Consider the following 72089-nt stretch of genomic DNA (forward strand, 5'->3'; position numbering starts at 1 on the left):
GTTTAGGCACCCCTTCCCCAAGGGAGATAACTTTAGGGTGCGGGAAGAGGGGGAATAGGCACCACCGGTGGGGGGGTTAGACACTAGGGTGGAGGTTAGGTATAGGCACCACTAAGGGAGGATTGGGAGGGGGAAGAGAGGGGTCGGGATATGAATGATATCATACCGAACAGATTTACCATATGCTCTAATAAACATACTGTTTACCTTGTATGGCAACCCCACTGTTTATTCAAACCTCATAATGGAGATTCCACTAACAGAGGACCCCCAGATAGCTCTGCAGCAGACCACGTCCCCCTCCCCACAGTATTTAGGGAGTGATTGGGCCGCCTAGATGTAAACACCTCTCCGCCACAGGTCTCATTTGTACTATGAGCTGGGTGACCCAAGACAGCTAGGAGACTTACAGAGTAAAGCTGGGATCAGCAGAAACAGAGCTAATAAGTGCCCGACCTCGCGCTCACAGTATTGCCCTGGAATGCCATAGCACTGATAAAATGGGGAAAATAACAAAACCTAAAATGGAGAGATATGTAAAAACTGATGGGTTTCTGGAGGAGGGGTATAAAGGGGAGGGGCTTAGGACCAACCAAATTGTTCCTAGTGTTGTGCCTTAGCTTTACTCCAAGGTACAGCAGAGCTCCACAAATGCATGCGAGAATTTCAGGATAGTAAATTATATATTAATCAATTCATCACTTTAAACAAAATGAGAATTTTGTACTTTTATTTATAATCTTGCATGTGTGGTCATAACTTTTGTGATTGCTAATGTAATTGTTGAGGTCATAGGGGCTGTGGGATGTCAGAAAATGTTTAAAATGATGAGATATTTTGTATGTTGTCAAACAAATTGTTGGTGGAGTCAGTGGCTTTTAAATATTACACCTAATTTCTTTTTACAGTATAACTGTACAATATATATGATGCACAAATTTAAGTTTAATTTAACCATGATCGCATTATACAATTCATCACACACTTTCACTGAGTCATGACATCAGTACTCACAAAATAGAAGGCTATATATTATATATATTCATGCAATTTGCATGTGTGTGTACGTGTATACTGTATATGTATACTCTGGAAAATAAACCAGCATAAATGGGTGAGAGTAATGTGCCCATTTCTGAGCTATACACTTGGTGGCATCAACTGCCCACGGCATCACTGTTCATGTATTTTGCAAAATGGATTGTTAAGTAATTTAAAACATTTTTAAAAGTTGTCATTTAGAACATTTTTATTACAGGCTTTAGAGATCGCCTGCTGATGAAATTTAATCAGGTAACTGGAGCATTTCTGGATTCCAGCACGCACCAATCGCACAGAGACTCATTTAAAAAAAACAATTCCCATCAATTTTTTTCCTGCGGTGACGAATGCGCCATCAGGCATCATAGCAGATCCAAGCATCTTCCCGAACAATCTCAGTAAGAGCTAAGTATCTCTGTTTTCACACAACCCGTCCTATGAGAATAAAACAATTGGCTATTTGCACATAAAAAAAGTGAAATATATGCATCTGGTCCTGCCAAGTCTTTTCAGCGGAATTTGGATTTAGATTTTTTTTCCACTTATTTGATAAGTGTATTCCTAGAAGAGAGAAGAGGGATGGGAGAGGGGGGATACAAATTAACCCAAGTCTCTGTAAGAAAATAAAAACAAACACTCGGCTATTTTTGCTCTTATTTGAAATGTTGATGTATAGAAATTGTACTATCCTGACATTTTGTATTTACAAACATTACAATTGTATACATAATTGAATACCCCCAAAAGTAATTAAAGATTCATAGACACCCTCAGAATTCTAAAGGGGAATACAAACAGATGTAACAGTTATTGCCAGTCAGTTCAGAGACTATGCAAAAAAATATATTAGAATTACTATTGATACAGAAGTGGGAAGATGTTGTAAAAAAATGGTATAAAAGAATATAGCAGAGGTTCCCAAACGCAGTCCTCAAGGCCCCCAACGTTTCAGGTCTTAGAGATATCCATGGTTGAGCACAGGAGAGTAAATCAAATTGATTGAGATACTAATTAAGTCATCTGTGGTCAAGGATATCATTAAAACCTGGACTATTAGGGTGCCTTGAGGACAAAGTTTGTGAACCTCTGGAATATAGTGAAATTATAATTCAAACAATTAAATTTAAATATATGACTTCTATCAATTACAAATTCCTGAACCCATCTTTATCATAATTTAGAGGGCTTGCCTATTTAGCTGTGTGCAAATGACACTTCTGTTCAGAATTAGTGAGAAATGCCGCACATGTAGCCAACATTGAAAATGGTTAGTGAAATGTGGACTATTCATATTTGGTACTCACGCTGTCATACTCTTCCCACTGCCACTGAGAACAATGTAAGGCGTCTTCTGGGCCTTCTGCTTTTCCTGAAGCAGTGCAACAGTACCAAGAGGGGTGTCACTAGAACTCATCTTTTTCAGCAGCTGATGAGAAAAATGAAGTATCATTACTTAGACTGCACTAACACAAAACTCACACAGCCACAGCCACAGCCTGCCTAGATAGCAGTCCTGACCCAGAGAGATCTCTACAGTAGTGAAAGCAGGCATTGTGTTTCTCCTGAATTCTCTAATAAAATGACAAAGTGTACGTAAGGCACAACATGCAGCAACCTGGAAAGATAGACGCGCAGAAAAAGCACCACATCCAAGGAATGAAGGACTGCCTCCTCGCACTTGCTAGGGTGAGGGTACAAGCATGGTACCCACTAGTTGTTTTATTGATGTGAAACCCCAAATCAACATTTCTACCTACTCCACTTAAAAATGTCTCTCAACTCCAAAACACTGACTCCTCAGCCCTGATGAAGACCGTTTAGAAGTCTGAAGGTCCTGCCAAAGAGGAAATGCGCCGGATCACGGATCAAGATAGGGATACCAGGATCATCTGGGCAAATGAATAGCAGCAGCAGCACCACTTAGAAACATAGAATTTGATGGCAGATAAGAACCTCTTGGCCCATCTAGTCTGCCCTTTAAATGAATCTAAATTAGATGGATGATATTTTCAGTTTTTTCAATTATAATTCTGGTTTGGCTGTATGAGCTATCTGGACTTTGCACCAAGACATAGCATTGGGTTCATTATGATTTACTGCTGGGCGAGTCAAATCCCGACAGAGGAGGAAATCCTGATCGTCCTAAAGGTAATTATAAACTAACCTAATTCTACCCCTTAACCCTTCTTTATGGTGCCTATCCCTAATCCCCCCTTCCCCGCCACCTAAACCTAAGAGTCCCCCGGGAGCCCTAAACCTAACCCTTCCCCTCCGCACCCAGCATCCCTTCGATCGGGTTGCTGGGCGCTGGTCTCCCGGCATCGGTAAAATGGCAGGCGTCTAGAACCCTCGCCGGGATTAAGCAGTCGGGAAGCCGGCGGTCAGCATGGAGTCCGCCGACTTCCCGAACGTATACCATAGCATTAGTTCTAGGTGAAGCTCCATTTGCAACCTGAAAGAGACGATTCAATTAACCTCGGGTTCCGGGCCCTATGCTAGTGGGATAACATTACGCACATTCCGTATGATAGTTTCCTGAAGAGTACTCCCGATTCTCTTCCATTTGAAACAGCAAGTTGCGGATTTCGTGCATTAATTCTGCAATGTGAAATACATGTAAGGGAGGGAACATCCTGAACACCTCCTCCAACAAAAATAAGTAGGACAGTATAGAAAGCTGTACGTGGCCATAAGCAGAGCATTGCAGGTAACCGGTGCCAAATGATTTTTGCTAACTTTATAAATGATGGAAAAATAGTATTTTGGCGTACATTACATGGTCTCTATATTGATTAGAAGTGTGCATATACAAAAGTAAGCGGTAAGAAAAAAAAATCTTGTAGCTCACCTGAAAGTCCAGAAACCTCTTTCCCATCAACACAACACATAACATACAGGTCCCATTTACCCATATTTCTGCTATTTATAGGAAATTACATATTTGTTGGTCAGATTTTCCTGGCGATTACTGGAGTGCTGACGCTGGAGAGGTAAGAATAATGTATGGGTGGGGAGCGTGGCCACGGCGGCGAGCACGTAAGAAGCAGGTCTAGCGAGCTCCCCGGTGCCCACTCACCTTCAGTAGATGCCTCCATCCTGGTGATCTCTGGGGGAGTTCGTCCAGTTGCATCCCCTTCTCAGCTGCTGCCGGAGACGGAAACTTCAGCCGCGGCCTGCCTGGCTGTGTGACGCGGCATGATCCCGGATCTCCATCCTTCCTGCTCCCGGGGCTTGTCCCCTGCCTGTGTGTTCTTGTCAGCGCGGTTCTACTTAAGGTGGGGTGTAGCTGCCGCTGTGTGTTTATCTCCTGGGCCAGGCTTCCAGTGTTCTCCCTGTCTGAATCCCGGTGGGGGGCGTTGCAACTATCGGTGGCTGCCATATTGCCTTCCTCTTCCTTACTCTCCTCTGCTGAGGTGCCCTTCAGTGTCTAATACCCGTTGGAGGCTGGTTCTGCAACTAAGCCATGGGGAAGACTAACCAGGCTGCTGCAGCAGCCAAGCTGGAAAAGTTTGCACATAAGTCTATAACACCAGCTCCTCCTCCTCCTACCAAAGATGATCAGCCTCCTCAAGATGGCACAGAGTCTCTACAGGGCTCTACTTCTATAACTTTTCCCCAGGTGTTGTTACGACAAGTGCTGGAGGACATTGCTGGTAGTGAGAAACAGCTTTCTGATAAAATGGTTCAATGTGACCAGTCATTATTCCGACAAGATGTTCTGCGAATTCGTGAGCGAGTTGGTGATGTGGAAACTCATATCTACTCTGGAGGACTCCCGTGGTCCATTGAAGGATAAGGTTTCTTCTTTAACTCGCTGTTATACAAAATAAGCTCCTGGATATGGAAGGGCGTCTGCGTAGAAATAATGGGCCCGATTCAATAAGGATCTCAACTGCAATTGCAGTTGTGATTACGCATGCAGTCTCACTGCTATGATATGCAAATGCATTGCGATTGCTATTCTGTCACAGCACTACATAAGGACGCCCACCTTACCTTACACATCCGTAATTTTTAGCAAGACTGCAAAACCATCGGTAACCGAGCACAATCGGGAGCCTCACGCACACTTGCTCAGAAATTGCCAACCTCATCGCACACAGTGAAAGGCCAAGCTGCGTATGGCAGTTCAAACGCACTGGCACGCTTGCGTTTTGCTGACACTGTCACCTCCCACAAACGGCACTTCCTGTCAATCACTCTGCGATGGGTCTGTGCAGTCACTGCGATCGCAGTGGCTAATTCACGCACTGCGATGCATGTGCAGAATGCAAAAATCGGCTGATTGCGTGTGTAAGCGCAGTTGCGATCCTTGCTAAATCAGGTCCAATGTCCAATTCGTGGGATTGCCAGAAAAGGAAGAAGGGACATCTCCTGAAGCATTCCTGGAAATGTGGTTAATTGAATCCTATGGAAGGTACCCCTTCAATCCGCAGTTTGCTACAGAAAGGGCACATCAGATACAAACTCGCCCTCTGCCACCTGGTGCCCCAACTTACACTTTTATAGCAACATTTCTACACTACATAGACCGGGATGCAGTGCTATGTCTGGAACGCACTAAAGGCCCATTGGTCAGGAATTGGGTGAAGATCTCTGCTTTCCCTGACTTTGCTATGGAAGTTCAAAGAGATAGGGCACTGTTCCTGCCCATTAAATGTAGACTGAAAGACTTGAACCTTTCTTATTCTATGTTATTTCCTACCAAGCTTTCGCTGGCGGCGAATCTAAATTCTTTAGCGCTCCATGGGAGACGGCTTCTTGGCTGGACCGATATGCTCCTGGCGGCAGACAGATGGCTCCAGATTGATATCTTTGACACTTGTGTCACCATTTATGCCATAAAATCTCTTTTTTATAATATTCCGCAAGTGTAAGATTTGTACTATTGATGTTCATTGTCCGTTATGACTCTTACTGATATCTTGTGTTCTATGATGCTGTTTTGTCTATTGTAACGGGAATCTGTTAGTGGTTCTATACGACTGGGTGGCTTCTGCACTTCATTGCCTCATGGTAGTATTGTGTGGGTTGTATTTTTCTTTTTACATATAATACTACTGTTTAGTTAATTTTTCTGGTTCTGGTTTGGGACTAGGTATGCCAAGGTTGGGGGTGGTATACGTGAAGGGGGTGTATTTGTTTGTTGCCTTTTTTTTTAATCTTATTTTTATTGCTGCTGTTCTGTGTCCACACTAATTAGTGCACTGTATGTGGGTGTTGGGGAGATGTGATTTATACTGTTTATCATTCATTCCTCTGAATGACCCAATTACATTTTCTCACATGGAATGTTCAAGTGGTGAATGATAGAATAAAGCGCTCTTTAGTGTTAATACTTAATTCTATAATTCTGATAGTGTCTGCCTTACCGAGACCCACTTTGTTGGCAATAAGCTTCTGTCCCTTTGGAGACCATGGGTGAGATGGGCTTGTCATGCCTCACACATCATATTCGCGGGAAGTCTCAGTCCTTATTAAGAATTTGGTACAGTTTGTATTAATCTCAGTTAAAACTGATCCATATGGAAGATTCGTGTTTATTGATTGTAAGATTCATTTGCAGCCTCTATCATTATTGCGGTGTATATACTGCCTCCCTTTGTGTCCCAAAAATCTGCTGTGTAAATACTGCTTAATATATTCTGTCTAGTCATAGAATGGGATAATAAGGAGGATTCCTAGTTTATCCCTTAATAATAGCCACAAGATCGGTGTTAACAGATATTGCACACAATGGCCTTCATTCAGAGCCGCTCGCAAAAAGCGAGCGCTCACTCTGAATGAGGGCGGCCGCTTTTGCTTTGAAAGGCGGCCTCCTGGCCGCTCGCTAAGCTGTGGATTACCACCCACAGCTTTAGCGAGTGACCAGGTGATGGTCACAATTGGTCGAGACCATCGCAACCATCGGGGCTTGCGACGAGACCCTTGCGGTAGGGTCTCGTCTACTGCAAGCCCCAGGTAGCTTCCTGCTCTAACAGAGCAGGAAGCTCCCTACTGACATCACTGGTGATGTCAGTAGGGCCACCTACAAACGGCAGGCGTTCCTTCAGGAACGCCTCCATTTGTCCGGCCACCCCCCCCACCCCGCCTACGAAACGGGGCGAGCTGTCGATCAACATCGACAGCCGGACCTTTTATAGCGAGCCCCGGAGCGAGTGAATTTGTCACTCGCTCCGGGTCTTGCGCACTGCGAGCGCTGCGCGTGTACAGGCCCTCACCATCGACCAGCTTGCGAGCGGGTCTGAATAAGGGCCATAATCCCTTTTGTATATTTCTTTGTAAGTGTTTCAGTCCCTGCTAGCAGGAGACTCCGTGCGCTAGGGAGTGGGCATTAGTTAGTATAGCCCACTCCCACCTTTGCCTCTGTGGGATCACCGAACCGGCTTTCACGCTTTCTGGCTGCGGTCCGAGAAGGCAAAAGCTGCATTAGTGCAGTCACTTTACAAGTGGACCGCAACGCTGAGCAGAGCCGCCATGACCGTAAACGTGTCTCCAGAGGTGGCTGTGCTGCGGAAGCAGGCCGACATTTTATAACATGGCGCGCAGACCCGCCCTTAATTACATAAGTGACCTCAACTAGAGCCGCAGCAGGCGCCATCTTAGAGCACTCAGCACTGCGGGCTCCTTCAACACTGACTTCAGTTGGCAATTTTGTGAGGCAGTTAAGTCGGTTACAGGTCTCTCCTGAGGTAAAGGACAAAGTAGGAGTCCTGACAGCCCTAACTAGCTTCAGCTAGCAAACACTGACACGGATGGCCCAGAGCTGCATTACAGCCAGTGCACTAAAGCTTATACATTCATCATTATTCCCTGCACGTTACCTATTTTTTTTCTATAGGTTTTAGGCAAGGGATATACATTTACTATTTATTCCCTATACTTCACCTTTAAGGGCCGGATTCAATTATCGGCGAAAAGCTTTATCTGATGCGAGGTTTTCGCCACATTCCCACCTATCAGCCTATTCAATTCCAGGATGTTGTCACATGTGCAGAAAGTCCATAGGCAAAAACAGGCGCAAAAGTTTCACCACCCAGTGGCAGGAGAAAAGTTGTGCAAAATCCCTATATTGGGCTAAAACTGTGGGGACTTGGTTCAGAACACTATGGACACCTCCCCAATGACTAATTAGGCAAATAAATAAAAAATCTCAATTCCCCTTAAAAAGAAAAAAATATATAATTTTTGGAGTGAAAATGTAAAAAAAGTGTTTAAAAATGAGTATAAAGTACTGGGTCTGGTATTTTGGGGGGCTGTATGGATGGGACAAGTGTTTTTAGGATTGCAGTTTTTTTTTATAATGTACTTTAGAGACCCAAAAATATACTTATACCCATTTAAATGTACCCCCAATTTAACTACAGCTATTTTTCCCAATAGAAATAGCTTTAGATAATTTTTCAGCACTTCTGCAAATATACATATAACAGCCCTTTGACTCAATTTAAGAACCCAAAATACTTTTATTTGGGCTATTAATACACTTCTATATATATTTCCAGGGTCAGTTAGGCTTTTTATGGGGTACAGACTAATTTCCCCAAAATACCCTGTCCTTTTCGCTAGTTACACCATTCGCTGCATTCACACAGCTGCGTTTTTGCCTGTTTTGCAATTGAATAGGGAGAAAAGCAGGAGCGCACATAGTGAAAGTATGCAAAAAGTTTGCCTTCAAACAGGCTAATGAGGCGAAAAGATTGCAGCTGCGAATGCATTTCACCAGCCGCGACTTTTCGCCTCTAATTGATTCCGGCCCTAAGTTCAAGTATTAGGCAAAGGAAAGTTATTTTGAAGTGAACAACATGTCAAGGAAGCCAGAAAAGACTTCCAAGTCTAAACAGTGCTATATTTTTCTTGTTTTAATTGTGGTAAGAAGTTACCAAAGGGATGCACGGAGCGGCGGGCACTCCCCGCAGCATGCAATACCAGGACTGTGGACTACAGGGTGTTCAATGGAAGCACCGGTGATGCCGGAATGGGCTAGATCTATGGCAGATACTATTGCAGCGCTCCGCCAATCCCAGGTAAGTGACCCGGTTCCTAGCTCACAAGTGGCCACCACATCTGGTCCGGGTCTATCAGAGGAACCTGAATGGGTTCGCAATATGGTAAAATGTTTTTTTAAGATGGTTACATCTCTTAATAAAATAGTCACTACTAAGTAGCAGCCGTTGCCATCCACTATGCCTTTCCCAGGGATTCTGACTCGGCTGACTCATCTCCTGAGGAAGGGGAATTCGATCCTGATTGGGAGGAAGAATTCCCCAGCTTCTTCAGGTGTTAAACATTTAGTTAAAGTGTATATCAGCCTCTGCAAATACAGGACACTGATAATACAGAACAAACAAACAATGATTTAGGACTGGGTGCTAGCAGTGGTGTATTGCAAAGAGTGTCAGAAAGCTGCACACCTGCAAGAGAAGCTTTGCCAATCTTCTCTCAATCAAAACAGAACAAAATTTGGTATGAGGTGGTGCTTACCAGACACAAACCAGTGTAAGGATTATTATTCTATTTTAATCATTATCACAATGTCACAATAAAAATACACATATCCTAAAATGAGCCAGACATTCACATGTACATTTCAAATACGTAAACAATAAAAAAGGTCTCAAGGAGGGACCTAGAAAATAGCCTATATCCTGACTCCACACAGTACTAAGCAAAACACTAATGTGTCAAATTGGTGCCTGTGTTGTATCAAATAATTAGAAGTTGATGTTTATATAGCCACAATGATCTATGACGTAGCAAACAGTGTTGCAATAGGGCTGTTACGTTACTGTGTTAAAGTTCTAGTAACACACTTCTAAAAATCCTTTTATAAAGTGTCCTGGGTGGATTTCGTATACTCACAGTCCTGGATCAAAATACTGAAGAGAGTGATCCTGTTCCTCAGTAATTTTGCTGTATGTGCGAGTGAGTTGGAATGTCCAGATTGTCCATATGCACCAAGCAAGCTGTGCGGCTCTGTCAGGAGACCCGTCATGTTCCAACACTTGCAAGGCGTCTCCAACAAGGTGATGAGAGCAGGGTCTGTGCTCGTATTAATTTGCAGCGGAGCAACAGTGTTCTTGGTACAGAGTCTGGATAGAGACATGTGCCCTCTGGTAACGGCTTAAATAATCAGTGTAATCAAATAAGGGGCAAGCAGGGCAGCAGATTCCCAGGTTGGACGCCTGTATTCTTACCCTCAATTAGATTGTCCACACTTCCTATGGTTTAAATCCAAGATGCAGTGAGATATGGATTGATTCTCAGTTACAACACAGGCACCAAATTTGACACATTAGTGTTGTTTGCTTAGTACTGTGTGGAATCAGAATATAGGCTATTTTCTAGGCCCCTCATGAGATCTTTATTGTTTAGATATTTGATATGTACATGTGAATGTCTTTTTTAGGATATGTGTATTTTTATTGTGACATTGTGATTATGATTAAAATAGGATAATCTTTACACTGGTTTGTGTCTGTTAAGCACCACCTCATACCAATTTTTGTACTGATAATACAGAGCCTGCTTTTATGTCTTTCTTCAAGTGTAAGAAGAAGTCAGTGACTGTTTTTTCCCCCTTTTTCACACTTTGGGGAGATTTTATAGGAGGCTTGGCTTAAGCCTGACAGTTTCAGGCCCCTATAAAGTTCAGATATTAGAATCCTCATTAGCAAATGGGTACAAAGCCTTGGGAGGTTCCCCCTCGGGTGTATGCCCCAGTAACTCGATTGGCTAAAGCCACAGGTACCCCAACCGTTCTATTGAAGACTTTAAATGATCGCTCTAATAGAAAAACTGATGCTGTTCTAAAATCCATCTTTACAGGAGCTTCTCTTCGACCTGTCTTAGCAAGCGCCTGAGTTGTTGGAGAAGTTGAGACCTGGCTAACTCATATGTCGTCTGAATTCCCATCTGGTGCAAATTCTGAATTAGGTACTCTTACAGAACAAGTACAAGAATCTGTTATTTATGTGGGTGATGCTTTGTTGGACAATTTCCATGTAGTCCAGAGTTTCTGCATTAGCAGTTTTGGCCCACAGGTCGATCTGACTTCGCTCTTGGAATCCTGATTCTAAGAGGACCTTAGAAGCGGTGGCTTTCAAAGGGGAGTTTCTATTTGGCTCGGAGCTTACAAAGATCATCTCACTGCTGGGGGCAAGTGTCCGTATCTTCCGGGTTCTGCTCCCAAGACTCATTTTCATGTCTTCTGAACAGAAGACAGATGATCTTTTCAGTCCTTACACTCGTATCTCCAACTAACCACTTAAGGGAGCCTTTCCAGCACAAGGCATCACCAATACCAGTCGACCTGCTGCCAAACCAACAGAGAAGCCTTCTGCATGACGGTCAGGGGTCTCAACAACCCTCAGGTCATGGGGGCCCGCTTTCTGCAGTTCAGAGATGTTTGGCTTCAATCAAATCCGGATCAGTGAATGCAAGGCATCATAAACAGAGGGAACACACTCGATTTGGATGATTACGTACCACACCGTTTTTTCTCAACTCACTTAACACAAGACCCTGACAGACACGGTTTGCTGCAGTTGATTCGTTCCCTTTCAGATTCAGCAGTTATCACTCCTGTTTCCATTCAGCAACAAAGAGAAGGTTTCTATTCCAACCTTTTTCTAATGGACAAACCAGACTGGTCTCTTCGGCCTATCCTGAATCTAATATTTTTAAATCCATATCTTTTTTTGGCAAAATTCAAGATGGAGTGTTTGCAGCTATGGAAGCGGGCCATTTCTTAGCATCAACAGACATCAAGGACACTTACCTCCACATCCCCATTTGGAGAGGGCATCAATACCTTCTCCGGTTTCGGTGGGGGATCAGCATTTTTAATTTCAGGCCCTACCTGTCGGTCTCTCTACAGCTCCAAGAGTGTTCACGTAACTTATGGTACATATGGTCTTTTTATTAAACATCGCTGGGGTAACCACAGTTCCATATTTGGACGATCTCTTACTAAAGGCTCCATCCCTCCCTCCGTCTTCTACATATCACGTTCTCTACCTTGCTAGCTCACGGCTGGATCGTCCATTTAAAAAACAAAACAAAAAAAAAACGAGCCTGTTGCCGGCTCAGCAAATAATGTTTCTAGGAGAAAGTTTTCCTTCCATCACAAAAGATACAGGATCAGGAGTACGATCTCTTAGCAGCATCAAGTCTCAGTTCTCTGGTGTATGTAGGTTCTGGGGCGAATGGCAGCAGCCTTTTAGGCAATTGCATTCTCCAGGTTCCATGCCAGAACACTTTATCACCAGATTCTTCTCAGCTGGTTCAAAAGAAGTCCTCAAATAGACAGTTCCTCAGTCTGTCTCCTTAGAATCGTCACTCCCTACAGTGGCAGCTTCACACTCCAAATCTGATAAAGGGCTCCTCCTTTCAGATATGGAATTGAGTGATCATCACAACAGATGCCAGTCTAACAGGGTGCAGTGCTTCTCTGGATCAACATTTTCAGGGGAGTGTTCTCTACAGGAGTCTGTTCTTTTCAATAATATTCTCGAATTAAGGGCAATTCACTTTGCTCTGCAACAGACTCAGACTCAGATGCAACAAGGCCATCTGGTTCGGATTCAAATTGAACAATGCCACAGAGGTGGTTTATGAAAACGAACTAGGTGGGACTATAAACATGCAAGCCATGAGAGAGGTATCCCACATCCTCCGTTGGGCGAAAATTTCTCAGTCGCCACACCATTCACCCCGGAGAGTGGGAGCTACACCAAGAAGTGTTTCACACTATTGGGGACAAGTGAGGGTCTCTCACCTGAACAAGAAACTACCTCTGTACAACACAAGATCCAGAGACCATCAGACAGCCTTAGATGATGCAATGTCGGCTCCCTGGACCTTCAATCTAGGTTATATCTTTCCGCCTCTATCCATGCTATCCCGAGTACTGCAAAGAATCCAGAGGGAAGGTCTCCAAGTCATTCTCATTCCCAAACACTGGCCTCGTTACCAGCGGTTCTCTCCCCTTCGGAGTATGTTGGCCGCAGATCAATTCCTCTAAGGGTATACCTTATTCAACCTGGTCCTTGCTTACACCAAAATTTACCTCAGTTGGCTTTGACGGCATGGCTCTTGAAACCAAGACCTTAAGAGCTTGAGGGTTCTTCTCAGCCAGTAGTTCAGACTATGATTCAAGCTCGTAAACCTATTACCTCCAGAATTTACGATCAGGTCTGGAAACGTTATATTTCCTGGTGTAAGGAGGTATTTCAGCCACTGGTTTTCACTTACCGCGTCTTATCATTTCTTCAGGATGGATTGTCTGAAGGTTTTTGATAGTCTTCTCTGAAAGGGCAAGTGTCTGCTCTTTCTATCCTATTTCAGCGTCATTTGTCTTAATATTGCGCTTCTGCAGACCCTTTTACAAAGGGTTCTTCATGTTCAACCCCAATATGTGCCCCCTGGGAGTTGAACTTGGTATTGGAGGCTCTTCAATAGGCTCCTTTTGAACCTCTTGGATCAGTAGAACTATTACTTCAAAAGGTGGCATTTCTGTTGGGTATCACTTCGGCCAGAAGAGTTTGACTTGGCCGCCCTATCTTGTAGACCACCTTTGGTCATTTTTAATTCAGATCGGGTAGTTTTGCGTACAAAGCCATCTTTTCTTCCTAAAGTGGTGTCTAAATTTCACCTTAATCAGTATGTAGTTCTTCCGGATTTTCCCAAGGATTCATCTTCTACCGCTTCTTCCTCACTATGATTGTTGGATATGGTTCGAGCGCCCCATATTTACTTGGATCAAACTACTGCAATGAGGTGTACATACTCTCTCTTGGTATTATTTGATTGCCCAAAAAGGGTTAAAAATTGGACGGCTAAGTGACCCATGGGTCACACCAGCTGGCCACCGCAGATGAGAGAAAGGCCATACAATCTCCTTCATCCATCGGAGATCCTGGCCTCTACCCCATTCCCTCCAAACCGTCTCCTCCCCAACAGCAACGTCAAACCTAGGTTTTGGAAAATCTCTCGCCCACAAATGGAAGGAAGGTGAAAGCTAATAGTAATAATCAGTGTAAAATACTAACAGCCTTTTCATACAAAGCAACTTGCATTTCGATTTACCAATAATGCAACAGTCAATCCAAAAACACAAACATTACACCATTACTCACAGCTTCCTCATCCAGTTTCTTCATACGCTTTTCTGTTTTCATTTTACCCGAGCCCTTGCCATGGAACCGATGAGATAGTTGTCTAAAAGCCTATGGCAAGAAGAGTCAACAAGAGGTTATAATCTGGTAGTCAGCAGGAGATGAAAGGGGAGACGTGGTAAAGATTACCTCTTTTGGACAAAGCTTCCGCCCAGTTTCATCCACATACTCAATCTTGACATCCGGTCTGTAGCCTTCTTTTTCCTTGAAGTCCTGTGTAAATCCTCTGTACTCCTCTCGTCTGCTATACTTGTCATCTATTGCCCTGTATATACAAAATATGAGTTTCAATTTAAAAAACTCACCTAGGGACAAAATCCTTTGATGTGTTTTGCCAGTAAGAACAACAGACCATTTGCTGCTCAAGACAACACTGGACAGAGTATTTAAACCTCTACAGACAAGTGGTGTGCACTTATGTCACTGGTGAGACCGAGGAGTACTGAAGACAGGTGGATGCATCTAGATGACACAAACCTATTTATTGTACATTTATAGCCAAAGGTGCAAACTACGTTTACCATGAAACACAGACGCAAACATTAGAATCTAGCATAACAAAATGCACACAAGAACCTTCGTGACAAATTATATTTAGAATGTCTAAGACAAGTACAACGGGTACTTACATTTTGTCTTCTATGCAGTATACAGCTGATGGAAGGGACTTATTGGGAGCTTTAACACGTGCTATCTTTTGTACAGTTGTCTCCAATAAGCCTGCGAGAAAATAAATATTAATTTTACAATGATGAAATCACAAAATGTATCTGAGTTGATCAAGACAATACTAAAGCTGCAACCATTATATTGTAAAGGGGGTGGTAGGGGGGAATTTAACAGGAGCATATTGGGCCACCAGGAAAGTGGAAAAGTTCCCGTTGGGCCGGTCCCTTGCCCCCCTCCACCGGCCGGGCCGACACTGACTGTCGGTCGGGCCAATTTATAAATTTGCCAATGTCGGCTACCGCACTTTCAGGATTTGCGTTTTACTGTGGAACACAAACTGGAGGTCATCATCTGTTCTGGCAAGCTGGTGCAGGAGCATGGCTAGGCGGGTGGACCGACTTTTTATTTAACCGCTGCCGAGGCTCTTGGTAGCAGCATCACAGCTGGAGCAAATGCGGAGACACAGGGAGGAGCTCAGAAAGGAATTCTGTATGAGACAGCTGTCTAGCACGTCAGTTAGTAGCTTGGCTGGGGGGAGGGTGATTGGGGGTGGGCAGATGCTTTAATCTAACTGGGCGCCCAATTCAAACATTTTCTCAGCACAAGGTCTCCTTATGTGTAACTGAAGCCAGGGGTTTGTCAGACAGAGGGAAGTCGGCAGTATACAATCATGTGCTTCATAGTATTGTTATATACTGCTGGCTGCCCCCATCTGTCTGACAAACCCCTGCCTTCAATTACACATAAGGACATCACACCCTCTCCTACTGTGCACAGAGTAGGTACAGTCAGTATGGGAGGGGGCGTGGCTCTCAGTGGGTGAGAGGAGTGTTACAGGAATGGACATACAGTAGGAGATGGACACTAGCAGGAGTTTGAGGGGAGTGATGGAGATGAACTACCAGGATGAGCATGTGTAGGAGACTGGCACTACCAGGAATGTGTGGCAGGTATAGGGGCTGGGCACTACCAGGAATGTGTGGCAGGTGTAGGGGCTGGGCACTACCAGGAATGTGTGGCAGGTATAGGGGCTGGGCACTACCAGGAATGTGTGGCAGGTATAGGGGCTGGGCACTACCAGGAATGTGTGGCAGGTATAGGGGCTGGGCACTACCAGGAATGTGTGGCAGGTATAGGGGCTGGGCACTACCAGGAATGTGTGGCAGGTATAGGGGCTGGGCACTACCAGGAATGTGTGGCAGGTATAGGGGCTGGGCACTACCAGGAATGTGTGGCAGGTATAGGGGCTGGGCACTACCAGGAATGTGTGGCAGGTATAGGGGCTGGGCACTACCAGGAATGTGTGGCTGGTATAGGGGCTGGGCACTACCAGGAATGTGTGGCTGGTATAGGGGATGGGCATTACCAGGAATGTGTGGCTGGTATAGGGGATGGGCACTACCAGGAATCTTATTGATCTTTTTTAACTTGATACTATAAATTAGTCGTCTTAACGGCCGGTCTAAATCTCATTTATTTTTAGTCATTTGTATTTCAAATTGTTTTATTTATACTACTATTTTTATGGTATTGTTTTTGCACTACCAGAAGTGTGGCAGGTGTAGGGGATGGGCCCTACCAGGAATGTGTGGCAGGTGTAGGGGATGGGCCCTACCAGGAATGTGTGGCAGGTGTAGGGGATGGGCCCTACCAGGAATGTGTGGCAGGTGTAGGGGATGGGCCCTACCAGGAATGTGTGGCAGGTGTAGGGGATGGGCCCTACCAGGAATATGTGGCAGGTGTAGGGGATGGGCCCTACCAGGAATGTGTGGCAGGTGTAGGGGGATTGACACTACCAGGAATATGTGGCATTCTGTGTCACTGTTTCTGCTCTCCCTATGTGTCTGTCAACATTTTTAGGTTAGTCTTTCTGTCACCAACCTGTATGTGATGTGTACCTATCTGTTCCCACATGTGAGCTTCTCTGTGTCTGTGTGTGCGTGTGTATGTCTCCCCTTCCCATATGTTACTTTTCTTTTTCTCCAATCTGCCCCCACAACCCACTGTCCAGTTGCCACACCCCTCCTCCTCCCTAGTCTTCCATTTCTCCCGTCTATACAGGGTAAGATCAGCACAATTTACCCTTTGAAAACAGTGATAGATTAATAAGAGCAGAAAGTAATTTTTCTTTTTAAGTGCCTAACATTCCTGTCACCAGTGGAGACTGAAATGTTCAAAGACCTCTAAAACTTATTTTTCACTGTAAAATCCCTCTAGTGTCTAGGGGCCTAGGTGGCCTGCAGGTCCCTGTCTGTTCACCTAAATGTTTAATTCAACAACAGTGTGAATGTAGTGTTCATTGCTGTCATATTGATGTTTTGCCTTGCCCTTAAGCTTCCCTAATTTTTGCTTCCAGTATGTATTTATTGAATGCAAATGTAAGAGGATTATGGAACAGTTTTCAAGGGGCTCTATTTTATTATTTGCCCTGGGTGCCATCAACTCTGGTTATGCCTCTGGTGCTGGGGATGAATATATTAATCGGTACTGGGGGTAAATGTATTAGTGTATTATTTTTTTTCCTGCGAGAGCCAATGTATTTGTTATTTTGCTGTAGGGGCTCATGTGTTTTCCCCTGTGGGAGCTAATGTGTATGTTTGCTTTTTCCTGAGGTTACTAATGAGGTTGGTCTTTTCCTATTGGGGTCAATATGTTTTGGATTTTTTCCATCATGTGTCCCGATGATGTTCGTACAGACTCAGTGTATTAGGAAGGTGTTTGGGGTACTGTAACTGGGTGGTTACAGGGGGTTGGCTAATCAGATGCACATGTAACATAGAATGAGGGTGTTATTGGGGTGACACAGGCATATTGTTGATCGTGGTTGCGTACAGAGACATGAATGATGCAGTAACAAACGTCAACAGTGGCAGCGATGGTGGGGTGTAAAGACGCACAAAGGACGATTGCAGCATATGTAGACACTGAAAGTGGCGTCTCAGTCTTGCACTTTCAGACGCACAGATGTAGAACAGGGAAGGGTTTTGTAGCACCATTAGCATGAAGTCGCCTACGCGGCTGCAGCAAAAGCTACAAGAAAAGCCACCACTGCATCCAACTCAGAATTCGTCCCTCTGAGGAGGGAGTATCCCGACACCCCCCCTCCCTCCTCGACAGACCCCACCTCCATTAGAGCTGCTTCCAGAAATTTCCCGGGCTGGTTTTCCAACCCAATCCTCCCCTGGAACCTATCAAAGGTTAATTTTGATCACGTCCCCTACAGTATTTTTTTTTAGATGATTTGCATTTTAAAGCACAAGAGAAAAGTGAAATCTCAGTGAAAGAAATAGATTTCTGCATTGTGAAGTACAAAGAAGTAGGAATCTAGCATAAAGGCAACTGCCTGAATCCCAGGGCAAGATAAGCACGATGGTAATTAAATTATACCCCGCCCACAGACTGAGGGCAACTCAGTTTCGTTAGTGTCCGGCAGGCGCTGGATCACCATTAGAACAGTGGGGCTGCTATTAAGCAGTCCAAGCTTTATTTTTATGATTTAGTTTCATTTCATTATGGCAACTCAGTTTTGTTAACAAGCCCAAGGCAGGAGCAGGATAGGAGAGAAGGAAGACTGGTACACTGAAGAATCACACTCTCACACAGAAAAGGAAACAAGTGACTAAGAGAAGAAACCCATAGAAGCCAGGTGTGTCAGGGAGGGTGCCCTGTGGACTTCGAAGAAAGAGTTAACATGGGTAAGTTTTACCATAACTTTTTCCTTCTTCAGGGTCCATAGGGCTCCACAGGGAGACAATAGGGATGTCCCAAAGCAGTTCTTCAAGGAAGGGACGCTCCTGTGTTGAGAGGAGAACCCGGCGCCTGAAGGAAGCTTCCTGAGAGGCAACTGTATCAAAGGTATAGAACCTAAGAAAGATGTGGACAGAAGACAACGTGGCCGCCTTACATAGTTGTTCGGCAGATGTGCCAGGGTGGGCTGCTCACGATGGACCCACAGAACGAGTAGAATGAGCAGATACTGTAGCTGGCACTGGAAGGCCAGTCTTCGTGTAAGACTGAGATAGTCATGTGAAGCCATCTGGCCAGAATCTATTTATTAGCTGGCCATCCCTTCTTATGGAATCCATATAGGATAAAGAGAGTCAGATTTCCTGATGGTACTAGTACGGTCCACTTAGATCTTCAGAGCACGGACCACATCCAAAGAGGCCTCACCTGCCAAGAGGTCTGGGGATTGAAAGACCGGAACCACAATTTCCTCATTAAAGGTGGAAACAAGAGTCCACCTTGGGAAGGAAGCCAGGACGCGTTCTAAGAACAGCCCTGTCCGTATGAAAGATTAGCAAAAGGGAAGAGTCAGGAAAGCACCCCTAAATCCAGTACCCTATGGGCAGATGCTATAGCCACAAGAAAGTCTTCGCAGTGAGCCATTTGACATTTACCAAATCCAGGGGTTAGAATGGAGGTTAGAATGGACAGAGCAAAGACGTGCACTTTCAGAGAGGCTAGGAGGAATCCAAGATCCAATGCAGCTTGAAGAAAGGCAAGGATTCTAGAAACCCTAAAAACCTGGAGGGTTATAGTTTCTAGTAGCAAGCCACTGGAAATATGTATGCCACACCCAGTGATAAATCTTGGCAGAGGCCGGTTTATGCGCTCTGAGCATGGTCTGGACCACAGAGCTAGAAAACACTAGACCTTAGGAGGAATGTCTCAAGAGCCAAGCCGTTAAAGCCAGAAGGGCCAGGTCCGGTTGTAGACAGTGACCCTGAGACAACAGGTCTGGTCGTAGAGGAAGATAAGAGGAACGTCTTTGAAGATTGAAATACCAATGGCGTCTGGGCCAAGCCGGAGCTACCAACAGTTCCAGGACATTGATTGGTAAGATGGCCTTGCCTGGAATCCAGTGTCCTTGGAAGGAGTGCTGGCCGGTCACTGCGCCCCACCCGCGGAGGATTGCGTCTGTGGTGAGGAGTGCCCAGTCTGGGATCCAAAAAGCGCGACTCTTGTTTAAGTGAGATGTCTGTAGCCACCAGGCTAGGGACAGGCCCATCGTCTGGGATGTGAGCAGATAGTGCAGCCTGTTCCATCTGGAGAGGATCAGGTGTTGTAGGGGCCTGGAGTGCAACTGAGAAAACTCCACCATGTCGAAGGTGGGCACCATGGGTCCCAAGGTCTGCATTGCAGAGTGGATTGACTTGACACTCAGCGACTGTGGAGTAATCTGCGCACTCCGTGTTGTAATACAAAGATTTTGTCTGCTGTTCGGAATATTCTCTGAGCCTGAGAGTCCAGGAAGGCTCCCAGATGTACCATTCTTTGAGAAGGGGGTCAGGGAATACTTTTTCCAGTTGATCAGCCAACCACGTGTTTGTAGAAAGGCAATGGTTACTTGTAGATGGCAGTGAAGAATTTCTGGGGAGCTTGTCAAGAGCAGGGGTTCGTCAAAGTATGGAAGCAGTCTGATCCTTTGATGATAAAGATAGGCAGCCATAACTGCCATGATCTTGGTAAAGTACCAAGGAGTCGTAGAAAGCCCAAAAGGCAAAGCCTGAAACTGGTAATGTTGCTGTAGTATAGCAAACTGGGGATACTGCTGATGAGAAGGCACTACAGGTACAGGTAGAGAGTCTTGAATGTCCAGATACACCATAAAGTCCCCAGGCTCCATAGCCAGGCCAAAAGAGCGTAGGGTTTCCATATGAAACCTTGGCACCCTGAAACTTCTTCAGAGACCTGTTGAGCATAGGCCGATGAGACTAAGGCCGTTGAGGATTGGGCTTCTGAACTAAGAAAAGGGTAGAATAATAGCCCTTCATTCGCTCTGAGGAGTGGACCGGAATTATTACCCGAGAGCAGTAAAGGACTGAATGGTCTTCTGGAGCAGCAGGGCTTTGCTTGGGTCCGATGGAGATCCTGTGAAAAGAACTACCTGGGAGGGGGTGGCTACCTCAGGAATGGAGGTCGTATCCATGGGAGACACTTTTACCCATGCGTCTGAGGTGGTCTGACACCAGAACGGGAGCCCCGTCCCGTCGACATCCAGTAGCCCAGGTCGGTTTAGTCTTAGGCTTGGAGGCCTTAGTGGATGCCGACTGTCTTGGAAAGGAATGAATGACCTTCAGCTTTTCCCTGCGGAACAAAGGACCGAAAGGATAACATCCAAGGCTTCGTAGTAAATGCAGAGGGCAAGAAGGCAGTCTTGGAAACTGCCAAGGTAGTCACAATCTTGTCCAATTCTGTGCCAAACAGGATCTTCCCAGAATAAGGCAGAAACGCCAAAGCCTTTTTAGAGTCCGAATCTGCCTTCCATGAGTGAAGCCAAACAATACGACGGGCTACCACGTAAGTAGCAGATGCCTTGGAAGCTAGGAGGCCGGTATCCAGAGCCGCTTCAACTACATAGGAGTCTGCATCTCTAATGTGAGATATAGGGAGATGTGAGTTACAATGAACACTCTATACCTCAGTATGCCAGGGTTATAATGAAAAATAGGGAAAGGTATAAATTGAGAAAAAAGTTTGAGAAAAAAAAAGACAGCAGCGCTAGTACAAGTCACATACAATGCAGAATATACAATAAAACTGCAGTGGGCACTAAAATCAACTACACAAACCGCAGTGGCTTGTAGGAAATAACGCTGTAAAACCTGGCTGTTGGGAGAGGTATACAGGGAGACCGGACCCAGCTTTCACAGAGACCTGAGGCTGATGCATAAATTGGCTGGCGTGAGTCTCAGAGGGGGCGGAGGGTGAGGGAGGAGCAGCTCAAGGTCGCATAGACACGGGTCCCCGCAAGCGGGGATCCTCCTTACAGTCTGGGGTTCGAGAAGCCCTGCTAGCTAAATCCCCCCCACCCGCCCCGGAGTACCTCCTTGAGTACCTAGCCATGAGCTGGCATCACAGCGCCGCAGAGGGGTGATGGGGCAGCAGTGCAGACATCCAAAGGACTGTCTAGCGCTTCTGCTCTGCAGTAAAAATGTAAATAAAAGTAAAGCTTGGCCTGCTTAATAGCAGCCCCATTGTTCGAATGGTGATCAAGCTCCTGTCGGACAGAGCTGCCCTCAGGCTGTGGGCAGGGTATAGGTGGAAGGACTGGAGCATCGTGGAACAGGAAAAAGCTTTGCTGTTGGTGTTCGGTCCCCCAAGTACTACCTACACCTCATTGTCTCCCTGTGGAGCCCTATGGACCCTGAAGAAGAAACAATGATTATCTTGTTACAATGGCACCTGTCAATGAGTGGGATATATTAGGCAGCAAGTGAGCAGTCACATTCTTGAAGTTCATGTGTTGGAGGCAGGAAAAATGACCAAGCATAAGGATCTGAGTAATTATGACAAGGACCAAATTGTTATGGCTAGATGATTGGATCAGAGAATCTCCAAAACGGCAGGTTTTGTGGGATTTTCCCCTTATGCAGTGGTTAGTACCTATTAAAAAGTGCTCCAAGGGAGGACAACTGGTGACCTGTCAACAGGGTCAAAGGCATCCAAGGCTTATTGGGGAGCGAAGGCTAGCCAGTTTGGTCTGAATACAGAAGAACTACTGTAGCACAAATTTCTGGAAAAAAAAAAGTTAACACTGGCTATGACAGAAAGGCGTCAGAACACACAGTGCATCATAGCTTGCTGCATTTAGGGGCTGTGTAGCCGCAAACTGATCAGAGTGCCCATGCTAACCCCTGGCCTGATTAATCACAGCTAAAAAGGCCTTCAATTGACATGTAAGCATCAGAACTGGATCATGGAGCAATGGAAGAAGGTGGCCTGGCCTAATGAATCAAGCTTTCTTTTACATCATGTGCACGGGATGCAGTTAAATTGCCGGCCGTCGGAATCCCGACATCAAAAGGCCGACCCGGGACTAAAGATAGTCGTCGGAATGTCAATGCCTATATTAATCCGGCCGCCAATACACTGACAGCCGCCATTCCGAACAAAGGTAAGCCGCAGTTAGGTTTGTGGACCTCCAGATGGAGATTAGGGTCAGGCAACCCCCGTGAGAGTTAGGCTACGTGGGAGGGGGGAATTTAAGGTTAGGCACCACCGGGAGGGTGGGTGGGGGGGGTTAGGGTACTCACAGCCCTTGTCGGGATGCCGCTGTCAGTATTTCAACTGGCGACTATTCAGCCGCCGGTATTTAATAACTGGGTTGCATAAAAATCTGATTTTTCTTAAACAAGATAAGTCAAAAACGGATTTGATTTCAATCAGAGTTTTTTTAATTTAACTAAAAATATTCTAAGAAAAACATTTCACATTTTTAAACATTTAAAAAAAAATTAATAAAAAAAAAAATCCTATTTAATGCAAATAAATCAGGTTTTGATTTTTTTTTTTTAAATATCAGATTTTATGCAACCCTGTTTCATAACCAACCACATGTGCATGGCTGGGTGCATGTGCATCGTTTCCATGAGGAAGAGATGGCACCAGGATGCACTATGGGAAAAAGGCAAGCTGGGCAATGTTCTGCTGGGACACCTTGAGTCCTGCCACTGGGTGGGGTAAGGGATCCCGGTGGTCGGGATGTCGGCGGTCAGAATACAGACAGTGGCATCCCAACATTCAGAATCTTGATGCCTGCAGGTAACCCTAACCCCCAACCCATCTTTCCTTCAGCCTAATCCTAAACCTCCTCCCCACATCCTAACCCTCCCCCCTAGTGCCTAACCCTAATACTTACAGTCAAGATGCTAGCGGTCGAGAGTCTGGAGCTGGGATTCCGATGCCGGTATTCTGACAGCTAGGATGGTAACTACATCCCCTGCCATTCATGTGGATGTTACTTTGACACATACCACCTACCTAAACCTTGCTGCAGACCAAGTATACCCCGATTCATGGCAGATGTATTCCCTGATTGCAGTGACCTCTTTCAGCAGGATAATGCACCTTGCCACACTGCAATATTGTTCAGTAATGACGTGGGGAACATGACCAAGGTGTTGACTTGCCCCCCATATTCATGGGGGTCCCACCTTGCACCTTACAGGACTCAAAGGATCTGCTGCTAACAGGTTGGTGCCAGATAACACAGGACACTTTCAAAGGTCTTCTGGTGTTCATGCCTCAATGTATCAGAGCTGTTTTGCCAGACACGAGGGGGATCTACACAATATTAGATAGGTGTTTAATGTTATGGCCAATTGGTGTAGAGTCATGGATGTAGGCCAGAAAAAAAACAAAACCCAGAAGATTTGGTATGAACAACAATCCTCTCTACATGTTGTATTTTTCAAACCAAATGCTGCAAATTGCATTATAACCCTGTTCACACACTTTTTACTGAAAAATGGGTGGGTGTGCAGGAATACCAGATCTAGCGTTCCCGTGAGTCCAGTGTACTCCCGTAATTCAGGGGTCTCCCTGATGTTCCAGGAGAGAAAGCAGTATGATTTTATCACACAGATAGCTGAAGGAATAAATTTAATCTATGAACCATGCTAGTTTTGCTACTTCGTAAGAAATATAACAAAATGCATATTCGCTTATTTTGAAATGAGCAAAACGGACCTTACGCATTAATGTCGCTATCACTTTCTCTTTTTTTATAATTTTAGCAAAATGTGGAAACATATTTTGTTGCTTTGGTAAAATTATATGGGCGGTATTCAATTGTTATAGCGTGCCCGATCTCCCGTCTAAAGTGACCGGGAGATCGCGGGGCGCTATTCAATTGTTGCAGTTCTTCGTGCTGATCGCGCCCAAAGTGTTCAGGTTTAGCCGTGTAAAGCAGCTACCCCTGACCAAAGTGCTGGGTGCGACCTCGAAAACTGACATTTGGGCGCCCAAACATGTCACTTTTCACCCATTTCAGTTCGCACCCCGCTGGGGCTGCGAGCTGAAATGGTGTGCCGGCAGTTGATCGCGCCCGACAGGAGGAACAATTGAATAGCTCCTGTTGGGCGGGTACAATTGAATTTCGCCCTATATGTTTTATAGAATCAAAGTGGTCCTAAGGAGCGCTAGATCTGGTAGTAAGGCAGAGCAAAACATTTATCAGACAAAGTAGCTGTCAGATGTGGGAGAACAATCATATAAGTCAGATCTACACATCTTTTTCAAGCCAAGTAATTTTCACCAAAACACATGACCATGTGTGATGGAGTCACAGTATTGGTTATATTACAGAATATACAATATATAGTAGCAGTCATTACCTTTGTTCTGGCAGAGCTGTAATGCAGCAGCCAGGCCTCTATTCACAATTGGTTCTTCATCCAAAATGGTTGTTGACGAAGCTGAATACTGATCAAGAGAGGGGAGGAGACACGTTAACACTCTGTAATTCATAAATGTGCATCTATTAAAAATATATTGATCCAATACAAAAAAAAATAAAATAATTCACATTCAAACAAAACATTTTAATGCATTTACAACCACAAGGCTGCCATAGCATGTCACTTTACTGAGGGCAAATACAAACATAAGGCTGCAACAGTGATTCTCTAATAGAGCAGATTGTACCACTAATACATATTGCAACAGTCTCTCTTAAAGTGCTGTAGAATTCTGTGAAAGCTACATAAGGCTGCTATAGAGAGTTTTAAGATTTCAAATCAGCCATGTGTTCACAGTTTAACATTTGAATCGAGAAAAATGTGCCCTTAATAGTGTTTCCCCTCTGAGAGAAAAGGGGCAACAAACTGTTACTAATGCAGGTGAAGATATAAAGCTACTGGTAAAATACATAAACCTGCCTATTAATAATACAGGCTATATGGGATGTAGTTAGCAGACCGGCGGACGGTATGCCACCGGTCTGAACCTGACTGTGGAAGCCCGAAACGGGACTTAAGATAGGAGAGATAAGTTGGGGGCGCGTTAGCAGTTAGCCGCAGGGGTGGTTTAAATTTAGGCAGCATAGCGGGGTTAGCATTATGTTTGGGGGGGAGGGGGGTTTGTGTCAAGCACCCCCCTTCGGGATCACTGGAGGGAGACACTGGTTTAGGCACTAACAGGGAGGGTTATATAATATGTGTGTACATCTTTTTATATCACCTCTAACAGTACCTATATAAAATATATTATATAACAGCCGCTGAAATAAAGCTACGTGGAAAATAAAAATTTTTCTATGAATATACAAATAAATTATATAAATAGCTATTGCTATTAAGCCGTTTACATTAGAAAGATATTTATATCTTCGTCAAATCCTCAGAAGATTGTATTTGACAGTTTGTAGATACTGATCACTATTCGTGATAAACAAGTACATTTTAGGGAAATAATGGATTAAAAGGACTGGCACTATAAAGGATAACAAGTCCTTCTAGATCTATAGACAACTGAACATCATAAGGGGATAAAATCTTACACAATCCATCAGGGTCCTACATGTTTGGGGACCAATTGTGGAATAAAAAAAAACTGAGGCTGAGGAAGCAGACGGTGGCTCTGTGAAACGCGTTGCTAGGTAACCACATTTTTGGTGTTCTCCACTTATGTTTACAAAGTATTTTAATTTTTTTAATATAACAAATTTCGTCATAAAATGAACATTTTGTGTGACACCACTATTATAGACTAAAAAAAAAATAAAAAAAAAATATTGGACTGAAATATTTCTCAATCGGGCATTTTTTTTCGATCTGGTGATCAGCACTTGTTGATCTGGAGGTCAACACGTAGTACCATACCATCCTCACTAAACCGACAGGCATCGGATTTTATAATTAAATGTCCAAAGCATTTATTATAACCCTTTCAAGGCGAGTATACCACCTAACATTATAGCACCTTGTATTGGGTTTATTGATCTGTACGATAGAAGCTGTTCTCATTTGTTTCCCTCCATTAATCAATATCAATCTGGAGTGACTCAGACACCCAGATCCATGTTACTTTTTGTAACCACCATGGGACCGCGGTGAGAATTGTGTCCAATCCTTATCACTTAGCAATATATGGTGAGTTTCAACTTTTCAAAAAAAGAAAAAAAAAAAAAAAAAAAACAACGATAGTATACGAAAATTTTAATTTTTTACATATCTATAAACCCTCCGAGATCACTATCAAACAAAACTTGGAATAGATCACAGAAAGCGCTGGAACCACCTTTTATCTTTGTCTTCTTAAGGGCATTGTTGAAAAGCTCCTGCTGTTCTAAGCTGCACGTCTGGAGCTACCATTGGATCCAACAGGGAAATTGGCGACAGTCTTACACATCCCTGTAAGAATGGAACAGCAGAACTGGGGCGCAACCCGAGAGGGCGTTCAAATCAGACACTCTCCGGGCTGACGAGATGTCTAGTAAAAACAGTTTTCCCCTTGAGCCAACGCTGGATCCCTGGTGCAGGAGCAATAACTTGGAAGCTACTGATTGTAGAGTGATTGACTAATAGCTGGAAGACACCTTGACGCAGTACCCAATCGCCTGCATGGACGTCTTGACCACTTAAGGAGTCAGTTTCGCAAATTTTGAACGCCTAGGATGAAAACGGCGGACAGTGTTAGAAGATGACGTTCCACCCAGTGAAAAATTTGGCTAAATTCTTACATGGCTCCCTGAATGCGAGCGCTGCTTTGGAGGTTTATATAGGCCACCGCGGTTGCATTGCCCGACTGTACCGTCACCGGAGGTCTCTGAAGGAGGTGCTGTGTGACACGGCACGAAATTCCAAGATGTTGATGGAAAGCTGGCTCTCCTGACGCGTCCAACTGCCCTGAAAGGTTATATAACAAGTTACTGACCCCCCCACCCCCAAAAGGCTTGCATCGGTTTTAAGTAGGACCCAGTCCTGGATCCAAAAGGGGCATCCCTTCTTCACATGTGAGCGCTAGAGCCACCACAGGAGCGAGAGACATACATCCTGGAGAAGAATAAGAGTTTAAGCCTTGAGGTTCTGGCGAGACTTACTCCATCCCTTCAGAATGACTGTTTGAAGTGGTCGGGAGTGGAACTGACCGTACTTCACCATGTTGAACTTTGCGACCAATGACCCCAGAATTTGCATGCAGTGTATAGTCTGAGAAAGGTGCGTATCCCGGCTTGTAAGGTCAAAATCTTGTCCGGAGATAGCATGGATTTCCTCCAATAGAGTGCCCAGCCGTGAAACTGTAGGGGCTCTACTATCAGACTAATATGATCTTTGAGGAGTGTCACAGGTCGTCCAGGTAAGGTAATACCACCATGACCCTCGTAAACACACAAGGGGCTGTGGACAGACTAAAGGGTAACACCTAAAACTGACAATGGCTGGTTTGAATTGCAAACCTGAGGAAGCGATGGTAACTGGGGGGTATTGAAAATAGGCATCCAGGATACGAAGTCTAGAATGATGGACCAAAAGGGACTGCATACGGAACTTGGTAATCTGGAGAAAATTGTTCAGGTGTTTCAAATTGAGAATGGGTCGAAAAGAGCCATCCGGCTCCTAAAGCAGAAACAGACTGGCGTAAAAATCTAACCCTCTTTGGTTGGGGAACCGAATGAGGACCCCTGAGGCCATGAGCGAATAGACGCCTTGAGAGCTTTTGTGTTTTCTGGCTGTGTAGGAAGGCTGGTGGAAAAGAACCGGGAAGGTGGATGCTGTTGAAAGTGAGCCACGACATCTCTGACCCAAGTGTCTATAGTTGTCTGCCGAAAAATGAAGAAGCCACTAATTAGCAGCCCATGCCCGCACAAGGTGCCTGTTCCTAGTCAGCACCAAACTACAACTGATGGTCTCTGGCTGGGGGCGAGGTATAGAGGAGGGGGGCCTGGGCTTGTGGGTCATTTCATTAACTACTTGGTGCCCAAACTCTCCTCTCCAAGCTATTTCCCAGGGTCATCAGTGTGCCACCTAGTGGAGGTAGAATAAATAAAATTAACAAAAGGGCTGAAGACAGTACCATGTGCACAGACTCTCTGGCAATTTTCTAAAACTGGGGCTGATGGGGCATAAAGAGGGAGGAGCCAGTCACACTTTTAGATTAAAGTGCCAGGCTCTACTCAACCACAGTCTATACCCCAGTGTGCTGAGCTCCAGTGTCCCCTAGTGATTGAAGGAGAAAACCAAATAAAAAAATTAAAAAAAGAGCTGCACCCAATTTAATATAAAAAAAACAAAAAACCTGCAGGTGTGGTATTTTTGCTATTCTCGCACCTAATTGAATACCCCAAAATGTGACGGATATTTCAGTCAGTCAGTGTCAATAGAGGGAATTTTGTTATTCAGAACCTTTTGGGGCTATGGTCTGCTATTCAAGGCCTGCTCTATAGTAAGGGTCTGATGAGACGAGAAAACAGAGTGCATGCACAGTACAAAAACAGTAATAAACTTTATTGCAGTTAGCAAAGTATCAGCTTCGCATGACATCTCCCTTACACTACAACAAATACGACGCACAAATATACCCTGCACATGTTCAACAAAACTGCATGTCTAACTACAATCATCTGAAGCAGGTTACGTACTATATCTACTAGGTGTGCATGAAAGCGCCGCTTTCATTCCTGATAGAAATATATAAGGGTCTACTATAAAGAAAAAATATTAATTGTAATTGGCTTATACCCACCTGTTAGTGCACTTTATCTTACAGTGGAAATTGTAGTAAAAAATATAATAATTATTGTTCTGTAACTTACATCCTGATGGCTCTTCTCTTCATCTAGGTTCACCATACTCCAGCCAAGGTTTTCATCTCCGTCAGAGTCTCCACCTTCATTCTCAGACTCCTCCTCTTCTTTTTCAAAGTCCTGCGAGGGAAGACAAGATGGCAGTGAAAGGAAGCCTGAGATCATCCAGTGACACATGGGATCAGCCCTTATAAACCAGGTCTTCCAGCCACCAGGCCCCATACCATTAAGTCCTCTTGATCTTCCCTGTTCCCTGCTAGCCCATATGTTGGTATCTCCCCTAGTGTCCTGCAGAATTCAGAAGTTGCATTGAACACAATGGATCCTTTCTTATCGTCGTCTTCATCTTCATCTTGACTCTTCTGAGTGTTTAGTTTTTTTACCATTGTAACAATCTAGAAAGAGAAAAACAGAGGAATAAAGGAAAGGCACAATGAAGTATAACTGGTAACTTTATAAATATACATTTATCAGAAATCACTCTCCAGTCGTCAACATTTGCTGTTCTTTCAGAATACAAATGGTATTTTTTTTTTAATAAAATACAATAAGCAAACATTAGAAAAACACATAATATAATATACCAGTTATTACATTAAGCATATAGAAGAGAATGAGTCACATGCATCATGGAGACAATACAGCTCATACAATATTCACAGCACAAATGTAGTTATCACAGATAAAACCTTTAGATAGGCACAAGTGGCATAATGAGGGACCCCCAAGTCACCAACATCAAAAACAATCCAAATTTAGCAGAGCTTCTACCAGAGCAAACAAAGCTCTCATATCTTACAGTACTCACAACAAAGTTATTCCAGTCCCTTATCCCTGGTCATTCTATGGCTATCCATGAGCTAGACATGCACACACTGCCCACTATGAGTAAACCAGTGACATACCACTGCATGGATTTATCCACCATATTGTCAAGCTCTAGTATGAATACACATAGAGCCAAAGGCAATAGTGGTGCTATAACACCAGCCTTATGTGTAAAGTCAAACTCTCTACCTAAGAGGATTGCAACATTCTGCACCCACCCAGTAATGTATAGGGTGGAACCCCCCCCCCCCCCTACCATTTCTCCTAGTGAAGGAGATTTAATCACTATTTATAATTATCAGGGGAGATTCCATTTACCAGCAAATAACAAATAGAATGATTGCATACATAGAGCGGAGTAACACGAGAGTGAAGAAAATGTTATGGTTGTTACATCAAATTCTGAGATTAAAGTGATACATATTGTAGCCAGCATAAACTATACCAGGAGTAAGCAACACCCATCTGCTGTGGAACTACATATTCCAGCATGCCCTGCCAGTCTTGCTTTTAGGGCATGCTAAAACAGTTGAAGAGCATGCTGGGATGTGTAATTCCACAGCAGCTGTACAGATGTTTATACCAGATGTTGTGTTCTCACATACTCAGAAGTTCATATTTAACAAGTGCAATGTTTGGATTTCCAATAATTTATCTACAGCTCAATTTATACATAATTCACCAATGCATCCTAACAGTTTCTAACAATAGAACCTATACTTTCTGCCTAGGGAGCCTTGGTTTCAGGATCCGTATATTGTGATGTCTGACTACATTGTAGTTTTAGATTTAATATTTTGTGTTTATTGTATGGGACTTCAGTAAATATATTTTTTTATATTTATTCTGTGAATTGGGACATTGCTGCAGTTCACCCACTAAACAGGACAAGCAGTTTGCAAAAATTTTGGGTGAGATGTATTAATGTTGCATGGATCGTGCCGCATATGAAGATGTGCTCCGGACCACTGGGCCAGGAGATTCAACTGAAAAGGACAATAATAAAATCTTCTGAACTGAAGAGCCTCGAAAGCTGCCACCATCTTCCCTAAAAGACGAATGCAAAGATGAATGGACACCCGCTTCGGCCTGAGAACCAGGAGGAAAAGCTGACGAATAGCCTGAGTCTTGTCCACCGGAAGGAAGATCCTTAAAGCAGTCGTATCCAAGATCATTCCCAGAAATTGGATGCATTGTGATGGAATCAGACTGGACTTCTGAAAGTTGATTATCCATCCGTGATGGATAAGGACCTGGTGTGTTAAAGCTTCATGTTTCGTTGAGAATCTGAACAGATGGAGCTTTGATGAGATCATCCAGATACGGAACAATTGTGACAATCGGAGATGAGCGATCACTACCGACAGTACCTTGGTAAAGATCCAAGGTCTCAACGTCAGATCAAAGGGCAGAGCCTGAAACTGAAAATGTTCCTCTCTGACAGCAAATCGAAGAAAATCCTGATGTGGCTTCCAAATGGGGACATGGAGCTAAGCATCCTTGATGTCCATTGAAGCTAGGAACTCCCCCTGTTCCAAACCTGCAATCACTGAGTGAAGAGACTCCATCTTGAATCGGCAAAACACCAGATAAAGATTTAACGATTTCAGATTCAAAATAGGCCTGACAGTCATCTGGTTTCGGAATTACAAAGAGTTTGGAGTAGAATCCCAGACAACGCTGATGGGCTGGAACAGGTATCAGAACCTCGGAATCCACAAACTTATGGATTGCTTGCAAAAGCACCTTTTGCTTCTGTTGAGACACGGGAAGACCTGTGGTGAAAAACCGATGTGGAGGGGGTTCTGCAAATTGTAGTCTGCAACGGGCCCGCGAATAATGTTATATATATCAAAATGGCCCACGGCAGAAAAAAAGGTTCCCCACCCCTGCTTTAGCAACTTCCCCTTTATCTGTCACGATGCTGTACACAGACAGAAAAGACACCCAGATAAGGAGAGGAACCACCGGGTACAGAGGGAGAGGAGTCGCCATATCCCATCCCAATGTAAATTGTAAATTCCCTCTCACTCAGCAGCCCAGAAGGCACCCCAGTGTACTCACGACCTCTAAATAGGGAGTGCTGGAATGCTATTGCCACAGCTTTGTCTGCTGTGGGAGATCAGACGATGCTATGCAGAAGGCTGTTGTCTTCTCTTCTTAACCGCTTGTTCCATGTAAAATGGCGCTGAAGAGAGTGCAGAGGGGCTGTACTGGTCCTTCCCCCGCTAGGGAGAACCAATAAATGCACTGCCTCAGCGTCTGACACACTGCCGAGGCATGCTATGCAGGCTCCACCCCCTTCCTCCCCCACTAGCGCCAGCATCAGTGTTCGCCGAGTGTTTAATAATGGCTTCCCTCAGATACAGCCACACTGTATAAGGGGCTGCTGATGCTAGCTGTCAGCTAAGCACTGTTACGATCAGCGCTGCCAACAGTCTACCCTCTGCGCCCTCTCCCTCTGTAAAAATTCTGCCCCGGAAGAGCCTCAACACACACAAGTGCAGGTGCACTGTACAGGAAGCTCTGTACACTGAGCCTGCCAAGCTTAGCAATAGCAGCGCTGTAAGGTCTCTCAGAGAGATCGGTAAGGGCTGAGGGAGAAAAGGGGGGGGGAAGATACCGCAGGTTTAAGCAATCTCAGGCATTACTTACCTGCTGCCAGCATCAGGTCTGCGGTAGGCAAGGTGACATGGACGCAGCTTCTATATTAGGCTACGGCATTGTCCCTTCCCTGAGCTAGGGTCAGGGTGCCTTGGACCCGGATCCCCACTCTATATTAGTGGTGGCGGGTCCCCTGATGAATCCATGTCGCAGGCTGACAGATGCAGCTATCTGTCAGTCTGCGCTCAGTGCTTGTGGGAAGCTATATAATGAAAATAAATGGAAAATAAAAGTAAAATACTAAGTTTGGGCTGAGCTCAGCCCCAAGTAACTGGCTTCCTTGGACACGATTCTAAAACTGGGGCTTCTGGGGGATAGAGGGGGAGAAATCACTCACACTTATAAATTTTAAGTGAGTAATATTTTAAATCGGACAATTTTATTTTCAAAATCTTCTGATTTTGCACTTGAAATTAGTGTGTCATTCAAAGGAGTAACTGAATTTGCATAACAAGTTGCTGGTTCCAGGCTCTGCAGTGCCTGGAATCACCACACACTAGCAGATAAACTGCGGAAGCAGGCATGGCAGACTGGTTGCTGTGAACGCCACCTACTCCCTCTAGGGGAGTTCATTCAATGAAAAAAATGATATTCTGTTTAATAACCTAAACTGCCGCAGCAGCCTAGATAGGTTGATGTCGTTCTCTTGGGTACAGAAGTTAAAGTGAGACACCTGGCTCCTCCCTCGCTTGTGGGATGTAGAGGGGTTGGAGCCAGCACTACAAACAACTTGCATCTGAAGATGTGCGTCTGCTCCTTTGAGCCTCCCTCCAATGTAGCAGTGTGCCTCAGAGTGGATGATAAGTGTTTGTCAGACGGTGCTCAACACTTCAACGCTGAGTGTGCCCAGAGGTAGGAGCAACTTTAAACATTTCCAAAGAGAAAAAGATTTCTCATGGCCTCTCATGCCATGATAAGCAGTTGTAGTATGCAGTCCACAGACTGTGCAAAGGTCCATAACCACTCTGACTTATGCCATGCCTGAGGGTATCAGTCCTAGGGGGTGCAACTAGGTGTCCTGGGAAGGTGGACTTATGGAAGCCCTGTGGAGAAAAACTGCAGCATTGAAGACAAGCTGACTGCACAAATGCTGATGCTAGCACAGTGCTACTTCTACTGACAGTCAGTATCATCAATCAGTTCCTGAGTTCTCCAAGCGGGATACTCCTAGAAATACACACCCTGCCATGATGCAAGTAACATTGTCCATCAATAAAGTAAAAAAAATAGAATGAAAAAATAATTAATAAAATAACCCTCCATTTCCCTACTGTTGGAGAAACAAAACCCAGCAACTATCAAATGTCTTTAGTTCAAAAATATTTCTGGAGAACTGGAAAAACAAAGTGCATGTCAAGTTCAGTGGTCTTTTGCAAGAGCCAATGAATGGTACAACTCATACTCCCACCTTCTCACTGCTGTCTTTCTGCTGCTGGATCTGCTTGAGCCGCCTACTTTTTTCAAGCTGTTTTTGTAACTCAATTTCCAATTCATCTTCGTCCACAACAACTGAAGAATCTGGAATATCCTCTGTTAAAAAGGGACAGGAAGAGAATTCACAAGTCAGAATCCAGTTCAAGAAAATTATAAGGAAGATAACATCGTGCAGAGGTCTATATTGTAGAAAATGATATACAAATACACACACATTATATACTAAATATATTATATACTAACTATATGAAAAGTATGAAAGTCAAAATAGATCAGTAATTCTTTTGCAGTGTTCTCACCTTGGTCACTAATCTCCATGTTCTCCCAACGAAGGTCATCAGATTGTGTCATGACATATTTGAGCGCCACACTTTTCTCCTCGTCTTCTGAATCATCAACGTATCTACGTCCACGTCCCCGCGATCTAAACAGAGCAATGCAGGATAAGGAAAGTTATAGCTGTGCATATTTATAACATTTTGAATAATTCTAACCTAACAAGCTAATGCAAAAAATGAGAGTACTGCAAGAACTTACCTTTGTTAACTCTCTTTCTTCGAAGTCCATAGGGAGACCTTGGGGGTGTAGGTGATGGATCTGGATCCGGGCACCACACAGTTAAAGCTTTCAGTCCCCAGGATGCACTGGTCCATCCTCCCTATACCCCGCTCCCTAACCAGAGGCACCTCAGTTGGTAATAAGCTAAGGGCCGGAGGAGGATAGAAGAGGAGGAAGACTGGAACATTCACCAATCACACTCTCACAGAGAAGGAGACGGGAAAACGGTGACCAGAACATAGCCCATATGAAGCCAGGTGAGTCAGGGCGGGTGCCCTGTGGACCCTATGGACTTCGAAGAAAGAGTTAACAAAAGATAAGTTCTTACCATAACTCATTTTCTTCTTCAGGGTTCATAGGCTCCACATGGAGACCTTGGGGATGTCCCAAAGCAGTCTTTTATAGGGTGGGGACGCTCCTGCGCTGAGAGGAGAATCCGATGCCCATAGGAAGCATCCTGAGAGGCAAAAGGTATCGAAGGCATAGAACCTTAGAAAGGTCTGGGCAGAAGACCACGTAGCCTCCATGCACAGCTGAACAGCGTGTCATGAATGCGTGACACTTCTGCCATTGCTGCCTGACTTCGGGTGCTGCCTTGATGATTGATGTAAGCCACCGTGGTGGCGTTGTCGGACTGAACCTGCACGGGTTTCCCGTGAATTATGATTGGCCAGCTTGATGAGTGCGGACCGGTCACTGCACCCCAGCCCCGGAGACTGGCGCCAGTCGTTAGGAGTACCCAGTCCGGGATCCAAAAGGGGCGACCCTTGGTTAGATGAGATGTCAGTAGCCACCAAGACAGACGTACCTTCGGAAAGAGCACTGTGGTCTGAGCTTTGATCCGGTTGGGCAATCCATTCCATCTGGAGAGGATCTGCCCCTGCAGAGGCCTGGAATGAAATGGAGCATATTCCACCATGTCGAAGGTAGATACCATGGATCCCAGAACCTGAGTGGATTGACACCCAGCGGCTGTGTAGGTATCTGTGTATTCGTAGCTGTAAAGTGGATATCTTGTCTGAAGTCAGAAAGATCCTCTGCTGTTGAGAATCCAGGAGCGCCCCCAGATGAATCTTTCTCTGCGAGGGATTCAGGGAGAACTTTTTCCAATTGATTAACCACCCGTGTGCCTGTAGAAACACAATTGTCCGTTGCAGGTGGTGGCGAAGCACTTCGGGAGAAGCTGCTAACAGGAGGCGGTCGTCCAGGTATGGTAATAGATGGATACCCTGATTCCGCAGGTGGGCCGCCATGACGGCCATAACTTTGGTAAACACCCGTGGGGCTGTGGACAGGCCAAAGGGCAGCGCCCGAAACTGGAAGTGTTGTTGTAGTATAGCAAACCGGAGAGAACGATGGTGAGAGGGCATTGTAGAGACATGAAGGTATGCGTCCTGAATATCCAGCGATACCATAAAATCCCCAGGTTCCATAGCCAGTATGATGGAGCGTAGGGTTTCCATCCGGAACCTGGGCACTCTGAAGAATTTGTTCAGGATATTTTGAGGTTGAGGATAGGACTATGAGACCCATTCGGCTTCTGAACTAGAAAGAGTAGAATAATAACCAGTCCCTTACTGGGACAGTGGGACTGGCACAATTACCCCTGCTTACAGCAAGTACCGTATGTTTTTCTGGATCTGCAAGGCCATGAGCTTGTCTGAAGGTGGGCCTGTACAGAAGAACTGGCGGGGAGGTCTTCGAAGAAAGGAGAGGGCATACCCCTGAGAGACCACTTCTCTTACTCAAGCATCCTTGGTGGTTTGACACCAGCATTGGGCGAACTGAAGCCGGCCCCTTACTCTGGGATCCCCCAGAGGAAGGACAGTCCCGTCAGGCTGAGGGTTTATCCTCTGGCTTTATAAGTAGGACATCTGGTGCTCCAGGCCTGTTTCTTAGGCTTGGCAGTCGACTTGGGAGCTGACTGCCTAGGGATAGAAAGTAGAACAACAACTAGTTCCTCGCTGAGATAGGTGGACTGGCATAATTACCCCTGCTTACAGCAAGGACTGTATAGCTTTCTGAATTTGTAAGGCCTTGTTCAGGCCTGAAGGAGGGCCTGTGTAAAAAAACAGGTGGGGAGGCAGTATGAGAAATGAGAGGGTGTACCCGTGAGAGAACCCATCTCTTACCCAAGCATCCATGGTGGTTTGACACCAGCACTCGGCAAGCTGAAGTAGTCAGCCTCTCACTCTGGGATTTCCCTGATGAAAACCTATCCCGTCAGGCTGAGGGTTATCCTTAGGTTTAGAAGCAGGGCGTCTGATGTTCCAGGTTTGCTTGGTTCTGAGTATGGCGGCCCTCGTGGAGACAGACTACCTAGGAAAGGACTGGCCTTTAGGCTTTCCTTGAGGACAAAAGGACTTAACAAATGTAGTCCGAGGCCTTGTAGTGGAAGTAGATGAAGGCAGAAATGCAGTTTGTTATGCTGCCAACGTTGCTACAATCTCGTCAAGGTCAGGGCCAAACAAGATATCCCCCTTATAGGGTAATCCTTTAAGGCCTATCTTGGAATCCACATCTGCCTTCCATGAGCGCAGCCACAGGGTATGGTGGGCAGATACAGTCGCGGCCGAAACCCAGGAGGTTAGGAGACTGGCATCCAATGTTGCTTCTCCAACATAGAAAACTGCATCTTGAATGTGATCCCCAGAAGCTTCTGAGGGGAAAAAAAAAAGGTCTTCAAATGCATCAGCCCAGCTCTTTATAGCGTTAGCCACCCATGCAATAGCCATGGTTGGACAGGCAACAGCCCCTGAAAGAGAGTGCAATGATTTCAGCCAAGCTTCCACCTTCCTATCCATAGAAACCTTCGGGGAAGGGATGGGAGGCGTAGTAGCACTCTTTATCAAACGAGTAACACGAGAATCCACCAAGTGATTCCTATTACTTGCAATGAGCAACATAATGGCCAAACGCTTTTGCGATACCTCATATCTGGCGATTGCCAGACCTCTGGCCAGTGGGTGGATAACATGGCGAAGAGGGGGAAAACAGCCGAAGACACTAACTTGCTTAAACTGAGAGCGATTTGATTTAGGTGCAGGTTCGACATCCTCTATAACTAAGATGGACCTGACCGCCAGCACCAAAACAGGGATATTAATACTTGATTTAGGCTCCCCCTCGTAATGAAAGGAATAAGAGTCAGACACATCAGCCATCTCTCCCTTGTCTGACGATTTGTGTTAGACAGCAGTGCAGAGTGGGAAGACAACACAGGGCGTTTAGACGCCTTCTTAGGTTTGTCCTTCTCGCAAGGGAAATGACAGACTGTTGTGGTACCTGAGGGGATTGCATGTACTGTGAAAAACCCTGGTAGGGAGCGACAGTGTGTCACAGGGGTAGACTGCAAGAACTGAGAGGGAAGGATAGCATGTTGAGGTAACCCCAAGTGGGTGACAAGTGTGGGAGCCACCAGGTAATCCGCAAAGGAGGCCAGGGTCTGAGCAAAAAACAGGATTTTGGTACTTACCGATAAATCCCTTTCTCCGATTCCACAGGGGACACTGGAGTTCAAGACAGTGGGGTATAGACGGTGGTAGAGTAGAGCCTGGCACTTTAAAAAAATCTAGAAGTGCGACTGGCTCCTCCCCCTCTATGCCCCATCAGCCCCAGTTTAAGAACTGAGCCCGAGAGGAGACGGAGGACAACAGGAAAACAAGGAGAAGGAGAAGACCACAGAACGGAACAAGACCGACTGAAGGAGAACAGAGGAAACCACTGCAGGGAATTATGCAGTCACACAACCATAGAAGGAACCAAACAACTGGCAGGTACGCAGCGCTGGGCGGGCGTCCAGTGTCCCCTGTGGAATCGGAGAAAGGGATTTATCGGTAAGTACCAAAATCCTGTTTTCTCCTTCATCCACTAGGGGACACTGGAGTTCAAGACAGTGGGGACGTACCAAAGCCAACCTCCTGGGTGGGAAGCGCGGAGAACATGCCGACCCTTTGGCCAACAGAAACAGGGACCGCCAAGAACCAGAGGTTCAACGGAAGGCAAGAGCGGAGGATCAAGTGTAGTGAGCCAGGAGACAATAAGAACTCCAAGCGGAACAGACACAGAAATTCCACAACTTACAGCGTAAATAGAATGGAATAAGTGGCTAGCGAGAAAACACCCTCAGGTGAGAAGCATCAGAACACTGTAAACTCAGCTGAAAACAGACCAAGCCAGACTATTGGGAGCAGAGAGCTCCAACCAGAATCCATGTGAGAAGGGCAGTAACCCGAGAACAAAATTCGAGAAAACCGTACCAGATTCGGAAACAGGAAACTGCAGCTGTTGCAGATAGTAGAAAACCAGCACTGTTGGACATAATCATATAGATACAAGTATAACGATACCAATCTACAGAAACAGTGCTGATCCTGTCCACAGACTCCTAACAAAGAGTTTGCAGGGAGGTAAAAGTCAAGGCCGAACAGTCACCATCAACCATTCTGGAGGTCCAACTACTACAAAGTTGTAAACCAGCAGAAGGAAAAGACCATAGAAGTCTCCCATGAGTGGACATCACACTGGGGACGAAGCAGAGGCAGCATCTAGAGGATTGAGATTACAATACCTTCAGAGGGTCTGACAGCAGAACCCCACTCTGAAAACAGAGTAGAAAACAGCGACTGAACACCTGCAGCTGAAAAGAAAATCACAGCCACAAACTCCAAAACAACAGACAATTCCCAACATGATAGAAGTGCATAGTCAGTACCAACTGCTGGCCTGAACATATTCTGAAACACACAGGATACCCTAGCAGTTAAAGAGCACGTATGCAACAGCCACCCAGGGAGAGCTACCAATATAGGGAAGCATTCCATACAGCAAGGCTAGAGCACTAGGACAACCCTGAAAGTACCAGTCAGGTACCAGTCAACAGATTCTAGTAGAATAGTGTCACTAATCTCAATGTTAAAACTATGCACCAGGGAAGCTCTAAAATGTAGAGCCAACTGATTAACAGAGCGGATGGCTGCTAGGACCACCACTAGGGTGCATAAGAGAGAATAACGGCTATGCCATGTCAGGTTGGGCATTAGTGGGGTAAGCCCGCTTACCTATGAGCGTCCAAAAGCCCTCTGGACGCTATGTAGAATGTCACTGACCTTTTCCATCTCACAGCAACCTGCCCCATCAGGTATAGGGAGTAGCTTCAGTGGGCTAAGACCCTATGCTCTACAGCACGGACTTCAGCCTGGAGATGTTGAGGTAGAAAACACTGTATAAACTAGCAAAATGTTAGTGGAGACAAGAAGGTTGTACAACAGTACTCTGCACATGAGCTGGTTATATTAGGGATGTGTATCCATATAGAAACTTTTCATAAAACAGAAAACGGTCTGCTTGTGTAAGTATCAGTACATTAACACTTATAATGGTGAAGTGTGTATTACGCCCACAAATCTAATACAATCCAGGCCTGACCCTGCCTATATCAGCGGGTGGCCCTAGGCCTTCATTTAATTTAACAAATGAAGCCGTGAGGATGGAATAGAACCTGAATGCTCTATGTACAGATAGAGTGTACCTAGGGGCCCTTTAGACACTCATGTATTGAGATATGTGACAAGACAATAATATGGAGTCTATACGGAGAAGGGTACCTGTACATAGACAGTGCGCTCATGTCCTGCCTCAGGAGATCAGCATGCTATAATATATATATATATATATATATATATATATATATATATATATATATATACACACACACACACATATATATATATATATATATACACACACACACACACAAATATCCCGCCTTCTTAGTGTCTTATAAGTTTGCTACCAAGTGCAAAGTTGAAAATAATCATAGATCACCCTAAAGGGGGGCGTCATAGATAGGGACTGACAAGAACAGAACTATAACCCCAGGAGGATTAAAGTACATATGATATATATATATATATATATATACACATATATATATATATATACACATATATATATATATATACATATATACATATATACACACACACACACACACACACACACATGTACATACAAGAAGGCCCCAGTCATGTATAGGGTTCATAATAGAAGCAATGCCTTAGGGAATTGCGACTATCATTATGTAAGCTGCAGAACTTGACTCTAGTCTATAGAGCCGCCATTAATATATATATATGGATAAAGCTGACAGCTATTGGTAATCCCAGGCGGCTTCCCATCTGTGGAATATAGGTATATACCCACATACAAAACCTTAGGGACAGATGGTGTAAAGCGGAGTTATTGTATTAACTACCGCATCAGGAGAGTCCAGCCTCCAATCGCAGATATTTTAAACTATGCTATGTAACATAAAACTGATAACAGATCCTACCTCTACCTTTATGGTAAGGATAAGAAGCGATAGATATTTATCTCCAAACATGCATACCTACATACAAGATTAGTAGGTGACGATAATATTTTGAAAATAGAACATGAGCAATAGTAGAGCTATGGAAGGAATTGAGCCACAAGACAAAATTCAGTCCAGACATGTATATATTTTAAAGCAGGGCTTAGTATAAAATACAAATACATACATACATACATACATACATACATACATGTGGCTTACCTCCACGCAGGGGAACTGCTCATGTGCCGCCTGTGGTCGTCATTCTGCTACGGCATAGGAAGCAGGATATTTTAGCAGCGTGCTATCCCAGACTATCCTGGGACCCTTCTGTTACTGGTTACTTACTTTAAAAGCGGGAATCAAAAAGACAACCTCCATGCTGTGAGGCAGTAATGCCAACCCCCACACCGGCAGTAACTAACTTCCTCTTGTATGTGCTGCTGAATGGAGCACCTAAAATATAATCTACATAGATGCACATATGCATACCTTCTAAGGTAAACACAGAAGGCTGGTGAGAACTAGAAGTTTTTAAAGACCAGCCTATAAGTTAGTATATGTGCTGCCACATATATGCATGGGAAGAGTACTGCCCCTCTATAAGGTGAGCCATAACCTGGGTATGGGACGCAATAATCTGCTAACCCTGGGTTAAGGGTATGCTATAACCATAAATTCTGGCAGCAGCACCAGAACAGTGACTAAGGTGAGCCAATGTAACAATGTTCATTTAGGCAGGGTAGCTAGTGCACCCTGAGGAATGCTTTCCCTCATGCAGTCTGCACAGCACTCCGTCCGGGTGCCTCTTCGCGGGGGGGACTAATGCAGAGAATGTGTGCGCTGCTGCGCTAACAGGAAAACACCCCCAAAAGCAGGCTGCTACACGTTAGTGGAGGAAGCCATGCCGCCGCTGAAGTACTAAGTGCCCGTCCGGGGGCTGTGCGATGACACCGCTCCGTTTGTCAGCCCAGCCACTAAAAAGCATAGGGTCGCGGCGTCTCCTCCTTTGTACATTAGAGGAGAGCTGCTGGTTAGTTATAACATTAAAGCCCTGCTATAGAGCTAATCTAGCTGCTGAAGCGAGCACTGGTAGAACCGCGCTGCTCTCAGATGAGGGAGAGCACGGGCCAGACTATAGATGGCGCCGCTAACATGCATGACGCGCCCTTTCCATAATACCGGCTTTTATATATGCGCGTGCGCACTGTAAGGCTCATCTCCACTTATTTATAAGTTTGAGCCCTTGTTCTCAACAAGAGCAGCCTACTCTGCGCAGGGGCCAAGGACCGCGCTGCTTGTCAGCGCTGCACTGCCTCCTGTAGAGGGACTCGTCTGGCTTCCGAAGCCGGCACCTTACACCGCTTGTGGCAGATGGCGGGACCTCGCCTGTCAGCGCTGTTTTCTCAACAAGAGCAGCCTAATGAGCAGCAGTGCGGCGTCTGTCATTACTGTGTGATCTACTCACCCAGCATTACAACTCCTATATAGAGGAGGGAGGAGCAGTAGCCCTCAGTGACCGCCGCGGCATCACCGCGCTTTTGATGTAGCAGGGGCCGCGCTCCATCCCCTCCTTCAATTAAGAGGGTGATGGCTAGGAATAAGCCAGAGACCCTGACGCTGACTGTTGAGTGCAGCGGCGGGTCTCGTCAGCAGCTCCGACACCACCACGTGGCAGGTTGGAAGGAGCTGTGTATGACAAGCGCGCAGCACGCGCTGTCCCTAAGCCCAGCGTTTTGGCCCACCGCTCCAGCTAGTCAGGAGTGGTGGGATATACTTACAAACTGCTGCGGCCGGGTTGCTGGGTTGGGGGGCAAATGAGGAAACCCGGACACGAACCGGTTTCAGTTGTGTCGGGTCCTCATGGAGTCCGATGACTGTTTAAAGTCCCCCCTCAGGGTCACCGGACACAGGCTGCAGTAGCCGTGTGGTGCCCTCCCGGCGGCTCCCACGTAGCAGGCAGACTGCCACAGTAAACAGTCTGCCTGTCCTCAATGCTTTAAATAAAAAGCTCTAAAAAAATAAAATAAATTATACTCAAAAAAGGCTGGAGACAGCCTGATGTGCTTCCGGCTCTCTCGGGCACATTCTAAAAACTGGGGCTGATGGGGCATAGAGGGGGAGGAGCCAGTCACACTTCTAGATTTTTTTAAAGTGCCAGGCTCTACTCTACCACCGTCTATACCCCACTGTCTTGAACTCCAGTGTCCCCTAGTGGATGAAGGAGAAAAAAAAAAAAAAACACCCAAGGGGGTCCTTTAAGGGACCCGGCACCTTATACATAACCTTTCCTGAGTCAAATCCTCCTTACTCACACTTGCAACACATGACTTGCAGGATAGCAAAATGGGTGCTATATTGTGCTCCACTTCCTGGTCAGACATATCTGACTAATAATTATTGTGGAAATATCAAGCAGCGCTATACTGGTCTTGACTGATGCTAGGACTAGGTGCAGAGACCCACTATCAGCGTATGCAACACATTGATTGGCAGATTGTAAAAAAAAGGAATAGATATAATGACAGTTGAGAGAAAAAGCACAGTCAGCGCTAGCATAAGTCACATACAATGCAGAAATATAAACATTACATACAATATACTGCAAATGGCACTACAATCAACTGCCCAGATTCAGTGTCTGGGAAGGCTATAGCGCTGTGTACACTGACCCAAAAGGTGAGGTATGCAGGGGAACTGGACTAAACGCCGTCCTAGGAGATCTGCGATGCACCATAGAGATAAAATGGCCGCCGGAGACCGCAGAGGAAGCAGCTCAGCAAAGCCAGACCTTAAGACTGGAAAGGCGCGCTGAGCGGAGGGGAGGAGCCGCCACAACAGGGAAGGCTGTATCCCCTGGCTGGCTGATTATTAACCCCTGGGACGCCGGCTTCCGGCGCTGATATTGTCCCTTGCAGTCTAGTGGAAGCGCAGGGTATGGGAGGCCTGCGTCCACCTCAAAGCCTCCGGTCTATCCCGAGACCAGGGGCAATCACTGCTCATTGTCCCTGTACATCCGGCCGCAGTCTGGGAAGCCCGCGTGGCCGGCTAGCACGGACCCCGGGGTCCCGCCGAGATCTCCAGATCAGTACTGGCATTGCGGCGCCGGCGGGTTGACGGAGTGGTTGCTGCGCGCTCTTGAGATATTTTTTATGATTTCTGATAGTTAAACTAAAGTAAAATTAAATAGCTTTAGGGCCGGCTAAGCAGTCTCTCTGCGATAACAGTGACCCAACTCCGGCCGGGCACCAACTCAAACTAAGGTGCCTCTGGCTCGGGGGCGGGGTTATAGGGAAAGTGGACCCAGTGCATCCTGGGAACTGAAAGCTTTAACTGCGTGGTGCCCGGATTTGGTTCCCCAACCTATACCCCAAGGTCTCCCTGTGGAGCCTATGGACCCTGAAGAAGAAATCTGTGGGATACCCCAAGAGGGAAAGATGGCCTGCTGAGGTAACCCCATATGGGGGAAAACTGCCGGGATCTCCAGGCAGCCCGCAATGGAGGCCAGGACTTGAGAAAAGGCAGCCCAAGGGGGTTCCTGTCCTGTCGTTGTGGGGTTCGAGGTGCCAGGAAGTTGATATACCTCACACATAAACGATCCTGAACCAAGCCCTCCTTACTGAAACCTGCAGCACATAACCTGCAGGATAGCAGAGTGGGTGCAGCATCGTGCTCGATATCCTGGTCAGCCATGTCTGACTCACGATAGATAGATCTATCTATCTTATAGCGCAACACTAGTCCTGACTGATGTTTGGACTAGCTGCAGGGACCCACTTCCAAAGTATGCGAACCACTAACCCTGTCTGACGCTTAGATAAGCTGCAGGAACCCCTGCCTAAATATGGCACACTGCAGCACACAACAGTATGTGACAGACCTCACAAATATTGTCAACTATATATGTGAGGTAAAAGAACCACCCTAACTACACCTGTATTAGGGCAGAAGTAACGGGAAGGGATAGATATAAGCCGATAGGTTGGAAAGAAAGAAAGACACAGACAGGCAGCACTAGCAGCATAAGTCACATACAATGCAGGTATACTGCAAATTGGCACTACAATCAACCATCCAGATTCAGTGTCTGGGGAGGCTATAGCGCTACATACACTAACCCGAGGGAGAGGTATGCAGGGGGACTGGACTATGCGCTGTCCTGAGAGATCTGCGACTGCACCACCAAGAAAATGGCCGCCGGAGACCTCAGAGGGGGCGTGGCCGCAGGAGGAAGCAGCTCAGAGAAGCCAGACCTCAGAGGAAAGGCGCCCTGAGCTGGGGAGAGGAGCCGCTTAAACAGGGAGGCTGTCTCCCCTGGGACGCTGGTTCCCACACCAAAACATCCCTTGTGGTCTATTGGAGCGCGATGGCTGGAGCCTGCGTCCACACTCAGCACCTCCGGTCTGTCCCCTGAGACCGGAGATTTGACTTCCAATACGCGGGTCACCGCAAGCGGTGACACGCCTTACTTGTCCCATTACGTCCGGGTGCAGTCTGGGTCCTCCTAGCACAGACCCCTGGGGCCCGACGAGAGCCCCAGATCAGTACTGGTGTGGCGGCGCCGGAGGTGTGACGGAGCGGCAGCGCAGACATCCTATGGACAGTCTACTGCTGCGCGCTCTGAAGTAGTAAAATAAACTAATAAAACTCATTAAAAAAAAAAAAATGAGCTTTATGGCTGCTAAGCAGCCCCCCGAGTTAAAGGTGACCCGACTCCGGCTGGGCACAAATGAAACTGAGGTGTCTCTGGCTCGGGGTATAGGGAGGATGGACCAGTGCACCCAGGGAGCTGAAAGCTTTAACTGCGTGGTGCCCGGATCCAGATCCATCACCTATACCTCAAGGACTCCCTGTGGAGCCTATGGACTTTGAAGAAGATAAACATATTAAGATAGAAGCCATTTTACATTATCCTAGACTAACAGACAAACAGATACAATTTATCAAGGACGATCAACAATGAAACAAATGGTGTTTGCAGCTTACCTGGAACCAAAGTCAGTCTCTCGGGTATCAGGTTTTATAAGTATGAGGTCATCAGTCTTCTTCTTGCGAATCTTTTTCACTCGGCGCTTTGTCTTCTTGAAGGACACCTTTTAACAAAACCAAACTGTCATTTACTCCCGCAAAACACATATTGGGAAACGCTGAACCTTTGGAAATCGGCCTTCAAACTGCAGCCATAACAATATTGTTACATCAGCAAAATGTGGAGCCTAGCGAATTCTCCTCATTGTCTTCATTGCTAGCTAACCCATTTACAAGGCATTTGCTTACAAGTCTTACCATCTCCTCAGGTGTATAGTATTCAGATGCAATTTTCAATCCTGGAAGTTCTAGGGTTTGTGCCTGATTGTGTAAGGTTTCCCGAATAGTCTGCAGCTCCTTCTCCCAAGACCCATCTGCTGTTCCACCAGTATCCAAGCGGAATGATTTCTTCTTCTCCCCATCAATCTCCTCATCATATTTGGAAAGTACAGATTTGTGTCGGAACTAAAGAAAATAAAAAAAACAAACAAAACAGGTTTCCTCAAGAAATGTAATGGACAGAAAGCGGCAACTGTACTACATGAAGCAGTGCACACTTACCATCACCATGTCATCCACATTTTCCTCTTCCTCATATGGTTTGTAATCGGGTCTTTTCTTCTTAAGCTCTACATTTTTATCTGCTCTTTCTTTGTCCAACATATTTACATTAACCAAGATATCAGAATCATCTTCATCAAGAACACCTAGGTATAGAAGCACCACGTGAATGCAAAAACTTGTTTGTCTCAATAAGTTTGCACAACATTTTTCCTCCCAGCTTTCTACCCAAATGTTTGACACCTTACCTTTGTCCTTGAGAGTTAGAATTACAGTCTTCCCCTCAGTAAAAGACTCTGTATGGTGCTCTACGGTCAGCCCCTGCAAATCTTCTGAGGTGTAATGCTAAAAGGAGAAATGGATCCATAAATGACTGACTTATTTCTATATGAAGGAAAAAAAAAATAAAATAATATCCATGATCTCAAGAGAAAACTATATAATGTACAACCAACCTTCTTTTGTCCAAATTCCTCCTCCACAAGATTAGATACACCAAACTCTTCATCCATTTCTGCTAGCAGTTTTGCCTGTGTAACCAGATAGTGTTAGGTCTGAGGTCATGTTTTTCTGAGCCAGAAAAACATAACTATTTCAATCATAATACTGTATACATGAGTGTTTTAGATATGCTAGTAATTCTAGAAGCAAAATGTCTAATTTGTACACAGTGATGTTAAAATAGCTGGAACATTTAATATAGCATGTGTAAAAAAAACTGAACCAAAAAAGAAAAATATATAGCCGAATAAATAAGCACACTGCCTAAATGGAGTTTCCAAGTAATATTACTGGGGCATGGCGATGGGAAAAAGAGCATCCGGAAGCAAGATGGAGTCTGAGCCAGACCCCAAAAATCTAAGAGACACATGCTCAAGGTAAGGCTCTAACCTAGGGCCTTATTCTCCCTAATTTTAAGGTGCCTCTTTTTTACTACATACAGTTATCAGTTTATAACACTAGGGCAAAAGGAGTACTACCTAAGTTTCTTCGGTGTTTAAGCCCCTACCCCATGTGTGACCCTTAGTCAGACTTCCTGTCCTCTCTCCACAGAAGAGTTGCCTGGGCCCAGACCCTGGTTACATCACAGGGCATAGGGAGGGTTTCCTCATCTTTGGAGAGAATTTAGAGTTATTTTCTTCTGCTAGACAAGGCAAACTCCTCAGCTATGCTCTGATCCAGTTAGAATAGGATTCTGATTTGAAGGTGAGGTAGCAAAATCCTAATAATTGATAGAGGATTAAGAAGCCTTAGTTTTCTGCTTATAGGAACCATGCTGCTGCCGATCTGCATTGCAGGAGCTGGTGCAAAGCCTGCTCGCTGCTGATGTCCAGTGATCGGCAAGGAAGGGACATTAAGAGGTCTCCCAGAGATGAACATACTGCTCAACCCCAGTCATCCTGTGTCAGGGGTGTCAGTGTCACATACCTTCTTAAAATGGAAATTCAACATTGCGCAACCCACTCCTACCCAAGAATCATAGCCACTAGCACACTGCACCAAAGATTGGCGCTGTGAAGTAGAAGCCAACCAGGAGTACACAGGTTCCAGACTGTATACCCTGCAAAGTGTACCCATGGTGTTGAAGCAATGGGTAGGAACGCTTCCATTAGCACAGATGGAAGTTAGGGTAAGGGAGTAAGATGCCGACTGATGGGCCCAGCTAACTTCTCTATCTATTTCATCTTACTGCCCTGAGGGAATAAGACAGGCAAAAGACACCGAGGGAGCCTGTTTAAAGCGCAAGGAGGCTAGATGTATGTGGACACATCTGTAATTTCACCCTCTTTAAAAGGAATAATCAGTCTGCTATACTTGCCCTCTTCTCCGCTTTATCTTTTTCTGCTTGAAGCTTCCGACTTCGCTCAATCCAAGCGGCTGTATCATCTAACCACAGTTCATCTTCCCCCAGGGATTTTATTTTTCTGTAGGTGGAAGGGAGACAAGCAGGGAGGAGTGAGGGGAGAGTGGACAGAGTTCTTCAGGTCATTGCACAATTCAGAACAAGGAACTTTGCTTTCTTCAGCATCAATGTCTCCTGTCTGGATGCAAGTGCAGTTGAAAGAAAGTTTTAGAATAAATAAAAAGTCCTGAAAACCTCAGCTTGTGCTAAACAATGCTCTTCACTTACCCTAATTTCTGGTTTAGCATCCTCTTCTCTTTTGCAGCTGCTAGTTTCTCTCTAATCTCCTGTTGATGCCTCAGGACCATTGGGTTAATGATCGCGGCTGCAACGGGGTCTTCTTTAGTGCCACACTCTGCAAAACAGCATGAGTCAAATACAATGATGTGCCTAGTTTAATAAAGGTCATTATACCAGGCATTTTGATGGGAATGATGGGAACAAAGTACTTACCTGTTTTAACTGTATTCAGTTCCAGAGGTTTCAAACCAAGCTTAGCACGCAGTTTACTAGAGAAAGGAAAAAGGAGTTAGCTTTCTGAATTGAAAAAAGTGCAATCTGTTAAGTGCTCACATCGTTGGTGACCACACCAGGAAGTGCGTTCCCTGACATGGTCGTAAACATACAACCAGTCAGAAACACCCTGGGCAGCTACCAGAAGATAACCTCCAGCAGCCGCCAATCTAAGAGGGACCTCCCGGCCCCTCTACATCCATGCTCCCTCCCCCCAGTGTCTGCAGCGCAGCCGATCACTGCTGATCAGGCAGCCTCTATCAGACGGCAGCCACTGGTGAAACATAAATTAAGTAGCCCTCAGTCCCCCAGCATATACCCAGTGGCTACAGAAAGGAGCATCCACCGTGGATATGTAAAGTTGCAATGTTCGATGATCACCACCCCAATATATCGTTGATTTTTTATTTATTTTTTATTTAATATGGATGGTATGATTTTTTTTAATATAAAATAGTGTTGGATAAGTTGTAAATAGATAATCTTGACCTAATTCAATCATAAAAATTTACCATTTCTGAGCGGTTTTTAAAATAAATATTAACCAGTCAAGTGGTAAAAGAAGAAGGAAAGGGACATCTTACAGCCTGTGTGACATACTTGCTTTTAAACAAACACCTAAGAAAAGCAAAGGCTCTTAAACAGGCATGATATCACTTGCATGTGGATGATTTATTTTGGATGTACCATCTCCAGACTTACAAGCCGCTTCCTGCTCTGCCCAGCGGCATCCTAAGGAGGTGATTTCACATAGGCTTTGAACCGGCAATTCCTGCGGGCTTAACAGCTGCCAAGGGAGACATAGCGATTGCTGAAGCAACATCAGCGCTACTCTGGCACCCACCGACAGTCACTGGGAAAGCCGTCCTCCATCAGACACCGCAGCGCTGCACAGCCTATTTGGCTACGGACAGGTATTACTGACTCACAAAGGCACACTTACCTGATCAGACCAATTGCATATGATACATTTTTCCTTTTTTCTGGACATTAATTCAACTGGACTTCTATTGCACTAATAGGTGCCTATTAACTATTCTAATTCCAATTGTTCATGACACTCTTATGCAATAAATATTCAAGTGGTGTTTCTAATCTTGTTATTTATGCTCATTAGTTTTACTGTTGCAATCTAAGAGATAGTCTGTCAATTGAATGTTGATATTTTTTACAAATTGATACATATATTTTTATAATAAAGAAGTGTATATTTATATTTATAGAATTTTTGGAGCCATGACTGGTCTATGGATGCATGTGGATTCTGCGATTTATACACAAAGGGCTATATTAGCGCAGTCTGAGATTAATTCATTTTCCGCCTTTTAGGGGTATTCACAAACCCCATAGTTTAAGACTTGCTGCTTTATTCTAATTAAAAACATCTGTGTATTCAACTTATCCAATATCTACCTGATAAGCGCCAGGATCAATATTTCACTACCTGATTAAACTACAACTTATATAATGCTTCACAATTCACTAATTAGTAGAAAGGGAAAGAAGTTAAAATCCAGAATCCACAAAATTCTGCCCCAACCCATGTACATATCTATTCACATGATTCATATATCACCCTAGCGAAGGGGTGTCAAACTCCCGTCTCTCCAGCTGTTGTAGGACTACATATGCCCTGCCACAGTTTTAGCATGCCCTAAATGCAAAATGGTGGTAGTGCATGCTGGAATGTATAGTTCCACTGCAGCTGGAGGGCCACGAGTTAGACACCCCTGCCGTAGCGTATTGAGGCTAAATAAGCAAGAACAAATCTTTAGGTCAAAATGTGCAGGGCCAAATGTGTAGGGCCATTTTTATCTTTTGCTTCAATTAAGGCTTCTTCAATGTTAGAGGTGCATGTTTGCTTGCCATCACATATTGCAGAGTGGTGCAAACTAGGTTTAGGCTTCATAAAAGTTATTATATTTATGGAGCTATTTAAAAAAAAAAAAAAAAAAAAAAAAAAAGTAATTGCTTTACACTTACTTTGTCTCTTCAATGCTTAATGACGAATCCCCACCTGAAGATTTGGGAGCAAAATCTGAATGCAGAAGAAGCAAAATTATTTTTAGTCATTAGTAATTAATGAATGCAAAATATATTACGTACTAATATAGTACAGAATAATTTACATTAATATTGAAACTGAAGCATAGGCTAGCTAGTCCCATGTGACTGAGTTTTTGATAAAAGACAAAGTAATATCACTCTCCTGCATTCATAAATAATTGTAACCACACATTAATACATTCTGATTCAAACATTTACAAAACAGTACCTATATATTGCTTGCTATTGGATCCTGAATTCTGTATTCTCATCCCTGCTAGCATCTACTCCCTAATGCCCAGAGTAGGGTGGACTCACTATTAACGCTTTAGTTGATTTTCAGTCTTTTGGGTCTCTTTTCTACTAAAAGAAGATCTATCGTGTCATAATTTGTGATCATGAAATGTCTTAAGCTGGGTACACACGTAAAGATTTTCTGTCCAACCATCCAACTAGTTGATCGGTTGGAATGAAAATCTGGTAAGGTATAAAAGGAAATGACAATCAGCAATTTGCTCCCAAACGCCAGAAAATGGACAAAAACTGTTGTTTGAACAAATTGTTTCGATCAAACATTTAACAAACTTGTCTGAACTACCATTTTCATCTGTTTTCTGGCTTTTAGGAGCAAATTGCTGATCATCATTTAGTCCCATACGTTACCAGATTTTCATTCCAACCAATCAACTAGTTGTATAGTTGGACAGAAAATCTTTACGTGTGTATGCAGCTTTAGTATTGCCATCTCTGGGTTATTTTGATCACTTAGATCTGTATTGTTCAAAGAAAGCTCAACATCTCTGAGATATTGAACTACCTTGTATATACACCGGACAGCCGAGATAGGTAGCCCATACTTGCAGGTGACAACTGAAGCTTACTATAGATGGGAGGGATTGTGAGAAAAGTCTTTTGAAATAATGGTATAGAGAGGGCTGTGTATCTTTTCTTCATAGATGAATTCCCATGTTAATGGGAATAACCTTTTACGTGTGCTTCTTGTCAAGATTAATCCATCTTTTGGCTTGCTATTAACACTTATGGGACTTTTTGCTGGTTGGTTGTAGCTGTCTTTCATAATACAGGTTTCTATTAGTGCTTAGCAGAGGCTGATTACTTATCAGAATGGTTGCTGTATAGTAAGGTGCAAAAACACGGTCAGATTTGTTGTCAGATATGACCGATAACGATTCAAAAAATCATCCAATCGTTCATATCTGAAAGAAAATCTGACACGTGGGCCTGCAACGATGCGCATTCCCGCTTGTCAGATAACGATATCTAACAGTCTGTTTGCAGTCAGATTCTGACGATTTCATTCATTTTAATACTGTCTGAAATCATTCAAATCGTTGATAAAATCATTCATTTGACAGATCTGACCGTGTGTATGCACCATAAGGCTTTCAACAGAGCTTTCCAAAATCACTGCTGCTGCTCCTGACACCTACGCCCATCAGCCAGGTGCTTAGATTGAAAAGTCAGAAAATATATATACACTGTATCAGTCTTGTAGCGCTGAGATCCTAATGTCCAAATAGTCTTAGGTGGCATTATATGTATAAGAACCAATACTCCTTCTGAACAAATGAGACAAAAAAAACTTAGCGAAAAAAGGATAATGACACCAATATACAGTATCTTAATATCAAGGAGATATACAATCAAAACTGGAAAAAACTTCAAGATTATGATATTCAATAAAAAATAGTCTTTAATAAAGCAACTTAAAAATGCAATCTTCTTAAAAACGATGTTTCTATTATATCACAAATGAAAGTCGTTGTGTGACAGGAAAAGGCTTACCGGACCTGTGGGGACCCGACATACATGACACAATGCATATAGTCTAGTGGAGAAATCCTATAGCACCCGGGATGGTATTTTACATGGATGGTAAATGTCCTGTTAGTCACGGCTCTCACCCGGGACCTACCAATCACTGCCAGCACTCCCAATGATACGCACGCAGATCTCACCCGCAGCTGATGTTTATGAAGCTCCTGCTCTGTGTGCAACAATTAGTATTAAGGTCCTTCACGCTACGGCTCTCACCTGACAGCTGCCACCTTTTTTTTTTTTCGGTCTCATTTGTTGCGAAGGAGTATTGGTTATACCGCCTAACACCATTGGATATTAGGATATCAGCACTGCAAGACAGATACAGTGTGTGTAAAAAAAAATATATATATATATATCAAACCGTCCACTTGTAGATCCACCAGGGGCTCAACCAGAGACGAGGCCAGCACTCAATAAAAGTCATAAATAAATCCAAAAGAGGGTTTTATAGCAACACTGTAGTAAATGACAGGTACATCTTGTTCAGCATATCATACATTACAGCAGGTGTGAGCGTCAATGCATCAAAGCTCCTTCCCCTACTGCGGGATCTGACAGTAGGGGAAGGAGCTTTGATGCATTGACGCTCACACCTGCTGTAATGTATGATATGCTGAACAAGATGTACCTGTCATTTACTACAGTGTTGCTACAAAACCCTCTTTTGGATTTATTTATGACTTTTATTGAGTGCCGGCCTCGTCTATGGTTGAGCCCCTGGTGGATCTACAAGTGGACGGTTTGCTATATTATCGTTTATGAGGCCCTGCACCTGTCATCGGATTAATAGGTGTTGTGCGTTTTTTTTCGGTGTGATGTGTGTGTGTGTGTGTGTGTGTGTGTGTGTGTGTGTGTGTGTGTGTGTGTGTGTGTGTGTGTGTGTGTGTGAGATATAACCCTGAAGATTTTTTTTTTATGTCATGTGCACAACTGGACAACTCTAGGATACTTTAATATAACTATGAACTGGGCTGCAATATTTAATAAGTGCAATTATCTTGTGTTCAATTGGATTTCCAATTTATATATTCAGTCTCTGGGAAGAGTTGCTATTCATGAAGTACAATACTTAAGTCTCAACTGCTAAAGTATGAATTTTAATTATATTTATTAATATTTAGGTTACGTTTTATGATAACAAAACATCATTAAGAATGTTGTCAAGTCAAATGTCACTCATGCAGTTTTCCATAGACGTTTAAACTAACCCCAACATCGGCTGCCTACATTCATGTCGACATGATGAACATATAGTGTTCCCGCTAGGCTGTTTTAGCGGGGCGCGGCGCCCTGCCCTCCTTCTGGAGGGCAAAAAGCACCCTGCCCTCCAGGAGGAGGGCAAAACGCGCCCTGCCCTAACAGCCTGCGGGAGCCGTTCCCACCCGCGGGACGCAGTGTCCCGCGGGTGGACAAACATGCGGTTAATAGACGCTGGGCGCATGCGCCCGGCGTCTATTCTCCCTTTCTGCAGCGCTTGGGGGCTGCCCGGCATGTCCGTAAGCGCCGGGCACGCCCCCAAGTATGACGAAAAGGGGGATGCGTCTTATAGACACAGCCCCCTATTCGGACGCGCGCGCCGAAGGCACGCGCACACATTGCCCTCTCTAGCTCCGGCGCCCTGCCTGCCGCCGGAGCTAGAGGGAACACTAAACATATATATATAACTGAAGTATTTAAGTTATATCACTTCTATTAATTGTGGTTCTATTTATTAACTTCAGCTCTATTTTATTATTTTATACTTCACTCAAAGTACAACTGTGACTTACTCACATCTAGAGTACAGGAACAAATGCAGTTTTGTTTGCAATGTTTTTCCCCTAATGGTATACAGGTATTATGATTGCACATATATTCTGAAGGTTAAAAGCATGAGCAAAAATAGTGTGTGATCTAGTTGTGCTGTGGTGCAGGTTATACATAGAGAATTTTCAATATACCCATGCACCCCTCTTGGTCCCGTCAACTACATTGTTCTACTTTTAACGTGATTGGGTGCTCTGGCTCCGAGGCGCATTGTAGGAGTCATTAACAGATCAATTGGATGCACAAAAGAACAAGGAAACATCTTAGTGTGATGCATTAAAAAAAAAAAAAATTAAGTTGTAGTTTAAATCCTCATCTTTATTTTTAATTACTAAAATTAGTTTAATCCGACAAGATGCAGTTTCCACAACGAAACTATTAAAAATAAGAAAGGATTCATTTTGCTTTAATATGTTTGAATACAATTATTTTAATAGGGTCAAGGTAGTAAAACCTTTTATTTAGGCATCACAATTGTAGGTAGTTCTGGCGATATACTGACTTACTGTAACTTCAATTATTACATTTTAATTTAAAATATATCCTGTTACTGCAAATCTATCCTGGTTTGAATTTGCTGTCAAAGTATAACACAGCCCAGATAAGCTTTTCTTACAATGTTTGGATTAATTCTAGCATTATGCCTAAGAGGATATCTATCCTCCAGGGCAGCTTATTAGTCAGACACATAGAAACTGACTTTTAAAGTTTCAAAACAGCAACAATGTATTTATAAAGTAATTTGAACTAGCTAGTGTCAAGTCTTATGTCTTTTAAATCCTTTTTTCTATAATAAAAATATAGGAATCAAGTTATATATTATCATTTATCTATCAATCTCCTTATTTAACCACTTGTCTGGCGTGGTAGAATCATATGTGACAAAACCAGGCTGGGCTTTCCCTGACATGGTCACATCTGATGCGACCAGTCAGAAACGTGCTGTGGGTGGCTGTTGGAAGATAATCTTCCAGCAGCCGCCAGTCTCAGAGGGACCTCCCAGCCCCTCTGAATCCATGATTACTCCCCTAGTGTCCTGCTCACTGTGGCCAGCAGTGATCTGTAGCCTTATGGAACGCCCCCCCCACCTGCAGCAATGGTTCTCTCCCATTGATGGCACAGAGCCAGTCAATGTGTTTGTTTTTAAATCTCTTGCACGTCGGTACATGGAGCATAGCTCCGCCCCTGGCGCAACCCCACAAAGGCCTAAATGATAGGTCTGCCGTCCCTTGAGTCAGAGAGCAGGGGATGACCATTGGTGATTTGTACCATCGATGGCAACACTAATGGTTAACCTACCGATGGCCATTCCTACACACCAGTGCTTCTGCTCCCCTCCCCCTCCCGTGTGCAGCGATTTTCCGATATATCAGAAAATCAATTTTTGGGGGGAAATCGAAATTAGTATCAATGGTCCCATGAATCTTGTTGATCATGGGTAAATAGTTTAAAGTTCACGCTGATGCACATTATACCATAAAACTGACTATATTTATAGTACATTTTGTTTAAAAAAATACATATAATTTTTTTTTTTTCTAGCAAATTGTGTTGGTTAAGTGTTAAATAGTTGTTCTTGGCCTAATTCAATCATAAAAAACAAATGACAATTTCTGAGCGGTTTTAGGGAATAATATTAGCTAGCTAAGTGGCTAAAGCAAGCTGCTGATGATTTGGATGATCCTTATAATAAAGGAATACATCCCATTATCTTATATAAGCCGTCGCACCTTGGCTACAACTACCAGTCTCAGCCCCTGATCAATCGTTCTTCTAATAATAGTTAATTATTACTATCAGTTCGGATTCTCCCCATACATAAGATTGTAGAAACAGATGTATACAGCAGTAATGAAGACACGCATTTCACAAGGAAGTTTAGGCATTCTACAGCAATAATTAAAAGCAAGTGTTTCTATGAATGGTGTGACTACAATCCTGAGCAACACATAGCAGGTAAGACAAAGGTCAGTAACCCTATTAACCAAGTAGGAACACTGAGAACCATGATAGACTGTCATGATTACTACATTATCACTGGGTCTTGTCAGTCATTCTGTTATATATGAAAAATATTAACCCACTGAGAAAACAGAGGACTGCATATCTGAAATTTCACCGATTACTAAAGAACCTTGTCGTCAACTGTCAACTACATATGAATATATATATATATTTTACAGCACTAAAATGAAAATGTCAGATTATCTTTTGTAGTCCAAATGCTAAATTGCTCTTACTGTACTCATATGAAGGGTCCTGCTTCTCCTTTTTTATCCTGCGAGAGTCTGTTTCCTTGGTGGCCCTGGATCTTCCATCTCTTTCCCGAGGCCTCTCCCTTTCCCGGGATCTCTTGCGTCTTTCTCGCTCCTTATGCTTGTGCTTCTTGTGCTCTCTGTGACGATCTTCCCCTCCACCCCCTGCGAGTGAAGCATCGCGATCCCGTTCCTTCTCCTTGTGTTTCTTAGACGACCCCATTACTTTAGAGAAAAAAATGGCACATATTTAATACATACCTGAATAACAAAGATTTACTGTCCCACATGATTACACTTTACTTGGTATTTATACTGGCTCCACTTTAAAGATGGCTTCCACTGATTATTTTGGCTATCTTGGGCAGGAAGTTGAAGACCAATTAACCCTTCCTCCCCCAGTGGCCCCCCACAATTGACAAGTACCCAGTTGTGTTCTCTCGGTTGTAACAAAGGGGAAAATTTACTAAAGGTCGATTTAGATCTATTTAAAATCAATCAACATTGATGGGCTTTCCGTATATTTATCATCTCTAAGGATTTTAACTTCAATTGAAACCCTACAGATGACAAGTATGCGGATTTTGCAGTCGGAAATACCATTGAGGTTGATGGATTTTATACCGACCATTTACCCCATAATCTGTATAATCGAACGTTATACAGTAAGGGTTGCTCAGAATGTGATCTGAAGCCTTCCCCGTCCTGGGTAACAAACCCAAGCTCAGCTCATTTATATGTAGCAACAGCAGCAATCTCAGCCTATATTGGCACGCATTACACATAGCCTTGACATAGAACAGAGGTTCCAAAAAGTGGTCCTCAAGGCTCCCTAACAGTTCAGGTTTTAGAGATATCCACGGTTGAGCACAGATGGTTAAATCAAATTGACTGAGGTACTCACCTGTGCTCAACCATGGATATATCTAATACCTGAACTGTTGGGGAGCCTTGAGGACCGTGTTTGGGAACCTCTGACATAGAAGCTTTATTCTACTTTTAAGTTTGTTGTTGCCAATCTGTATATTAAATATGGGCAGACCCATGCATAAATATTATACAGGGATAACAAAGGGAATGGTCCACTAATTTTAACCTTATTCCTAAATTACGACATGAAAACGAATCATGGTGATTCCCTGGTATGCTAGTGCTATAAAATATAAAGCCAAATGGTTACAGTTACCTGCACAGTTAATCCATGTTTAAAACCTGCCAGTAATCTGGACTGGATGTGTGTAGTCAGGGAGCATTGTACAGATTAGTAACATAAAATACTTTTTAATTTGCTGCCAAGCAGGAGTTTATTTGATATCAGCTCATGCAGTGTTTAGGTCAGCTGGTAGAAATTTAGTGCAGCGATGACAGAGCACTCATTTTATAAAAAAAGACAAAAAGTACTGGAGAACACTGTCGGATTCCCTAATAGTTGCTTTAAAAAATGAGTAGCTGACCTATAAAAACATGTAAATCAGAAAAAAATAAAGTGAAAGCGCTAAATGTTTTCACAAATTATATCATATTTGCAAATGTGTGTATACATACAGCGAGAGATACACAGCAACAATAAGCACTTTGATGCTGGGCACACTGCCGCATGAGGGGAGTTTAGGGACTGAAGGGAAAATATCCCTCTGTCCCTGCATTCGCATACAGTAGCAGAAAAAATTAAGTTCTGTAGAGTAATAACTGCTTTCCACAATGCAATGATGTAGGAGTTAGGCAATAACCGAGAAGCTAAATGGCATTATATCCTCTGTAACGCCTTTCCTACATAGCTGTGATACTTTAACGTGCAAATACATTCATTTCTGCATTATATAAGTGACAGATTGGCTTGCTAAATAGGCCCCAAATTCTCAAGCTGACTTATCATACTGTGTAATATAAAGAATATAATCAAGCACCAGGAAACATTGCACATGTAATGATAGCCCATCACCTGGAGAGGAAATTAAACACCTTACACTGCCAATTGGGCTAAATGACCACAGGGAAGAACAGCACAGAGACAATGGCTGTGTGTAGATGTACACGAGCACTGACTAATATACCCAGCACATAGGCTGATTGGAGACATAACACGCCCTCAGTTTATACATCTGCTTATCAGCCATTAATATACATAAGGACCCCCCATATTTACATGCATACCCCCCCCCCCCCCCCCTTCCCATCGGCTCTGGGCCCCTGCAGACACATTGTACAGTCTCTAGCCAATAGGACACCACTTCTGGGCCTGTAGTTCTCCCACCGGCTAGGACTGTCGCAGGCCGCCCAGTATTCCTTCTCATGATGATAATACCGCGCAGGCTGCCGCACACCGTAAGCAACTGGTTACCGCTCTACACCTGACCTGATACACATCCCGGTGCCTATTACCTGTCTGTGTAACAGGACTAACAGCTAGCACCGCAATGCTACAGTACACCCCGAGAGCACGATAACAACCGACTCATAACTTCCTTACTTACCGCCACCGTCAGAGCTTCGTTACACAATATGTCTGCCACAGCGGTCGCAGTTCTGACGTCACGCCGGTATTCTGTCGCTTTACTAATGACGTAGAATTTAGAGCAACCTACCGCATAACTCAACTCCTCGTTTACCACGCTCTCTCAACCAATGCAGCAAGAAAAATATCAAATGATTTCTAGGTTGCAGTAACCTCCCGCTCCAGAATTTGCAGTTTGGTAAATCCGTATGTTCTCTGGTAATTGAGGGTCGTCTCAAAATATGATTTACTAAAGATAGGGCTACTGTGCAAGGTGTGGTTGTTGGCAGCTAACAACTTGGGCAAATCGAAAAGTATTTTCTGTATCTACTTCAGTTCTAACACCTATAGTTACCATCATTTTAAATATATAGATTTTAATACGAGGATTTGTACTTTTGGTCAAAAATGAAAAATAAGGACATTTTCAGGACAATTATAATATCACACAGTGGATATTTAAAGCAACATCTCTTGTTAATAACCTTTCTGTATACCTGCATGTTTGCAAACAATACAAAATAATTTTACTGACTTACTGGTGAATAAGCTTTTTATCTCCCTATTTGTTTTACCATGTTATTTTAAAAAAACTGTTTATTTGCTGTACTTCTCAGCAGGGGCGCATTAAGAGAGTAAGGGGTTTGTATGCAGTCTCCATTCTGGGCCCCCTCCTCTCTAGCTCATACTTGCTGACTCTCCCTCATTATCAGGGAGACTCCCTGAAATAGTAGCAATCTCCCTGTCTTCCTGAAGAGTCCACCTTCCCCCCCATTATGAAGCAGTTATATTAACAAATCAGAGATATATACATTTAAATGGGATCATTAGTATAATTTCCCTGCATTGGGTATAAGGCACAATGATCCCTATTGGTTACATGCATTTTCTGAAAAGTATCAGTGTGTTTTCATCAACAAATAGATCTTACCGACTGCTTTTGGGCTCATCTACAAGTCAGTATTATGACACGCCTCTCAGATGTAGCTGTACACGCCCACTTTACCGCTGCGCTTATAGGTGTTACTTTCACAATCTCCATGAAATGCTTTTTCAAAAGTAGGCAAGTATGCTCTAGCTGTCGGCACAAGGTAGTAGACTGTGGCACTGTACCAGAGTCTGCTGACGCAGCGGCCATTTTCCCAGCAATTTTTCTACTGCTCATGCACAAATCGTTGGGAAAATTATCGCCATATTCCCAGTGATTTGTGCAGCACTTCCCCTGCTGACACAGGTAAGTATGAAAGAGCATGGGTGCAGGGTGTGCGGTTTGGGCTTCCTTAAACCCAGGTGTCCATGAGGGCTGCACACCCCACGCCCATTCAGTGGCGGAACTAGAGAGTGGTGGGCCCAGGTGCAAGAATATGCTTTGGGCCCCCCCCCATCCATTCCTGGCACCCCAACATTTTTTCACCCCCCCCCAGTCATTAAATCCTGTCCGTCCAGCCCGTGTGTCAGCCTCACTCTCCCCCTCCAGCCCCAGAGTGTCAGCCTCATTTTCGCCCCCCAGCCCCAGCGTGTCAGCCTCATTCTCCCCCCCCAGCGTGTCAGCTTTATTCCCTCCCCCCAGCCCCAACGTGACAGCCTCATTCTCCCCCCCAGCCCCAGCGTGTCAGCCTCATTCTCCCCCCCCAGCCCCAGCGTGTCAGCCTCATTCTCCCCCCCAGCCCCAGAGTGTCAGCCTCATTCTCGGCCCCCAGCCCCAGCGTGTCAGCCTCATTCTCCCCCCCAGCCCCAGCGTTTCGGCCTCATTTTCAACCCCCAGCGAGTCAGCCTTATTCCCCCAGCCCCAGCGTGTCAGCCTCATTCTCCCCCCCCAGCGTGTCAGCCTCATTCCCCCCCCCCCCAGCCCCAGCGTGCCAGCCTCATTCTCCCCCCCCAGCATGTCAGCCTCATTCCCCCCCCCAGCCCCAGCGTGTCAGCCTCATTCTCCCCCGCCAGCGTGTCAGCTTTATTCCCTCCCCCCCAGCCCCAACGTGTCAGCCTCATTCTCCCCCCCAGCCCCAGCGTGTCAGCCTCATTCTCAACCCCCAGCGAGTCAGCCTCATTCTCCCCCCCCAGCCCCAGCGTGTCAGCCTCATTCTCCCCCCCCAGCCCCAGCGTGTCAGCCTCATTCTCCCCCCCAGCCCTCAGCGTGTCAGCCTCATTCTCCCAGCCCCAGCGTGTCAACCTCATTCTCTCCCCCAGCCCCAGTGTGTCAGCCTCATTCTCTCCCCCAGCCCCAGCGTGTCAGCCTCTTTCCCCCCCAGCCCCAGCATGTCAGCCTCCCCCCCCCAGCGTGTCAGCCTCTCCCCCCCAGCATGTCATCCTCAGCTCCCCCAGCGTGTCATCCTCTTTCCCCCCCAGCCCCAGTGTGTGTCTCAGCCTCCCCCCAAGCGTGTCTCAGCCTCCCCCCCCAGCGTCTCAGCCTTGCTCCTCTCCCCTCAGTGTGTCTCTCAGCCTCCCCCCCCAGCGTGTCTCAGCCTTGCACCTCTCCCCTCAGTCTGTGTCTCAGCCTTGCTCGCAGCCAGCTTACTTACCTTATTTTCTTGGCCGCTTCTCTTCGTCGCTGCACCTCTCGATCCGCGGCTCCTCTTCATCCTCTCCCTAAAGCAGCCCGGCCCCTTGTTATGACACAGCACGCGTGACGTCATGACGTCACGTGTGCCATGTCATTCCAAGGGGCCGGGCTGCGGTGGGTATCAGACTGGCCCGCTCCGGTTCCAACCATTTACTTAATGGGGACCGGGTCGGCGGGCACCGGCGCTGTCGGATGCAGGCGGCCATGGGCCCCTGCACCACAGCGCGCCCAGGTGCAAGGCACCAGCTGCACCGCCGCTAGTTCCGACCCTGCGCCCATTATAGATACATCACCTTTTCCCAGGTGTCCCCTATTGTCAGGATGAGCACTTTTGTGTAATCTGGATCTGGCAGCAGCTGACACTGAATATACTAGTTCGTGCAAGCACCAATAGCTGATTTACACACTGGAGGAAATGTCCAATTATTGGGTTTTAGTTCTGATATTTTTAATCGCTTATCACTGCCATTAATAATGAAGTATTGCCTGCATATTTAATAAAACATATGCAGGGACAGGGGCTCCGATAGGACACTGCGATGTGCTTGAAGTAAAGTGATTGCTAAAACTAATTTCCTGGTTGATGAGCCGGCCACACATGTGCGGCGCTAGAGGTGTGATGGGAATAGTAAAGTGCGGTGAGGTCAATGGCTAGGGAGGCACATGTATAAAAACACAGGTTTTATATCAAAACTCTGGAGCATAACAGGGCGTATGATAGGGGTGGGAGTTACAGGGGAGGCTCTGCCTACCCTGACTGCACATCTCTATGAGACGTCTCACTCTCATCTTATCCCAAGAAGAGGAGTGTTAAAGAGACCAGCAAACGTCCTGACCAGCCGGAGAGCAGTCCCAGCAGGTAAGAAAAAGAGAGATAAGGGTGGAATCCCCACCCCCTCCATACGAAGCCGTGATTCCTGGCAATTATCTCCCCATCCTGCCCGCTTCACAAGAAAGTGGGTGGAATGCGGGAGTCCCGGACACTCTTCTGGGGGTGCAGAGAGGTTACTTGAAAATTCGGAAGCCTCCCGCAACTTCTGGAAGAGTAGGTAAGTATGAAGTGCACACTCTCGGGGCTTATGATGTGAGTCATGATGAAATGCACCATTGTGACCAGTGCCCCCTGCTGCCTGATGCCGCAAATACATTGAACAGCAGGGAATCGTTATGTAAAGCCGGCTGTCGGGATGCCTCCTGTCAAAATACCGACAGTGGCATCCTGATACCTAGCCCCCTTTCTCCTCCTAACTCTAATCCTCCCCTCTTGTAGCCTTACCCTAACCCTCCCCGTTAGTGCCTAAACCTTCCCCCTTCGTGCTTAAACATAACCACCCCCTCCCCAGTGGTGCCTAACCCTCCCCCCTAGGGATGCCTCACCCTAAACCCCCCAAAACCTAGTGCTAACCCCACTATGCTATCTAAACCTTATTCTCCCCCCCCCCCAGTGGCTAACACTAAAGGCGTCCCAGTCTTACGGTTCAGGAAGGCATCCGACTGTGTTCCGGCGTCGGGATTAAGATAGGCTTCGGTATTTTCGACGCCTATCTGAAGTCCCGCGTCAGACTTTCATCGTCAGGATTGAGACCAGTGGCATCGCGGCCGCCGATCTCATAACTACATCCCAAACAGCAGGGGTAGTGCGTGGTACTGTAATCCTATGTGCCACACTCCCTGCACCTCCCATCTGTGTCTGCTCTCTGGGAACTCCTGAAGAGCTTTAGTACAATGTCAACAAGTATGCACCATTTTACATTAATATATATCAAAGGCTGTGTATTACTGAGCTGAGTAATATGCATGAAATAACTAAAGAAATCAAACGAGTCTTTTGCAGCTCATTCTTTAATTAGGAATGTGATGCTATAAAACAGCAAAAACACAGCAGCTAAGGGTTATATGTACTAAACGTCGGTTTGGGTTTCAATTTTAAACTGAACGGCATCGGTGGTGTTTTGATCCATCAAAATACAGCATTTAGTAAGCATCGGTTTTGACTGTCGTTACCGATGTCCATCGGTTTTGAAGCCCTTATCCCACTGCAAATAAGAATAAAGTTCCACCATCAATCTGCAAATATAAAGCACTGCACAATCAAAAAAATAGCTGTGCCAGCTTTGTTGTGTTAAAAAGAGGTCAAATAAAAGAAAAAAACGGCATTGTGCCCGGGGCTGGTTATCATGCCGTTTTCCCAGTAATGTTACCATTACTATCTTTAACACAACAAAGCCTGCACAAAGCATACTGATCTATGCTGTGCTTCACATCAACTCGTCTGTCTATTTTTTGGTAGGGTTTCCAGGCGGATTTTGGTTGATATATAAAGCTGGGGTTTGTATTGTTCTAGTTAAAAAAAACATTGCTCTAAATCTCTCAGAAAAGCGTCAACGGCTTCCAGGGTAGGTTGGGGGTTGTCAATATCTGAAGAGCGATATTGACACCCCCCAACCTACCCTGGAAGCCATTGACGCTTTTCTGAGAGATTTAGATCTACCCTCTTTGGGCCCTGAGGCACACTCGTCCTTTGATTCCCCCTGGTCACGGGAGGAGGTGGAGGCAGCTATAGACTTTACCACTTGATAAGGCCCCTGGGCCAGATGGGTAGCCATCTAATTTTTATAAAACCTTTAAATTGGAAATTGCACGAGTATTGCCATCTGTGTACAGTGAGTCATCCGAGAAAGGCTGATTTCCCAAAGAAATGTTGGAGGCACAAATAGTTGCTCTGCCTAAACGGGCAAGGCTCTGCTTCGGTACAAAATTACCGCCCTATTGCCTTACTGAACTCGGATGTTAAACTATACGCTAACAAACCGCCTTTGTCCCTTGCTACCCAAATTGATTAATCAAGACCAGGTGGGGTTTGTTTTGGGTAGGCATACCCCAGATAACACAAGGCAAGCTATTAACATTGTGGGTCTAGAAAGGAACCATTATTAGTATTATCGTTCGATGCCGAAAAGGCATTCGATAGGCTACATTGGGGCTACCTCTAGGCTGTTTTAAGGCGTTTTGGTTTTGGGGGCAGAATGTTAGACTCTATTTTGGCTCTCTACTCCTCTCCCTCTGCCAGGATTTATGTGAACAGCAGCCTGACATGCAGTTTTAATATTACTAATCGTGTTCGCCAGCGTTGCCCACTTTACCTTCTAATGTTTGCACTTGCAATTGAACCCTTTACTGAGAAAATTAGAAGTAACACTGAAATTCAGTGCCCTACAGTTGGCACAGTTACCCATAAGATCAGCCTTTTTGCAGCTGACATCCTACTATGTTTATTGGAACCAGAAAGTTCCCCCCCATGCTGCACTTTCCCTCCCCATGCTGCGTTTCCAGCTACTAGAAAATAAAAAAAGGGAAATTGGCATGTCAAGTTAATTGGGAGAAGGATCTCTATAAGTCACTGTCAGAGGATGAGTGGGAGATTATGGCCCTCATTCAGAGCCACTCGCAAACAGCAGTACGCTCGTTGCGTTCCGATGTTGACTAACCGCGCATGCGTCGGTGTTACACTGCGCATGTGCGTACGGCAGATTGCAAGCTTTTTTTCTCTCGTTCCTAAAATAGCGTACAGGAAGTGACATGTCAAATGTGATTGACAGAACAGGGCGTTTTTGGGTGTTGACGGGGGTGGAGATGGAAAAACGCAGGCGTGGCGAGGCGTTTTTGGGGCGTACATACATTAGCAGATGCGAACGTCAAATGTGTTCAGACCGTCACATACGTCACTGGAACATCCTCTTTCCCTTCAAAATGCTCGCACAGTTTAGGGTCTGGATTACTCGACCACATTGGCGATGGCCTTCTCCTCCGTCCCGGGACTCCACGATGTTGCAGCGATTAATCGCGGGTGGTCACAAAAGCAATTAGTGTTGTATTGAAAACCGGCTTGGTATGTGTTTGGAAAGCAGTTTATTGGGATAGCACAAAACCGTACGCAGGTGGAAATCATACCTGCTAATGTCAGGATTACACAATCAATTGGCGTACATTTTTTGGGGGTTTTTTTGGCCTCAATTTGTTGTTTATGGCCTATTGTGACAATAATGTCATCATGTTTTAATTAGCTTCCCTTTATTTTTTAATGTGGAATTTGCATCGTTATGTGTTTTTTTAAACGTTCCTTCAAGAGGCCTTTTTTGTATACAAATGAAATGGTTTTTTGTGTCCTTTTTTGCCTTTAGGGCCAGGATTAAATGTAACCCATTTGTACAATAATGTCACAATACAATGTCAGATTTTTTTCTTAAATTTATTGTTTAAACACAAACCAATTGGCATAATATATATATATTTTTTTTCTGCCAAAGATACTTTTTATCAAAAATAAATAATCTATAACTGATAACATAAACGTACAAAAATAACTTAAAAACATTTCACAAGAAAGGAGAGGGAAGTTTTGACCAGAAAGGAATATGAGCCAAGCACAGAAGGAGTGTGGGAAAAGTCGCCATTGCTGTCACCGTTTTTTCGCCCGTTTGGATGGGGGAGGGTGGGCGCCAGACCGGGTCCGGGATGCCATCGGGCTGGCCTGTCCAGAGGCAGATGTTGTGGCCTCTGGACTAGGCACAGGGCTAGGCACATTTGGAGGATTGGCTGATGTTGTGCCAGAGGTGGAGGATCCTGATGTTCCGGCAGGAAGGGAGGTCGGCTCCACCATGTGCTGGCGAACGAGCTGCTCCAGGGCATCGGCGATGCGGATGTTGGCCCTGGTATTTCCGCCAGGGCCTGACCAATGGTCACGTTGGCCGCAGCATTTTGCTCCAGGGCCTCAGCCACCCGTATCAGACTGGCGTCCATCCTCTGCAGAATCTCCGTATGGAAATCCGATTTGAAATTGAGTTCTGTGAGGAGGCCCACTGCCTGCGAGGGGGCACGCCCTGGACTGGCTTCTGCAGGGTCCTCAGCCGGATGTACTGGTTCCTCCCCTGCAGAGCCAGCAGAAATTCTGCGGCCAAGGCTTCCCTCTGGAGCAGACTCATCCGCCTGTGTCTCTGTTGGAAAAATGAGAAAAGAGTCACATTAGAATCTACATATTGGCACAATAGCATTTCAGAGTTGGTGACATCACAATACTTACCTGGGCCAACATGAGGAGCCGCAAAGTCTGGCATGTCCGTATCCATGTTGGACACGCCAAACACCTCCACAGGCTGCACACACCCCTGTGCCAGCTCTTCTAAATCCGTCAACTCCAATGACACAGGGGTGGGACCCCCACCTGTCCCCCTTGCATGCCTAGCCCTGTCCGCGAGTTTTTGCTTTAGGCGATATTTGAAGTCGCCCCATCTGTGGGGAAAAATGGAAGCCATTATCCTTTGGTTTAAAATAGGGTTTGTTTTTAGGGGGGGCAAGGGTTTACTTACCGCCGTTTGACATCCCGGGCTAGACGGACATAATCACCCACTCTATTGACAGCAACGGCTACCTCTTCCCACATTCTCCACTTCTGGCTTAGACTCATATTCCTGTCTGCCTGTGGCAGGATGTCCACACACTTCTGGATCAAAACCTCCATCTCCTTTCTTGTGAAATGTGGCTGCCTTTTTTTTTTGCCCGCTTTGGCCGGAATACTGGGCCCAGCAGCCTCTTCCATGTCATCCTCCTCACCTATTTGTGTAAATTTACAGAATTCACAAAATCACAACTTGCCTAATCTTATGTTTCAAATTAATCGTTGATAGAAAATGCATGAAAGACTTACCGCCTGACTCTTGTGCATTTTTTCCCTGGTCTGTCGCCATGTCTGAGGTCCAAACAAGAAATACACCAGAATTTGAATGTGTTTTCGTGACGTATATACATGCGTCCTTATTTTGCGGCAGCATCATTGATTGTGCGGCCCTATGATCCCTCCTTAATTTGTGCGGGAAACGAAACACTATTTATGGCTTGGTGTGTCTCAAGTCGAGGTGGCGTTTTTGGATTGTTGGAGGTTATCTTGGCTGGAGTTTATTGATTGCGTAGAAAGGAGTTGGAGGTTGGAGATTAGTTTGTTGGTTAGATTTGCGTTTTTTTGTCCGTTATCTTTGTTGGTTTATATTTTTGGGACCTCGTTTGTTGATTTGGTAAGTTTTGTGAAGTCTAACTTTTGTTCAATTGTTGTTTCATTGTGTTTCGTATATTTTGTAATTTTTGGATACCTAATTTATTCTATTTTAGATTTTGTTTATTTTCGACCCCAAAGACCTTTTGATTTTGCATCTTAGATATTTGCTCTTGGTAAGTCCATTTTTTATCTTGTATTAGCGAACTAATTAGCGCATTTTTAGTAGTTACTCTTGTGACTTGTATTAGCGAACTAATTAGCACATTTTTAGTAGTTACTCTTGTGACTTGTATTAGCGAACTAATTAGCGTATTTTTAGTAGTTACTCTTGTGACTTGTATTAGCGAACTAATTAGCGTATTTTTAGTAGTTACTCTTGTGACTTGTATTAGCGAACTAATTAGCGTATTTTTAGTAGTTACTCTTGTGACTTGTATTAGCGAACTAATTAGCGCATTTTAAACAGCTTAATAATCATTCTAACTTTTGGATGGTTTAGCTTTCGCTTTTTGAGCCAACATTTCGACCCGTTTTGATGTACTGTGTTAAATGTTGCTTTGCGGTTTTGCTAAATGGGTGTTTGGCATATTTGAACTTTGGTCTAGCACAAAATGTATCAACAAATTGCACAGAGTGAAATGTGTCAAGTAATTTTGTTGTTTATTTTCAGTTTGGACGTATCATGACAATACCCCGGCATGTAAGCAGCAATGGATGGTATCATCAAGCTAAGTTGTTTTAATATAGTTTTGGGGTGGGTCAAAAGCCTTACTTTGAAATTTTTGAATTTCAGGTTGATCTGGGGCGGATTGTTCTGGCCATGCTCCCGGAAGCCGACCAACCTCAATCTCATCCCAGGCGTAGGCATCGTAGGCATGCAAGGCCCCAGATATTTCGAACACGTGTCACCCTTTTTGGAATGCCCGATGATGAGGTTTTAAGACGCTACCGTCTACCTCCCAAAATCATCATAGACACTCTCTCATTAATAGAAAGTGATCTTGAGCGGCAAATTGACAGTCCAACAGCAATACCACCACTGACGCAATTTATGGCGGTGTTACATTTCTGTGCCTCAGGATCGTTTCAAACAACGGTGGGAATAGTGGCGGGCATCTCCCAATCCTCCTTTTCCCGGATCCTGAGGGCAGTGATGGAGGCACTTTTCAAGCACCTCCATCATTTTATTCAAATGCCTTTGGATATGGGTGCCCTTAGTGTGGCCAAGGCCAATTTTTACCAAATAGCTGGCTTCCCACACATCATAGGGGTGTGGATGGTACTCACATACCACTTCAGCCTCCAGCACGGCTGGAGGCAATATTTAGAAACAGGAAACACTATCACTCCCTGAATGTAATGGTGGTATGTGATGCCTCCCTCCAGATCCTGTCCCTGAATGCTAAGTTACCAGGAAGTGCACATGACTCCTTCGTCATCCGGCAATCAGGGATATGGCAGAAATTAACCAACCTACAAGCTGGTGATGCGTGGCTTCTGGGTAAGTGGAGACCTTTAGTACATAACAATGTTAAGCTTGATACACAGTGTTCCTGATGTTGTCTCTTATTTTTCACAGGAGACAGTGGATACCCTTGCATGTCCTGGCTGCTCACTCCTTATTTGGCTCCCACACCAGGCCCACAAAGTGAGTATAATTCCGCACTTACAGCCACCAGGCAAGTGGTGGAGCGCTGTATCGGCCTTTTAAAAGGCCGATTCAGATGCCTCCATCGCTCTGGTGGCGAGCTCATGTATTTGCCGGATATGGTGTTGAAAATTGTGGTCCTGTGTGGGATATTTCACAACATCGCCATAAGGAGTGGTGTCCCAATGCAGCCAGAGGATGCCTTACCTGAGGATGGCCCCCCCGAGGTTGGTCGGAGGTCAGTATGTGGGGGGGCCATACGCGATGATGTGGTGGCCAGATTTTTTAGGTAAGTTTGACCCAAACTACAGTGTTTATACCTAATGTGTTTGTGTTTGTTTGCGAACATCTAATTTTTTTTTTTTTTTTCACCATCTTCTGTTTGTTCACATAATCTTTGCCACTCCAACGCTCACTACTTCCTGCTACCCTTACCAAACCTGGATCTGGTGATTTTGTCCATATATTCTGGAACCCATATCGCAACGCCATGTTTGTGGAATCATGTTGGCATGGTCCTTCGTCAACCAGTTCTTGATTGTTTTTTTTAATTAAATATTTTATTTGTATGTGTTGTATTTGAGATTATCACTGTTTTTTTTTTTTGGGACTGACCACTTTGATTTCTCATTTATGTTGTGAATAAATGTTTGGAGAGTGAAATGGTCTTCCTTTTTTTGGACGTTAACAGCAAGTGTAACCAGGTTAACACACCTTACATTTGACTAAGGGGTAATCCAGTACTGACACCAGTTGATGTAAACTGAAATATGTTTGCAGGTTCCCAACCCACACCAAAAGGAAGCCTGTCCAAACCTTTGGATTTTGAAGATTGGCCTAAGCAGCTTGCACACCAACTAGGAACCTGTAAAATGGCGAAATATCTAATTGACACTACACCCAAAAAGGGAAATGACATTGTTACTGTTATGTGTTTCTTGTGGCTGTTTAACATACAAATACAAAATACAATCTAACTTTTAAAAAAGGGAAATCCTTGCAGGAACAGTCTACTTATGTCAGGGAAAACTATTTTTGTTTTTGAAAAAAAGAATGAGCCAGAACGTATATTAGAACTACAAAATTTATTTACAAAACGAAAATAAACAAAAAAAACTACTGGCGAAGGATGCCGGACAGCCGGTCAAGGGCCACAAGAATGCCAATGACATGTTGGCGCATCTGGCCAACACAATCGTCCACCTCTTGTCGACGCCTCTGTTCCTCTGTGGGTGAGAAAAGTGTGTGGATTAATAAAACAATAGGGAATCCACATTAAAAAAACAAAAACACAACGAAATCACTCCTAAACCGAAAAAAGAAAAACCAAAACAAAAAGGGGGTGCTGCCAAAAATACAAGGCCTATGTACAAATTCACACAGGTGTGATATGTGTATGTTGAAATCAGCAGGAAGAGGTAAAGGCAAACTGCTAAATCACCAAAAGTAAACCAAACAAGCACGAATAAAGGCACGACACATGATTACATACAAACAGTTTGTGGTTAAAAAAAATGAGAAAGAAAAACATACCGGGAGCCAAAACGGGAGCTCCGGAAGTCCCTCCATGTTCCTCCTCGGAGGAGCCTTCATTCCCCAAAGAACGGGGAGGGGTAATGATGGACTCCGGGGAGGGGGTAATTGGAAGAGGGGTGGGTGGAGGAGAGGGGGAAGTGGGACGGAGGGGAAGGAGGCCCGACAGTTCCGGGAGAGGGTCTGGGAAGGCTGGGGAGGAGTGGGGTATAGGGGAAATATTTGGGGTGGAGTGTTGGCTGGGGGTTGGGGATAGTGGCCGGGAACGCCGTCTGGCCGGACGGTGACGGCGTAGTCTTGGCTGTCCTCCTAAAATATGTCAAACAAATTGAGGTTAGTTTCTGGGCAAATCCGGGGCCCAAATAAAAAAAAAAAAACCAGCAACAAAAAACATGCATAAAGGAGTAGAATGAAAAAAACAGAAATAGAGGGAAAACAAGCACACGCTGATATGAGGACAAATAATTAATAGGACAGACAGGAAAACATGCACACGCAGATATGAGGACAAATAATTAATAGGACAGACAGGAAAACATGCACACGCAGATATGAGGACAAATAATTAATAGGACAGACAGGAAAACATGCACA

General features: G+C 44.8%; 1 protein-coding gene across 2 annotated transcripts; it reads right to left on the bottom strand.

Annotated features, from left to right (window-relative positions):
• Nucleotides 1-1231: 1231 nt before the first annotated feature.
• Nucleotides 1232-59785, bottom strand: SART1 (spliceosome associated factor 1, recruiter of U4/U6.U5 tri-snRNP). Of its 2 annotated transcripts, none has more exons than XM_088468313.1 (21): nt 59686-59785; nt 57197-57436; nt 51246-51300; nt 49203-49258; nt 48978-49104; nt 48666-48771; nt 47302-47376; nt 47095-47191; nt 46847-46992; nt 46544-46750; nt 46244-46350; nt 34644-34768; nt 34319-34440; nt 29643-29813; nt 29428-29538; nt 25010-25097; nt 14849-14939; nt 14349-14484; nt 14181-14270; nt 2346-2467; nt 1232-1602 (listed from the first exon to the last, which is right to left on the bottom strand). In XM_088468313.1, exons 2-21 carry the CDS (start codon nt 57432-57434, stop codon nt 1584-1586), a joined length of 2289 nt encoding a protein of 762 aa, XP_088324439.1. In that variant the 5' UTR covers nt 57435-57436; nt 59686-59785; the 3' UTR covers nt 1232-1583. The 2 variants fall into 2 exon arrangements, with proteins under 2 accessions (XP_088324439.1, XP_088324440.1); XM_088468314.1 differs by lacking the exon at nt 59686-59785 and adding an exon at nt 59594-59680.
• Between the last annotated feature and the right edge of the window lie 12304 nt (nt 59786-72089).

The sequence above is a fragment of the Taudactylus pleione genome, unplaced genomic scaffold (genome assembly GCF_031769625.1).
Source record: "Taudactylus pleione unplaced genomic scaffold, aTauple2 ptg000085l, whole genome shotgun sequence".
Classification (NCBI taxonomy): domain Eukaryota; kingdom Metazoa; phylum Chordata; class Amphibia; order Anura; family Myobatrachidae; genus Taudactylus; species Taudactylus pleione.

What these genes read in the sequence shown, in the direction of transcription:
- SART1 (XM_088468313.1), bottom strand. Translation starts at nt 57,434, where the DNA reads ATGGGGTCGTCTAAGAAACACAAGGAGAAGGAACGGGATCGCGATGCT. An exon ending in ATGCTAAACCAGAAATTAGG is followed by an intron (nt 48,772 to 48,977) that starts GTAAGTGAAGAG and finishes TTCCACCTACAG; the next exon opens with AAAAATAAAATCCCTGGGGG. An exon ending in AAGAGAAGAGCCATCAGGAT is followed by an intron (nt 25,098 to 29,427) that starts GTAAGTTACAGA and finishes TCTCTTGATCAG; the next exon opens with TATTCAGCTTCGTCAACAAC.